The sequence below is a fragment of the Callorhinus ursinus genome, unplaced genomic scaffold (genome assembly GCF_003265705.2).
Source record: "Callorhinus ursinus isolate GAN/ISIS: 27379988/994484 unplaced genomic scaffold, GSC_fseal_2.0 scaffold27, whole genome shotgun sequence".
NCBI classification, from domain to species: Eukaryota; Metazoa; Chordata; class Mammalia; order Carnivora; family Otariidae; genus Callorhinus; species Callorhinus ursinus.
Genome location: NW_027397089.1, coordinates 15,046,317 through 15,118,405, shown reverse-complemented (window position 1 = coordinate 15,118,405; position 72,089 = coordinate 15,046,317). Strand labels below are relative to the sequence as shown.

The following is a 72,089-nucleotide window of genomic DNA, read 5'->3' as shown; positions in this document are numbered from 1 at the left end:
GTCCAGCCAGGGGTTTATCAATCTTGTTAATTCTTTCGAAGAACCAGCTCCTCGTTTCATTGATCTGTTCTACTGTTCTTTTGGTTTCTATTTCATTGCTTTCTGCTCTGATCTTTATTATTTCTCTTCTCCTGGTTGTTTTAGGCTTGATTTGCTGTTCTTCCTCCAGCTCCTTTAGGTGTAGGGTTAGGTTGTGTATTTGAGACCTTTCTTGTTTCTTAGAAAGGCTTGGATTGCTATATACTTTCCTCTTAGGACTGCCTTTGCTGCATCCCGAAGATTTTGAACAGTTGTGTTTTCATTTTCATTGGTTTCCATGAATTTTTGTAATTCTTCTTTAATTTCCTGGTTGACCCATTCATTCTCTAGTAGGATGCTCATTAGCCTCCATGTATTTAAGTTCTTTCCAACTTTCCTCTTATGATTGAGTTCTAGTTTCAAAGCATTGTGGTCTGAAAATATGCAGGGAATGTTCCCAATCTTTTGGTACTGGTTGAGACCTGATTTGTGACCTAGGATGTGATCTATTCTGGAGAATGTTCCATGGGCACTTCAGAAGAATGTTTATTCTGTTGCTTTGGGATGGAATGTCCTGAATATGTCCGTGAAGTCCATTTCGTCCAGTGTATCGTTTAAAGTCTTTATTTCCTTGTTGATCTTTTGCTTAGATGATCTGTCCATTTCAGTCAGGGTCGTGTTAAAGTCCCCCACTATTATTGTATTGTTGTCAATGTGTTTCTTTGCTTTTGTTATTGATTGGCTTATATAACTGGCTGCTCCCCTGTTAGGGGCATAGATATTTACAACTGTTAAATCTTCTTGTTGGATAGACTCTTTAAGGAGGATATAGTGTCCTTCTTCATCTTTTATTATAGTCTTTGGTTTAAAATCTAAATGTCTGATATAAGGATTGCCACCCCAGCTTTCTTTTGGTGTCCATTAGCATGGTAAATGATTTTCTACCCCCCACACTTTCCATTTGGGGTGTCTTTGGGTCTAAAATGAGTCTCTTGCAGACAGCATATCGATGGGTCTTGTTTTTCTATCCAGTCTGATACCCTGTGTCTTTTGATTGGGGCATTTAGCCCATTTACATTCAGGGTAACTATTGAAAGATATGAATTTAGTGCCTTTGTTTTGCCTGTAAGGTGACTGTTACTGTATATTGTCTCTGTTCCTTTCTGATCTATGCTGCTTTTAGGCTCTCTCTTTGCTTAGAGGACCCCTTTCAATCTTTCCTGTAGGGCTGGTTTTGTGTTTGCAAATTCCTTTAGTTTTTGTTTGTCCTGGAAGCTTTTTATCTCTCCTTCAATTTTCAATGACAGCCTAGCTGGATATAGTATTCTTGGCTGCATATTTTTCTCATTTAGTGCTCTGAATATATCATTCCAATCCTTTCTGACCTGCCAGATCTCTGTGGATAGGTCTGTTGCCAATCTAATGTTTCTACCATTGTATGTTACAGATCTCTTCTCCCGAGCTGCTTTCAGGATTTTCTGTCTCTGAGACTCATAAGTTTTACTATTAGATATCAGGGTATTGACCTATTTAATTGATTTTGAGGGGGGTTCTCTGTGCCTCCTGGATTTTGATGTCTGTTTCCTTCCCCAAATTAGGGAAGTTCTCGGCTATAATTTTCTCCAATATACCTTCTGCCCCTCTCTCTCTTTCTTCTTCTTCCAGGCTCCCAATTATTCTAATCTTGTTTCATCTTATGTTATCACTTATCTCTTGAATTCTGCCCTCATGATCCAGTAGTTGTTTATCTCTCTTTTTCTTAGCTTCTTTATTTTCCATCATTTGGTCTTCTAGATCACTAATCCTCTCTTCTGCCTCATTTATCCTAGCAATTAGAGCCTCCATTTTTTTATTGCTCCTCATTAATAGCCTTTTTGATTTCGACTTGGTTAGATTTTAGTTCTTTCATTTCTCCAGAAAGGGTTTCTCTAATATCTGCCTTGCTTTTTTCAAGCCCAGCTAGTATCTTTAAAATCGTCATTCTGAACTCTAGGTCCGACATCTTACTGATGTCTGTATTGATTAGGTCCCTAGCAGTTGGTACTGCCTCTTGTTCTTTTTTGGGGGGTGATTTTTTCCATCTTGTCATTTTGTCCAGAGGAGAATAGATGAATGAAAACAAAATGCTTACAGGGTAACAATGACCCCAGAAAAATATACACTAAACAAATCAGAAGAGACCTGGAACAAGGAGGAAAGAATGGGAAAGAAAGAAAAAGAAAAAGAAAAGAAAAGAAAGAAAGAAAAAAGAAAAAAGAACAGAATATGATCAAATATGATCAGGCTGGTGCATAGATCAGTGCCACACACTAGATTTTGGGCGTATCTGGTCTGTTAGAAGAAAGTACCTCCCAAAATTTTAAAGAAAGAAAAACTTATATATGTACAGGGGATTGAATATGACTGTAAAGATGAAAATTATAAAAGATTTTATAAAAGGAATTGATAAGAAGTTGGTTGAAAAAAGAAAGAAAAGAATTTTTTATAAAGGGGGAGATTATGTGATCAGGCAGGAGACTAGAACAAGCCATGCACTAGAGATTTAGGGTATATTTTGGTCTGTTAGAAGAAGAAACTGTATCCCAAAATTTTAGAGAACAACTTATATGTGTGTGTGTATCTATATCTATATATATATAGATATATATACACCAAAAATAAGGTTAACTACTATGAAGGGATAGAATATGACTCTAAAAATGAAAAATTAAAAGATTTTTTAAAAAGGGATTGATAAGATGCTGGTTGAAAAAGGGAAAAAGAAAAATTCAAAAAAAAAAGAAAAAGAAAGTTAAAAAAATTAACTTTGAAAGACTAAAGAATCAGGGGGGGAGTAAGGCATGAATTCTATGTGCAGTATTCCCCTAGCTCTGGAGTTCTGCCATTCTCATTGATGGGTAAACTTGGCCTTGGCTAGCTGTTCTTGCTGATCTTCTGGTGGAGGGGCCTGTTGCCGTGGTTCCCAAATGTCTTTGCCAGAGGTGGAATTGCCCCGCCCTTGCCGGGGGCCAGGCTAAGTAATCTGCTTGGGTTTGCTCTAGGGAGCTTTTGTTCCCTGCAAGCTTTCCCTTGGCTTTGGAAGACAAGACTGAAAATGGCAGCCTCCCAATCTCTGCCCAGAGAAGCCGAGAACTCGGTCCCCACTCCTCAGTGTGCCCCCAGAGAAAAGCAGTCAGTCACTCCCATCTCCCCGGGCTCCAGCCGCACTCTGTGCTCACCCGGCCTGTGACCGAGCGTTTCTATCTCTGGCACCCGACCCCATGTGGAGACTCCAACCCCAGCCGATCCCTCGGTGCACTCCCACACCGCTCCTCCTGGGGGAGGAAGGGGAGTCTCCCCAGATCTGCCGCTTGTTGGGTCCCTGCTGGAGGAGCAGTGGCCCGACTGTGCCGCGGATTATGGTTTATGGCAACCCCGAGCTGAGAGCCTGCGCCTCAGCTCCGTCTCTGCAGCCGGCTTCCCCGCTCCGATACCTGGGAGCTCTGCCGCACTCAGGCACCCCCGGTCTTTCTGTGACCCCTGAGGGTCCTGAGACCACACTGTCCAGCAAGGCCCCCCCTCCCCCCGCTTAGCCACTGGAGCGACGTCCCTCAGCAGAGCAGCTTTCTGAAAGGTCCGATTTTGTGCTCCGCGGCTCTAGCACTTGCCAGAAGCGGCCGACGGAGGCCCCCTCCCCCACCATCTATCCTCCCGAATATCGCCTCGGATTCACTTCTCCTCACGTCCTACCTTCCAGTAAGTGGTCGTTTTTTCTGTTCAGAGAGTTGCTGCCATTCTTTTCTTTGATCTCCTCTTGAGTTCATAGGTGTTCAGAATGTTTTGTTCCCTATCCAGCTGAATTCCTGGGACCAGACGAAATTTAGTTTTCCTACTCCTCTTCCATCTTGCTCCTCCCCTCATTTGATCTTTATTATAATTCTGGTAGGCATTTTATCCTCATTTTCTAAAAATCTAGTTCATGGGGAGGGGATGGCAGAATGAGCAGAAGAGGGGAGGGGAATTAAAAGGTACAAATTTCTAGTTATAAGATAAATAAGATAATATACAACATAGGGAATGTAGTTAATAATATTGTAACAAGTTTGTGTGGTGACAGATCACCATGGTGATCACTTCTTAATGTATATAAATGTTAAATCACTATGTTGTACACCTGAACTTAATATAATATTGCATGTCGACTACACTTCAATAGAAATAATATTTTAATTATAATAAAGGGATCAGACTGGGTTGGTACACCCACACACATACAAAAATCTAATTCACGCTCTCAGCAAGATCTAGAAGATACTGTCTTAGCTTAGGCTGCTAAATAAAATACCGCAGACTGAATGACTTAAAAAACAGACATTTGTTTCAGTTCTAGAGGCTGGGAAGTCCATGATCAAGGTGCCAATAGATTCGGATCCTGAAGAGAGCTCTCTTCCTGGCTTGTAGACTACCACCTTCTCATTACATCCTTATATGGTGGAGAGAAAAGCTCTGTGACCCTTCCTCCTCCTATAAGAGCACAAATCCCATCATGGGGGCTCTGATCTTATGGCCTTATCTAAACTTAATTACCTCCCAAAGGCCCACCTCCTAATAAGATCACAGTGGGAGCTAGAGCTTCAACATACGAATTTTGGGAGGGACACAAACATTCAGTGCATAACAGATATCAAATCAACAAGTAGAAATATGCTACCTTAAAACAAGATTAATATAAAAATAAAGTGTTTAGGGAAATAATATTTTTCAGAAGTTATCTTACACCTGATTGCTACATTTCCACAATTACAAAACTTACACACACCACACACATACAACACAAAGAATGGACACTACCAAAAACCAGATTATTGATTTGGACATATCAGTTGTCTTTGCTACTGAGAAATGGAAGTGAACTTAAAGATTATTTTGTTCAGAAACCTCACTTTAAAAAGAGTAAATTAGCAATGAGAGCTAAAGGGTTGTACCCAAGACAACTTCAACATATTATTTTGAACACATTTCTTAACCTCTTTAATTTTTAATGTCTTTATCTGCAAAATTTCCTGGGATTGTTATGAGGATTAAACTAGTTAATGCATATGAAACACTTAGCACAATGCTTGGAATACTGTGAGTACATAATATATGTCTTTATTGCTACTATTATTATCATCATTATTATTATTATCATCATTGCTAGTAGACATGGTCTCCTGATGTCCAATTCAGTATTCTTTTCACATTATCACTGAACAATTTTAAGTATTTCTCTATAATACTGCAAAAAAAGAGGGGGAAATAACAGGGGGAAATTGGAGGGAGAGATAAACCATGAGAGACTATGGACTCTGAGAAACAAACTGAGGGCTCTAGAGGGGAGGGGGTGGGGGGATGGGTTAGCCTGGTGATGGGTATTAAGGAGGGCACGTTCTGCATGGAGCACTGGGTGTTATGCGAAAACAATGAACCGTGGATCACCACATCAAAAACGAATGATGTATTGTATGGTGACTAACATAACATAATAAAATTAAATTTACAAAAATACCAATGTTTATATTGTTAGTCAAACATTTTTTTTTAAATGAGCTCCTTTACTTGATCAAATCAGGAAGCTTTCACTCAGGAAGATCACTTAAGAAAAACACAGTTTGTAGTTATATATATATATAAGGATCAAACTAAATAATGTGTGTGAAAACATTTTGTAAACTGCTAAGTGCTATCCAAATAAGACATTGTATTGTCTTATTGGATTGGATCCACCATATACTGAGGAGGGCTGGAAAGAGACATATCAGAAAATGACATAATAACTACCATGTCCTTTTTGTGGAATAAGGGATGGTATGCGAGTCAGCATAATGGAGAAAGCCTGAAACCAACAAGAGCAGAAGCGAGGCCAGCACTCCAGAGCTATATCCACCCATAGGTTAGGCACCAGCCCCATGTGGTTACTTCAATTTAAATTAAAACAAAACTACAAATTCAGTTCCTCGGTGACACTAGTCGTGTGATCGGTGGTGGATAATCATGTGCACCTAGTGGTTCCCTACTGGGCAGAGGGGTATAGAACAATTCTATCACCACAGACAATCCTATGGGATGGCACATTCTAGAGAAATGATGAGGGAAAGGAGATCTGAAATTTTTTCAAAATACAAAATAAAAGAGGGGCATCTGCGTGGCTCAGATGGTCAAGCATCTGCCTTCCACTCAAGTCATGATCCCAGGGTCCTGGGATCAAGCCCCCACATTGGGCTCCTTACTCAGCGGGGGGCCTGCTTCTCCCTCTCCCTCTATTGCTCCCCCTGCTTGTGCTCTCTTGCTCTCTCTGCCAAGTAAATTTTTTTTTAAAAATCTCAAAAAAGAATAAAAGGTATTATTTGATACCATTGTGTATCATGATTTACAGCTTTATAGTTTTTACATAATTTACATATTTTACTTCAGAAAACTGTTTTGCATTACTGTCTTTTAATGAGAAAATATAGCTGTCACCTTGTTCTAACTTAGTTCTCAGCACCTCTGTTATGTACTGTCTCTCCTGCAACAATCTGTTTCTAGGCCCCAGGCTCAGTCTTCATTGCTCATGTAGCCAAAAACTTTCTTGAATTAAGTTAGGCTTTTGATTGATTGTTTCTTTGCTTTTACTCATTATGCTGTGTGTTAGTTCCCTCATTTCTCACTGGATCATTTAATACATTATCTCTCATCATGTAAGTTTTAATATAGAGTTTGGAATCATGTCAAATGCCTTGAAAAAGAGGGAACTAAGATAAATTCTGAGTAAACCAACTATATAAAAAATAAATTTGTAGCATTTAATATACTTTTGACTTTCCATATGCTGGAGGCTGATTTCCATTCCTACAATGCATCACACTTGAATAACTATAAAAGGAAGTCAGAATATTTGTTTTCATTCTTTGACATTTTATTTTCTGACTCTGACTTTCTTATGGACCAGAACCCAGAGAAGCAAGTCACACTAAGGACCACAACCACTCCAAGTGACCTCACTGGGAAGAAACAGAAAAAGACATACACTGAATTCATTCTTTTCTCTCTCTTCAATCCCCTGTTAAGCTTCTCCTCACAGCCTTTGCATTTCTAAATAGTCCTCTGATTATGCTATTGAACTGATTTGAGGACCATACTTAGAAAGCCCTGAATTCAGATAAACTGAAGAGCTTTTTAAAAATCCCAACACTCAAGCAATGCCACACCTATTTTATCAGAATCTCTGAAAATATTTTTTTTACTGTTCTAAATGACACCAGCATGCAGATAAGGTTGAAAACCACTGGTCTAGACTAAGAACAAAAGTAATTATTTGGGTATTTTAAATAGATCTAAAAAAATTCAAGCACAAGTTTATCCTTTGTTTTGGTTGAAATATCCATAATTTACTAACTTCAGAATAAAACATGTAATATATATGTATGAGTGTGTGTGCCCATGTATGTGTGTTTGTGTGTGTGGTACACGTGTATATTTGTGTGTACATAAATTAGTTTATTAATAGACTTCCCGAAGAGATTAGTTAACATTTTAAAACCTCTAATGAGGAATCTACACTCCAAAGGTATGGGCTCCAAATATCCCTGCCTGTATTTACACAATAGAGTATGTCAGTTAGCTTAAGGGATATTAGAAATTGTGTGTCTTGGTTAAAGGAATGGTGTTCAGTATATGTGGACTGGCCATAAATATTGTACAAGCAGCTCCATGCAAGTTTCTGTCAAGTCTAGCACCCCACAGAGTCTAGAATAGTGCTCTATGCTTACCACTCTACCAATCTTGTGTCCCCCAATTTAAGGAAGCTTATATCACCTGATCTGATTAGAGAATTGCTGATCTTACTGTTAGAACACACATTGTTACAGCCAAGTCAGGAAAACCTTCTGTGTACCATTGATGCAGATTACTGGTGAGAATGTCCGAAAGAGAGCTGAGACTATACTATTTTCTTAGAGTCTGTATTTTTTCAATTTTTTTGAGACCTACCTGAAGTTCAATAAACCTCACATGTTTCAAGTTACTATCTGAGCAGTTCTGACATATATATACTTTTATTAAAGCATCACTTCAATCAAGGTAACATTTCCATCCCTACCAAAAGTTTCCTTTTAATCCAGCCTTACTTCCATCCCAAACCCCCTTCAACCAATTTGCTTTCTGTCCCTATAGTTTGTAATTTCTATAATTGTAAATAAATAGAACCACACAATAAGTACTTATTTTGTCTATATTCTTTTATTCATCATAATGATTTTGAGGTTCATTGATATTTATGCATATTTCAATAATTTAGTCCTTTTTATCTTTTTATGGTGTTAAATAGTATTCCATTGTATGGCTATAACACAATTTGTCTATCCATTCACCTGCTAATGGACATTTGGGTAGTTTCCAGTTTGTAGCTATTATAAATAAAACTGCTATCAACAGTCATATGTATAAAGTATTGGGCAGACAAGGTGCTTGCGGGACTCAGTTGGTTAAGTGTCTGCCTTCGGCTCAGGTCATGATCCGAGGGTCCTCCCTCTCCCTCTCCCTCTGCCTCTCTCTCTCTCTCTCTGTCACTCATGAATAAATAAATAAATCTTTAAAAATAAATAAATAAATAAAGTATTGTGCACACATATGTTTTCATTTCTCTTGGGTAAATATCTAGGAGTCATGTGTGGGTATATGTTTATATACCTTGGGGAATATCTGAGTCATATGTAAGTATATGTTTCACTTTATAAGAAACTACCAAACTGTTTCCCAAGTGATTATACCATTTTACATTCCCATCAGCAAAGTATAAAAATTCCAGTTTCTACCTCCTTCCCAACATCTGTAGGGCCCCTTTTATTCTATTTTAGCCATTCTATTGGTAACTCATTGTACTTTTAATTTGCATTTCCCTAATGACTAGTGATGTTGAGCATCTTTTTAGACACTTATTGAGCACATATATTTTCCTTTGGGAAGTGCATGTTCAAATATTTTGCTTTTTTTTACTGGGTTGTCTTATTGACTTGTGAGTATTCTTTATATAGTGTATATACAAGTATTTTGATAGATATGTTAAAAATCTCTCTCCCCATCTGTAGATTGCCTTTTCATTTTCATATTTCAAAAAGCAAAAGTTCTTTTTTTTTAATGAAGTCCAACTTACCATCTCTTTTATATATGTCAGGCTTTAATGCTCCAACAAACCTGCGCCTACCACGAAGTTACAAAGATATTTTATCTGCTTTCTTCTAAAAGTTTTATAGTTTTTGTTTTAATTTCAGACTTTGACATTTACATCTATAATCCATTTTGAGTTAATTTTTGTATATTAAGTGATGTAATCAAAACATTTACTTTTTTTCCAGACCGTCCTGGATCAGTAACCCAGATTCTGGCATTTACTGTAGACCTTAGGCAACTCAATGTTTCTGGGACTGTTTCATTACCAATAAAATATAAAATTGCTGAAAGGATTTAGGTTAATTTGTGTTTAATATTTGGTACATGTTAGGTACTGCTAACACTGCAGGTTTGTATCACATTAGAAAAGTAATCGCCCTGGGAGAACAGGAAAGATGACTGAAAGTGTGAAAGTTAAATTGTATATACATGGAAAGGAGAAAGAAAGCACTGGTTGCTGAAAATGTGCAAGGCATTTGTAAGGCATTAAACATCAACTCTCCCCCACTACCGCCACGTGTTGGGCTGGTGTGTGACTATACAAGACACATAGATTCCAATCTCTCCTAAATTCAAATCCCACTTTAATCTACCCCTTTGATGTGTGAAATGGAAATTTCTAGGGGCTGGGGAAAATGCTTGCGCTCATTATACAGAGAGCTCAAACTTACGGCGTAAGAATCCAAACCGCATCATAAGAATCCTTTGTTGGTACAAATATTGCCTGAGGGTTATTACTTTGAAATAAATGCAATTTAATAAATGTTTATGTAGCACCAAGACTATGGAATCTTAATAACTCCTGAAAAATGAAACTCATATATTCCCTCAATAAAATGTTCATTGTTCAAGCTCATAAGAGCTTCACTGAGAGTGATTCCATTTTCACTATACCAGTCCACAGCATGAGCTTCTTACCATTGTGGTTCCCAAATATCCCTTGAAATTTGCATAAAAGTTTTAACTGCAACCCTTGGAGGCACTATTTGGGTGCATTGTCTGCATTCCTCAAAATCACCATACACTCCCCATACCCAAAATTAAAATAAAGACCTCTTTTTTATGACTACAGGGAGCTTCTTCACACTTCTTTCAGAGATAGGGCAACTTTACTCCTCAGCAACCAGCATCAGTGGCCTCCAGGGGCCACCCGTCTCCCAAACAAAAGTCAGAAGAAGTCTAAGTGGGGAGACTGTGCTCTTAATGTTTTCTGAGGCCCTAAACAACCACAAGCAGAAAAAAGAGAGAAAAGGTCAAAATCAACAACATAACAAAATTTTCCTGTCACACTGATCACTAAAATGTAATGCATGTTACAGAAGGAGAAGCCAAGTTTATGTCACTGCCCTCCAGCCAAAGGTCACCAGGAACACACAGAGTTGGGTTTATTGCTTATTTGCAATAAGGAGATGCACAAACAGGGAACCATGGGGCATATCAGTAAAAGGATGTTGAAAAGCACTTCTCATTGGATTTAGTCTTGCGTTAGATGATTGGGTAAGGGGGCGCAGTTCAAAGAAGTAGGGCTCTTCTCTGCATTGGATATTGTCAAGAGTAGGGGGCAATTCTATGATTGGAATAAATCTCATCCATAATTTAAAAAAGAACGAATCAAGGCAAAAAGTATAATTGGTAAAGAATCAGCAGTCAAGGGGCACCTGGATGGCTCAGTTGATTAAGCATTTGCCTTTGGCTCAGGTCATGATCTCAGGGTCCTGGGATCGAGTCCTGCATTGGGCTCCCTGCTCAGCAGGGGGTCTGCTTCTCCCTCTCCCAAATAAAATGTTGCTTATGCGAATGTGTTGTTCTGCGAAGCCGGTCATGTTCAACAGGATACCATGGTCTAACTGCAAGTGTCAGGCCAGCTCCTGACAATGACAGGGCCCACCTGATAGCACAACGTCAGTACCTAACTATCATTTTGTCAGTTGTGTGGAAATACACACCAAGGAACATGACCTAGTCTAAAAGATGGTGGATGGCTTCCCTGAGGAACTGACATTTCAACTGAGAATTTAAAAGATAAAAGGTCTTCTGCTGCCACAGCTCAGGGGTTCACTTCTTTCTATTCCTTTCCACTCACCAATGCTATTTTTTCCTGCAAGTGAATTATGCTTAGGGGCGCCTGGGTTGCTCAGTGGGTTAAGTGGCTGACTCTTGATTTTGACACAGATCACAATCTCATGGGTCTAGATGGAGCTCTGCCTCAGGCGCAATGCTCAGCACTGAGTCTGCTTGAGATTCTCTCCCTCTCCTTCCCCTTCTGCCCCTCCCCTCAACCTGCTCCTGCTCTCTCTCTGTCTAAAATAAATAAGTAAAATCTTAAAAAAAAAAATCATACCTAGACAGCATGAATCAAAGCTGGCTTCTCACATCACTCCCAGCCTTCTCTAAAATGAGAGCATTCCCTGGCTGTGGAGTTTCTATGGTAGCTGGTGAGAAAATTAATAATAATAGTAGTAAGAGTAGTAGGAGTAGTAATAATAATATGCCAGTTCAATTCAAAAGGAAAGTAAATGATAAATAATGCATACAAAAAATTGGACCAAAAATGTTTAAAAACATTATAAGATTATTGGACAGGAAGTAAAATGATCCAATGTTTCCTTTCAAAAGTGCATTTCTGATGTAGAGTGGGATATTGAAAAATGGAAGACTTGGTCTTCAAAGTTAGTGAGCTGAATTTGATTGGTACCTGAAGCAAAAGTGAGAAAAAAAATTGTATATATCCTTTTTTGTACCTCATTTCCAATCTTGATGGTATAAATAAGAAATAGAAGTTTATCCTGCTGCAGAATTAGTGAACTCTTGCAAAACTCACCTGATCAGAGTCTTTAAATCTCATGGAATTCCAGGTCTTCAGAAGACTTTAGGAGTTTAGAAAGGTTAAAGCCTCAGGTCAACAGGCTGAACACCCCACCTGCTATTAGACTGAACAATAGATGATTTAAAAAAGATCTTTTTATTATCTGGCAAAATAAAAGTATCCCTCTGAGAACTGCCTGTGTCTCTGCACTGGGAATAAGGTACCCCACTCTTAAATCTAGAACGACCACAAGGGAGTATCTGGGTGACAATGCGTTGGGACTTTTCTTACTACTTATGGCTTGGGTATTTGAATTCCCAGTGGCATCTTTATTTTAAATATTTGGTTCTGAGGGTAAACCATAGTAGTAAATATGGTAGTGGTGTTATTTTATATTTTTCTGGCCATCAAGAGAGAATGCATTAGTAAACATCTTGAAGTCATTTTTGTTATTTTAGTTTTACGTTCAGATTTAATTTCAACAAATTAATTCTGACCTATGAGGGTCCCCTAATTAGTCAAAAATTGTGTTGCATACTTTTGCCTCAGTCCCATGCAACAATGTGGTAGAATAAGTATTAATATGCCCGTTTTTCTAAAAAGAAAAGTTAATAAGGAACTATATTATTCTACATACAACGTTTAGTAAATCAAAGTGCTGCTGATGGCGAGAAGCCCAGCATACGAAATGGCACGGGAATCTCATCTCTGACCAAAGACAATCTTCAAAGTACATCAGCACAGGCTCAGAAATAGTGTGAATTCAGAGATCTCAGCACAGAAGTTCGCAGAGTAGATCTCTTCTACAGATATGGAGATTAAACACGGTTTGATTGCAAATCAATTTCACAGGCACTCATAAAAATGTCTGTGTAATTACAGGGTACCAAATCCAATGCCCAGCATCTGAGAACTAGCCCGAGAAGGCAGGGGCTAATTACTGCCTAGGATATAAAAGGGCACAGAGCACCTGGGAATCTAATTCTAGTTCACTACAACATGCAGCAGTGGGTGTCTAGAAGTTAAAACACTCTTAGATTTCACAGTTCTTTTTACTGATAAATATTTGCCAACATATCTTATATAATCAGACATATTTTAAGAGCTTGTAAGTTCTATTCATTTACAAGCAAGTTGCAAGACCAGCCTCAGCAGCTGACGGGCTGGAGAACTGGGCTGCAAGAGAGTCACATTGTCGGGACCCTCTGAACTGTTTTGCTTTCTTTTTTTCCGCTGTTCTATTTTGAATATTAAAGGGGAATTTGCTCAATATTTCTGTTTTTGTAAATAATCATTTTTCTTTATGTTTTAAAAAAAGAAAAAAGGTATAGACGTTCATTTTGGCTGTTTTATTACGATGTACAGCCAATGATCTGCCAGGTACTATTAGTTGCTATCTGACGTACCACACATAAATAAACAGTGCAGCCGGCTCAAGACTCTCACCCATTTTGGAAAACAGAGGAACACGACGGTAACCTGCAAAAGGAATCATATCTAATTAGGACAATAAAAATAAACCAGCAGTGTTCTCGATAGTGTTACCAAGAACCTAGCTTTGCTAAGTGTATGTAAAAACTATAACTGCATAGTTATATTCGGCTTGTATATTAATTTCCTAGAAAAAAGAAAATATCTGGTTTCTGTTCTGACTTCTTATTGCCTAACACTGAGCACACAGCTCACACTTCTCCTCCCTCAAAGTGCAGTGTGCTAAATTGGCCACCATCCTTCTGCTGCGGAAGGACTCTGATTCCGATGTACAGCTCAGATGGTGATAGAGAAGTAAACACATTGAGACAAGGTAATTGGGGGAATAGTATAAATCACCCCTGCAAGGTGACTGCAACATAAAGGCAGCTCTGAAAGAGTCAAGAAAGAATGGTCTTGGGCTCCCAGGCTCTTCTTGGGCTGGCAGAATGAGTCATTGCTTTTCCCTTCTCTTTGATTCCCATGCTTTATTTCTTTGTGGTAGTCATGACTACTCTTAATTGAAACAAAAGAGTGATGATCCATGTAAAGAAATGCTCATCCATGCCAAGTTTGTCTAATTTATCTTCCTAGAGATCCCAAACCACAATCCCACCTTCCATATGAGAACACGTTTCTAGAATATACCACTGAGAGAAAATATGTGTCAATGCATAAAATTTCCTTTACATCTGACTGTCATGGGTAGAGTTATTTAGTGTATACATGTGTGTCTTTGGTAAATGTAAGTTCTAATTGTTAGCACAATCATCTTACTTTTTGGAATATTACCTTTGTTCATGCATAGAACTGGTAAAGTATATTGGCCAAGAAATTCATTTCCAGTTATTAAACCTTGATTTTCAACAACAAAACGTATCAGAGCCAATTCTGGCACCTGAATAATGAATGTGAATGTTTCATTCCATCTTGGACAAAAAGCTGAAATATAAAGGAAGATATCATCAAAGAATCATAGACACTATCTCTAGGGAGTAATGCATGGTATCTGTTCTCTGAAATTTTTCTCTTCAACACTTAGTAATATTAACAGCTTATGTTTTAGAGCACTTAAATTTTTCACGCAACCAATGAGAAAGGAATAATAATAACAGTAACAAAAATTATTGGGTTTTTAGTATTGCTGGGCAGTATGATAAGAACTTTAAGTAGATAATCTCATTTCATCCTTACAACAAACCCATCAGGGTTATTAGTATCCACATTTACAGATGAGAAAACTGAGCCAGAAAGATGTTACATAACTTCCTCAGGGTTTCACACACACAGCCATTAAGTGGCAGGACAGGAATTCAAACAAATGGAGTCTGATTCCAGAGCAGAAACATTTCATCACTAGGCAATATGACTGCTGTGTTTAGGCATTGTTCTAACAAAGGAGTTAAATAACATCATTTTTCTATACGAGCTCCTATTATGGGAAGAGCTCCATAGACAGTTGTTGGCCTGAGAGCTAAGTGCTCCAAAGCCAGCCTTTGATCCTTCTTTTGGATAAGTGCTCATTTTAAAGTCCCAAGTGGATGAGTCATTTAGATCTCCAGCAAAATAATCATCCCAAACAACCACCTCTTGCCAAATAAGAAATCCAAATTGTGTCACAATATGACCCAAATCATCCAATACTTAAGCATAATTTAATGGAATCAAGAAATTCACATCCAGATCAAATATACAGTTTATTTAGATTCAGAGAAAAATAATATGTATTGCTTTCATGTACAAAGGTAATGCTATGCTTGCTATGTCGATAGGTTTTGTTCTTTGAGTTACCTTTCCAGAAGTATGAAAGAATTTGTGACTAATTATATTTTCTGTTTTCTGTGGTGCATCTGTGGGCACAAGCACACATTTACCAGATAGTAATCCAGGATGCAATCTATGCCCATGAAAATATTAAACCAATTGACTCATGCTGGTATAATGAATGTATTGCCTTTCCTTAAGAAAAGAAATAATTCCACGGAGTGCAGGAGTCAATTCTTTTTTTTTTAATTTTTTTTATTAACATATAATGTATTATTTGTTTCAGGGGTACAGGTCCGTAATTCATCAGTCTTACAAAATTCACAGTGCTCACCATAGCACATACCCTCCCCAATGTCCATCACCCAGCCACCCCATCCCTCCCACCCCCACCACTCCAGCAACCCTCAGTTTGTCTCCTGAGATTAAGAGTCTCATGGTTTGTCTCCCTCTCTGCTTTCATTTTGTTTCATTTTTTCCTCCCTTCCCTATGATCCTCTGTCTTGTTTCTCAACTTCCTCATATCAGTGTCAATTATTTATAGACTCTTTAAAATGTGCACAAAATTCTGATTTATCTTCCTCCTCTATCCCTACTTCATTATAAACTCTCACACACACATACACACATAGATCATATGTATTATATGTGAAAACCCTTTTAGGGAAGAAAGAAGAAAGAAAGAAAGAAAGGAAGGAAGGAAGAAAGAAAGAAAGAAAGAAAGAAAGAGAGAGAGAGAGAGAGAAAGAAAGAAAGAAAGAAAGAAAGAAAGAAAGAAAGAAAGAAAGAAAGAAAGAAAGAAAGAAAGAAAAGAAAGAAAGAAGAAAGAAAGAAAGAAAGAAAGAAAGGGGAAGGAAGGAAGAGAAGGAAGGAAAAAAGAAGAAAGGAGGGAGGAAGGAAGGAAGGAAGGAAAGAAAGGGGGGGAGGGAGGGAAGGAGGGAAGGAAGGAAACCAGGATAACAATTTGATAGTTACAAGTATAGTTTTCTCGGGCATGACCAAAACTGAAGAATTACTTCCACACCTTATCCAAATGTGATCTTTTTCCTTCCAGACTCTCATTTCTCTTATTATACTGCAATTACTCTAGGAGCTAAGCCATCTTAGAATTCCTCTTGTCCAGCTGTCTAGACTTTTATTCCTGCTAGTCTTCCTCATATACATCCTCCACTCCTTTTCTGATGCCATGGGCCTTCTTTGACTGGAATTCCCCCATCCTCTAGCCGTGAAATCATATCCTGACTCTATTTTGTATTTCTCATTTCTCTGGCATACACTTCTTCCTACCAAATCTGCAGAAACAATCTCCCTAAAACTCAACAATGTTAGTGCTATATCCCTGTTCAAGAGTTTTAATTTTGTTCATTTTCTACAGAAAAGAAATTACCTAACATCTTATCATGGCTTTCACAATTTTCCATGGCCGTCCCCAACATAACTTTCTCATTTCATCTCATCCTAATCTTTAAGGACCCTGTCTGTATTCCACCCATATTAAATTTCTGTATTTTTCCCTAGCATATTTGAATTTAGTCTTCTCCAGGTTTTAGGGCTCATATTATTCCTTTTGCCTTCAATGCCTTCATCCTCAATCTCTGTAAAAAATTCTATTCATTCTCCAAGAACCATCTCCAAATTTGCCTGTTCCACTACAATTCTCATATTTTCCTTAAAACACTAATGACTCTATCATAATCGTTTTATTGTATCTCATCTCTCATGCCAAACTGTGAACTATCTACAATAGAGTTGATCAGAACATACATAGTAATATGTTTAATAAACAGAGATTTTAAGTTTTTTTGATACTTATCACCAGGATTCTAATAAAACAGGCTATCTATTGTTAGATAAACCAAATTTAATTTCTGTAGGAATAGTTCCATAAAACCCAGGGATATAATCTAAATTCTAATGGGAGCTAAAATCATCTTATGAGAGGTGCATTGAATAAATAAATGTTCTGTGCATTTTGTCATGAAGATTCAAGTAAGGGGATGAAGAGAACAAGAGATAGGGTACTATAAGCTTCCTGACATAAGCAGTTACCATTTTGTGACACCGCCATTGTAGTATGCCTTCAACTCTAAGGCATGCCAAACACTGCAGTGAGTCATCACCAATATCCCTTCCCATAGATAACCTAGGATGAAGTAGCCAAAACTTCCCACATCTTTTTTCCTACCCTTTGCACTAGGGGGACACTGGAGGAATATTTGGGGTGTCAGTACAAGGGGCAGATGGTGGATATTATTGGAGATCATCACCCAAGGAAAAAAAGACTAATACAACTGCACCTGTTTTTCCATCGGTGCCATTTAACCTGGCACATATTTCCAGACTCACAAGTGAAGCCCACTCTACTTTGGGAATATCCACCCAAAGAAGATTCTAGACTCAAGAATCAGTTCCTAGGTCTCCTCCAAGATGAGCCTGACTAAAGGTCAATCCCAGGAATCTACACTTTAATATCCTTAATGATTTCAACCTCAATGAAGATGTGACGCTGTCAGTAGCGTATTATATAAAATATCACAGGATGCTGGGACTGAAAATCTTACCCAAGTCATTTCTTCCATTCCTAAATTTCCCTTCTGGCAAAAATGACTGAATTATGAATCCAAATATTGTATGAGTAGGTTTCTATGGCATCCTTAGCCAGAGCCAAAAGCCACAGACCTTTGATCTAAAATGATTCAAACAGTGAAATAAAAATGGGTAACATACTATATCAGAATAATCATACGTTCTTTATTTTACACAAAGGTTAGAAGCTAAGTAGATTTGCAGCCATCAAAATGTCCCTTTAATTCAGCAATATGGGAAGAAACATGAATTTTCATCAAAGGGAAAAAATAGTAATTTTTCAGGTCAGATAAATTTTTGTATCTGTAATCTGAAAATATATCTAAACAACACATTGAATCACTATCAAATTGTTTTGGCTGCATATAACACTGGTCACCTTAAACCTAATTCAAAGCCCTTGCCTTAGGAATAATAAAGATGTCTCAAAACTCTATCACTAGATAAATTTTAAGCTTTCCAACAAGAAGCCTAGTAGAAGTTCAATAAAAATATTTTAGGAGCTCACCATTTCTTTTAATTACACGAGTCTGCCGTTTCACATGATCATTTGGAACACCAAAAATTTCTAGAACCACTACTGTGTCAGCTTTGTTAGATGATGAATGGTTACTGGGAGGTAATTGGATACCACTGATGAGCTGCACAAAAATATTTGAATGCAAAAATTTAGCAGGATATCAAACTGCATAATCACATAATTTCAAAATAAAATATGTATTCCAAAAAAATGAGACTCTCAGCTCCCACAAAAAATTAAAAGTAGAATATAACACGAATTTTAAAATTTAACTCTTATCCTCAAGTGTCAGTAGGTGAATACTAGGAATATGTCTATATCATTCCATTTTACTAATATATAGTTATAGTAAAATTCACATTGTCTGAGATTTATAGTTCAACATTTTTTTTAATTTTTAAAGTCTTTGTTATGGTCGTTATAAGGCATTGCTTAAAAGTATTGTTATAATCATTGTCTACTGTAATTCAGCTTGAATTACTCTGAAAACATGAACTATCTTGAAATTCATACTGTATGTAAACAGCTAAAAATTAGAAACAATATTAATAGTACTTCTGAAATGTAAGAAAAAACACTGCATAATTTTCCTATAACAGTATTTTTTTGATAGTATAATTTATGTTTGGATAATTTATGATAAAATTTTATATTGTCTATTATTGTCAGTATTATCGTAAGTAATTTGAATCCGACAAAATCAATGATTTCATACGTATATTAGGGACTGGGTATCAGAAGAACACAAAGTAATTAACAATAGTTTCATTTAACCTTGTATTAGTCAAACTAGCTGTTGAAGCAGTTTTGTCTTACTTTAGGGAACAAAGTCCAAACAAAAAAACACTATTTCAAAGTGCACTAATTTGTAAAATGTATTAATATAAAAATTCAGGCATAATTTCAATTTCTGAAGATTATAATAAAAAGGAACAAATAAATAATTGTTTGGAAAAAAAAAAGAAAGGAAGAAGGAAAGAAGAAAGGAAGAGAAAAAAAAAGAAACAGAAGAAGTGCCAATGTATAATTTTTCCTTTCCTACATCCACACATTATAACATTAGCTGGAAACCAGAGTGACTATGTAAATATTTAACAACAACTATGAAATGGGCATTGATCAATCAGCCTAATTAGACATCAGGGTAGTTGGAACATTGGTCATAATCAATAAGTACACTGATACCAGAGCCTCCCAGCTGAGTATCTCCTCTGCAGGTAATTGACCCTTACCAATATGGAGAAGTTTCGGCTTTGGTGCACCTTGTGTCAAAAAAAAAAAAAAATTGGCTGACAAAAAAATAATAATAATTGAATATGAGAACTGAAAAAGAATTTAGAGTCTATTATTCAAATACTTTTTACACTCTGAGTCACAGAGCCCTTCCAGGGGCCACCACGGAGATAGATGTCAAAAAGAAAACCCTTGATGGTCAACTAGAGTACCTCTGCTTTCATCTATTGGCCTTATGCATAAGATTTTGAACTTAGAAAATGGTTGTATCGTATTTATAAGTTTGAGAATGATTGACCTAATCCAAAACTCATAATTTGCAGATGACAGAGATTAAACCAGAAATGCTGAAATGTCTTCATCAAGGACGTAAGCTAATGGTAAAACTAGGTCTTTTGATTCCCCAGTCATGCCTTCCACAATTTGTACAAGTTGGATTCAAAGCTCTCCAGGACAATCAAAGCAAGAGAGAAGGACCCACATGGCTATGGCAGCAGTTGGCCGGGAAAATCATTAATCCTGCCTGTTTTATTACCTACATCCCTATATGCCACTTACATCCCCATATGAGACCCTTCAGAAACAAACAGGTGGCATTTGTAAACATCTGTGCATACTAGCTACCTTCTCTCTTTGCTTTCTCAATAAAAGAGCACATCTGTTCTCCTTACTATTCCTAACTTGCAAAAGAAATCATTCGATTAACTTACATATATTGAGCATATACTTTGTGTCAGACACTGATAAGACTTGAACAAAACACAGTCTTTATCCTTCCAGGGCCTTCAGACAAGCCGGGGGGAGAAAGACAAGTCCAAGTAAATAAATGAGTACAGACATACCTCATGTTATCAAGCTTTGTTTTACTCTATTTTGCAGATATTGCATTTTTTTACAAACTGAGGGTTTGTGGCAATTCTGCATTGAGCAATTCTATGGGCACCATTTTTTTCAACAGCAGTTACCCACTGCATGTTTCTCTGTCACATTTTGGTAATTCTCACAGTATTTTGAACTTTTTCGCTATTATTATATTTATTATGGGGATCTGCGATCAGTGACCTTTGATGTTACTGTTGTAATTGTTTGGAGGTGCCACGAACCATGCGCATATAAGACAGCACACTAATACATGTGTGTGTTCTGACTGCAGATGGGGTGGAGAGAGCAAGAGAACTACAGTCAGAATTGGAGCCCGAAGATGTGACTGAATTACTCCAATCTCATGGTCAAACTTGAACAGATGTGGAGTTGCTTCTGGTGGATGAGCAAAGAAAGTGATTTCTTGAGCTGAGATCTACTCCTGGTGAAGATGCTGTGATGATTGTCGAAATGACAACAAAGGATTTAGAAGACCACATCAACGTAGTTGACAAATGGTACCACAGCCACCCTGACCTTGAGCAACCACCACCCTGATCAGTCAGCAGCCATCCACATCCAGGCAAGACCTTCTACCAGCCAAAAGACTGTGACTCACTCAAAGCTCAGATGATGGTTAGCACTTTTTAGTGACTAAGTATTTTTAATTAAGGTATGTACATTGTTTTTTTTAGACATTATACTATTGCACATTTAATAGACTATAGTATAAACATAACTTTCATATGCTCTGGGAAACCAAAAAGTTCATTTGGCTTGCTTTATTGTGATATTCACTCTATTGTGGTGGTCTGGAACCAAACCTGCAATATCTCTGATGCATACCTGTATAATACATATTATGGTATAGGGTGTTATGGAAAAACAAAACTACAAAAAGAAGCCTAACTATTTTAGTGTAGGAAAAAAAGACTTCTGAAAAGAAGTGATCCTTAAGTCTTGAAAAATGAGTCTGAATGCAACAGGAAGGTGAAGGATGGAAGAATGACCCAGTCAAATGAAAAAGCATATGTAATGCGTGGAGGTGTCATATGGTTACAGAATAAGGTGCAAGACTAGACGTGGAGAGAGAAGAGCCTAGAGAATTAGGCTAAGCCCTGACTAAGAAAGCAAGCAGGACACCCAAAGAAACATTAAGTAGGCACGATGAGATTAGCAGTGGGGCACAATGTCTCTGGGCAATTTGGGGAAGATGAATCAGAACTGAGACAGGCTATGTGAAAAACCCTTAGGAGGCCAAAAGAATAAATGTAATGACAGGTAACAAATTCCTTTAAAAAAGGGGGAGGGGGGTCAGTGGCAAATGGCATCAGACCAAGGGATTGGGTAAGGATGACATTTCTAATTAATAAAATTTAGAGATGGGACATGGGAAGTGACAGATGTGGAAGAGAGGAATGCTTCCCAATTTTCTAGCCTGAATTAATTGACACAATGAATTCGATGGAGATCATTGACATTTAAAGAAAATAAGATTAGACTAGGAAGGGACGTTCAGCTTTTAATATGTTAAGCTTGACAGAACAAGGATTAAACAGGTAAGGATGTTAAGTAGGATATTTAAAATATGTCTTTACATTCCAGAAATGAAGTCAGATTGAAGATTTGAGCACTCTTGGTAGTTGAAACCATGAATGTATATAAAAGGACACAAGGAGAATATTTAGTTTGAGATAAGGATTAAGAGAAAGCCTTAGCCTAACAGACACATGAAAAAATGCTCTACATCACTTGGCATCAAGGAAATACAAATCAAAACCACAAGATATCGCCTCACACTGGTCAGAATGGCTAAGATTAACAAGTCAGGAAACAAGAGATGTTGGTGGGGATGCGGAGAAAGGGAAACCCTCTTGCACTCTTGGTGGGAGTGCAAGTTGATGCAGCCACTCTGGAAAGCAATATGGAGGTTCCTAAAAAAGTTAAAAATAGAACTACCTATGATCCAGCAATTGCACTTCTAGGTATTTATCCAAAGGATACAAAAGTAGTGATTCGAAGGGACACATGCACCCCAATGTTTATAGTAGCAGTGTCCACAATAGCCAAACTATGGAAAGAGCCCAGATGTCCACCGACAGATGAATGGACAAAGAAAAAGTGGTATATATATACATATATATATACACACATATACATATATATGCTTACTTTTATGTATCCATATTTATATGGATACATACACACATATATACAATGGAATACTACTCATCCATCAAAAAGAATGAACTCTTGCCATTTGCAGCAACACGTATGGACTAGAGGGTACTATGCTAAGCGAAATAAGTCAAAGAAAGACAAATACCATATGATTTCACTCATGTGCAATTTAAGGAGCAAAACAGATGAACAAAGGGGAAGGGAAAAAATAAAATAAGATTAAAAACAGAGAGGGTGGCAAACCATAAAAGTCTCAACTCTGGGAAACAAACTGGGGGTTGCTGGAGAGGAGGTGAGTGGGGGAATGGGATAACTGGGTGACAGGCAGTAAGCAGGGCATGTGATGTAATGAGCACTGGGTGTTATATGCAACTGATGAGTCACTAAATTTTACCCCTGAAACTAATAATAGCCTATATGTTAACTAAATTGAATTTAAATTAAAAATTTTTTAAAAAAGAGTGCCTTAACAACATAAATACTTCAGAGGCAGTAGAGTAAAGGAGCCCACATATTTGAGAAAGGAAGAATCACCTGGGAAGAAGAGAAAAAAAGAGAGAGAGAGAGGGAGAGAGGAAAACCCCAGACGCACAGCAAGGAGATTTGTGAGGAGTAGGAGGGGACCATACAAAGTGGCTGAATCATCCCTTTTTCTCACTAGAACAGCTACTACAATGACTAGATTAGGTGTATAGAACAATGTAGCCTTTCGTGTTTTTTCATTCACACAAAAAAACAACAGGGAGACACTGGTACAATTGTGGAAAAACGTTGAAATACCCCCCACCTTATAGGGGCTAAAGAGATCAACAGAAATTTAAAGGCCCTAAAGGAAGTCAATGGAACTTAAAATATTAATGTATACTTTCTAGCTTATATCATAACCAAAAAGTAAAAGAAAAAGTTATTAATCTTTTAAATTTTTGTATTAAAAAAATACAATAAAAAGGGCCCCTGGGCGGCTCAGTCGGTTAAGCGGCTGGCTGCCTTCGGCTCAGGTCAGGGTCCCAGGATCCTGAGATTGAGTCCCACATCAGGTTCTCTGCTCATCGGGGAGTCTGCTTTTCCCTGTGCTCTCCCTCTCTCTCTCTCAAATAAATAAATAAAATCTTAAAAAAATAAAAAATAAAAAATGCCAAAGTTACGATAATATTTGCAAAGTAAGCTTAATGGAGAATATTTTGCTGATCCTAGAAAGAGTGCCAACTAATTGATTTGGGGCAGCACCCAGTGCTGGAGGCAATTTCTACTATATGCCCCTACTTTTCTACCCTATATGTCCCTACTTTTAAAGTCACAAAATCCAGGGCGTGTGGGTAGCAGAGTCAGTTAAGCATCCACTCTTGATTTTGGCTCAGGTCACGATCTCAGGTTTGTGGGATCGAGCCCCATGTCAGGCTCTGTGTTCAGCACGGAGTCTGCTTATCCCTCTCCCCCACCCCCTTGCTTACACTCTCTAGCTCTCTTAAATAAATAAAATCTTTAAAAAAAATTTAGAGTCACAAAATCCCTAAAAACCAAGGAAAAAGTCAGCTACATACTTCACTGGTACTGTTTCTCTCAGGGGCTGAGATCATTTCTTTCTCATTCAACTTTGCTCTACTCTCTTTCCACGTTAATCTCTGGAAGACTCTTAAATCTCCATTCTCAGCCAGGACAAAAAGGCTAGGGCCAGAAGTGGATGAAAGTGGTCCCCCAAGTCCTGTGACATCAGGACAGTAGAGGAAGGAGCCGAGAGAGGAAGGCTTATGAAGGGCATGCAGTCTGGGTTAGAACATCTCCTGCAGTCTGGGTTAGAGCATCTCCTGCACTCTGACCACCAGGGCGCCAGAGCAGGGAAGCTCCCACCAGCCAGGACAGCCAGAAACACTCCCTCAATCAGAACAGCAAACACAAAAATCCTCGCCAGGGACAGCAATACAAGTACCAAAATTCCAGAACAGAATCTGAAACGGTTCATACGGTTCTAGGAGCAATCAGCTAAACCAAGAGAGGGACCAAAGAGCCCTACCCACCCAATTTATTACAAACCACAGGTTTGTAGATACAATCTAAAATAGAATTGCTGGGGTGCCTGGGTGGCTCAATGGGTTAAGCGTCTGCCTTCGGCTAAGGTCATGATCCCAGGGTCCTGACCGAGCCCCACATCGGGCTTCCTGCTCAGCGAGAAGCCTGATTCACCCTCTCCCACTCTCCCTGATGGTGTTCTTTCTCTCGCTGTCTCTCTCTCTGTCAAATAAATAAATAAATAAATAAATAAATAAATAAATAAATAAATAAAATCTTTTAAAAAATAGAATAGAATTGCTTATAACTAAGTGGAGAGAAAAAAGCTAAGGGCTTTTCAGAAGATTCAGGGACATTTTTAAAAAAGGAAATAAATAGAGCACTTAAGTTATAGAAAAATAAGAAAGTTTTCAGAAAGTCTATACTTTTTGGAAACAATAAATTTTAGACAAATACTTTTGCTCCCAATAAAATCACACACAATCTAAGAAGACAGGGGTTGGAGGGGTGGGGAAGGATGCTGGATAGGATACAGACAGAAATAAAAACGAAGCAGTATGAGGTAACTAAAAATTGGAGGGGAGAAACTGATAATGCAGGAGAAAAATTCATATCTACATTAGAATCAGTAAAGAATAAAATCAAATATGGAAAAAAACCAAAGGCAGGAAAAAAGAGACAGTGATAGAGTTGACAGGAATTAGTAAACATGCAGGCAGATACTCAAGAAAAGCATATGGATAACTTTGGGTTTCTAAATACTAATCAAAGAATATTCAGAGACAAGGGGCAAAAATCTGGAACTGTGAAAGTCTAATTCTGGAGATTAATGACAAAGCAAAGAGCTCCTAAAATTTTCTAGTAAAACTCTATAAAGTTAAGGAGGGAGAGAGTCGCATATCTACACTAGTGGGCTGAACTCAGACTTCTCTATCACAATATTAAATGCCTAAAGACAATGGGATAACATAGACTTTGGAGAGGAGAAGCTTTCAGCCTCAATATTTCTATTCACAAGCAGGTAGTCATTCATGCAAAAAAGTCAACAAAAAGATTTTTCAGATATGGAGCGATACCGAAAAAGATGAACAGAAATTTTTTTAAAAGATTTTATTTATTTATCTGACAGATAGAGAGAGAGCGAGAGAGGGAACACAAGCAGGGGGAGTGGGAGAGGGAGAAGCAGGCTTCCTGCCGAGCAGGGAGCCCCATGCTGGGCTCTATCCCAGGACCCTGGGATCGTGACCTGAGCTGAAGGCAGACATTTAACGACTGAGCCACCCAGGCGCCCCAAGATGAACAGAAATTTAAAGGACATTAAAGGAAATCAGTGAAACTCAAAATATTAATGCAGACTCTCTAGCTTCTATAGTAACCCCCCCGAAAAAGAAAGTTATTCATCTTACCCTTATCGTAAGTGTAACTGGATCAATGTCTTTTGGTGTTTCATTTGGATTAAACTCTGTTTTAATATCTCTTAGGAAATGTGGTTTCAAGATATATCCAGAACAACCATTATCCAAAAATTTCCCATTTTGAAGATCCATAGGCAGACCAGGGGTCTGGAAATTTAAGGCCACTGTGAGAAAAAAGTATTTTGATATTGTCAGGAAAGAGAGGGTACATCTAAAGAAACACAGCTCAAAGATATACTGAAACCGAATCATGGATTTTATATGTCCAAACATTTTAAGAGTGAGCATCATTAGTCAAATAATTGCTGATTTTTAAACATGTCTTCCTGCTATGTGTATATTAATGTATGAAGATGAGTTTTAATTTTTAAATCATTTTATAGCTTTGGTTTAAACATCCAAACGATACACAGTATAGATTACAGAATAGCAATGTGCAGGTCAGATGACATTCAGGAAATAGGAGAATAGAGAAAATCAGTACACTTAATGCCAGAAGAAAAGACATGAGTATATTTAAAATTTTCAGGCCCAAAGAGATACTGTCATCACTTGAAGAGGAAGTGGGAAACAAGCAGAGCAATAATTGGTGTTAAAATATAGAAGTCCCTCCGTAGAGGTTGGTAAATAGCCACTATATGCAGTATCATCCTCCACTCCCCTAACACCCCCTCACCCACCGATCCCAACCCTACTCTCTCCCTCCCTCCACAAACCGATGGGCCTTGCCGCGAGCCAGGGGCAGAGGGGTTCACACCTGGTACCCTCTGACTGGTTAGTGCCTGTGCTGTAACAGCAAATCAGTTTGGAATAGGGAGAGTCTGGTAAAGACAAGTAACAGAGCCACAAAATCTCATTCATTTTTCAATACTGTGAAGGCAGAAGCTGGTATAAAGTATAAAAGGAAGAAGTCCCTTGATTGAAAGAGGCCCTTAGCAAATCTTTCAAGCAAAGGATTTGATATTCACTGTCCTCTTACGTCCATTTCGATGTCTTTTTTCTCTTCCTACACTTCCAATGCCAACTCTTCATGAATTTAACTTCCATGCGCCTAACCCTCACTTAGAGTTAACCTCTCTGACCCATTTAGGAATAACTTCAGCTCTTGAAACTAATGATTCATCATTATTGCCTGACCCTAAAACACCCAGGGCCAAAAAAATCTACTTGGGAAACTTTTCATAAATCTTTCATTAATTCACAAAATGAACTTATTTTATCTTATTTTTGCAGAAACTCACTATTCTATATAACATACCCATTTGACAACCTATATTCCAAAATTCTTGAGGATTAAAATTAGAGGAGTCTGCTCTTGTTGCTTTGGGATAAATTCTGGTAATGAACTTGCTGGTGTGAAGAATAAACTCGTGGCCTAAAAACATATATATGAGAACATTGTGAAAGATTTCAAATAATTAAATAACTACTATGCTTCTATATATTATATAATTCTACAATTGTTTCAGTACTTTTGATACGTATTTCTTAGCAAAAATATCTGCAATTCATGGAAATCAAAATAAATCCATGCCTTTGTTTGACAGTGTAATTCACTGTTACTGAGAAGTTAATAATTTTTTATTATACAATTTTATGTATATTAATCATTCACTTGAGAAAAAATGATTAATATATTTGTTTTCACACCCAAATTAATCTCACTTTTACATAAGAATATATAAAATTTCCAAATAAAATGCAATCATGTTTTAAAACAAAAGTTGCATCTTTCTCCATTTTGTCTTTTTTTTTTTACTTTGGTTTTTGCGTTAGGGCAGAATCACATGTAAGTCATATAAAGATATATAATGCCATCCAAATTAATCCAGTTGAATAACCAACAGGTTATTAAGGTTCAAAGGGATGTTAAAGTTATTCAGTTCAGCTCCCAACCCTAACCACCACAGCATCTTCCCTCAAAATTCCTTCAATCTCTGTTTGCATCTCTCCATTGAAAGAGAATTTGCTACCTCCCAGTACAGCAGTCCCCCTTTATCCGTGGTTTTGCTTCTGGTGGTCTCAATTACCTACAATCAACCAGGATCTGAAGCAGATGATCCTACTTCTGACAAATCACCAGAAGTTTGCTAGTACTCTAACAATGCATCACAACGCATGTATCATTCATCTCATCTCATCTCATCAGGTAGACATTTTAGCATCTCACATAATCACAAGAAGGGTAAGTGAAGTGCAATAAGATATTTTTGAGAGAGATCACATTCACATAAGTTTTATTACAGTATATTGTTACCACTGTTCTATTTCATTATTAGTTATTGTTGTCAATCTCTGTGCCTAACTTATAAATTAAATTTATCATACATATATATGTATAATAAAAAAAAACCTAGGGGCGCCTGGGTGGCTCAGTCGTTGAGCATCTGCCTTTGACTCAAGTCATGATCCCGGGGTCCTGGGATTGAGCACCGCAATGGGCTCCCTGCTCCGCAGGAAGCCTGCTTCTCCCTCTCCCACTCCCCCTCTTGTGTTCCCTCCCTCGCGGTGTCTCTCTCTGTCAAATAAATAAGTAAAATCCTAAAACAAAACAAAACAAAAAAACATAGTATATATAGGATTCAGTACTCCACAGTGTCAGGCATCCACTGGGGGTCTTGGAATGTGTCTCCCATGGATAAGGGGACTACTGTAGTTCTGATTATTTTCAAATATTTCCCTTACTGAGATAAGGTCTATACTTATAACACACACACACACAGTCCATTTGTTTCTCTATTTTTTATGTTTCTACTTATCTATTTTTATAAGTTTCTATTTATATATGTTCTATCTAAATCACTTGAGATTCAAAACTCATTTGTACCCTTTACCATTGGACACCCTTCAAATTTTTCAACATAGATTTCGTGTTTCTCCGAGGCTTTTATTCTTTCACTAAGCAGGTCCTGTTCCCACAACTACTCCTGCTAATATGGTGACCAGTATTGGGAGAAATGGTTACTGCCTGGGGCCCACTACATTTGCTGGTCAAACTGGAATTGAATTGATGCCACCCTCATTCCACATACTATTCTTTAGGAAGCATTGTCAAGTAAAGAAATTATAATTACTGAAGTTAATAATTATAATCAATTTCATCAGCTCTCAATTTTAGAAGTTATACACTCCTTGAGAGAAAGTTTATTTTGAAGCTACTCATGTATAAAGGCACCATGTTGTCCAACTATCATGATCCCTTATCCAGCCCTAAGCAAGGTATTTATCTTTTGGTAAGATGTATACTCTTCTGGATCTTAATTTTTCCTATCTACAAAGTGATAAACATGCATGATCACTAAAGACCCTTAACATAATATGATCTAGTTACTTCTGAAATTGACCTTTAGAAATTAAACACACTATGTTACTATAAATGCAATTTATGTTCATCTTAGATAAATGAGAAAATCAAATAAAAAATAAGAAATAAAACTATATATAATCTCATCACTTAATTAATAACCAGTAACCTCTTGGTATATATCTTTCCACTCTATTGTCATAGGTATATTCTTATTTTTTAATTGAATCATATTGTTTGTTCCCTTTTATAAACTTCCTTTTCTTTTACTTAAAAATAACATAAAAAATCATTCCATTTCAATACTATTCACCTACTACATTATTTTTAAATGACTGAAAAGTATCCATGCATATAAATAGTTGTTTCTTATTTTTCTGCATTATATAATTAGTAACATTTAAGTTTTTAATAATAATGGACATTCTGGGTGCCTGGGTGGCTCAGTCGGTTAAGCATCTGCCTTCAGCTCAGGTCATGATCCTGGGACCAAGTCCTGCATCAGGCTTCCTGCTCCACAGGGATCCTGCTTCTCCCTCCCCCCTCCCCCCACGTGTTCTCTCTCTCTCCCTTTCTCTCTCCCAAATAGATAAATAAAATCTTCTAAAAAATTTTAAAAAATAATGATGGACATTATCTTAGAGTACACCTTTGCCCACATCATTAATTATTTATCATTGGATTTTGGTGCAAGAAAAATGCCCTATACTCTCTCCAAAGAAATGGCGATGCTGCACTTTATGACTCTACTCAGAACTGCCCAGTGCCTTTTCAAATTTTGAGCAAGTGTCTAATACAATGAGAATGAGAGAATTATAACAACTTTTGCTGTGCCCAGAGGGCTTGTCCCCTTGAGAAACAACAAAAATTATCCAATAATTTGAAAGACTAGAGACTAGCAAAGTAGGTCATTCAAATTCAAACTCGGTTGACAATACTCACAGTAAGAAATATATCTTATATCACACCCAACACACAACACACACACATAATTATTTCATAAAATAATACTCTTATTGCATCTCCATTATTCTATTCTATTCCATCCTATTCTACTCTGTTATTTTAACGGTAGTGGTTCAGATTTACTGAATTGATTTTTGGTCATAATCTACAGCTTAAAAAACAAACAAAAAGGCCCTAAAATATCCAGAGTCAGTTTGAAGAGATGAGCTGAATTATACCTCAAAACCCTTGGGTGCCAGTGGCCAGCCCAAAGAGGTTAACCAACAAATATATCGGACTCTGCATTTCCAAACAGCCAACAGCTGTTTTGAGTCAGTTGCAGGTGCTGATTCACCTGCATGGTGTTTCTACACAGGATGGTAGATTGCATTTTTTAAGAAGGATTTGGAGAGTCACTTGACTGCTGAGTTAACTGCCCATCCCTTTCCCCCCGCCTTTTTAAGTTCAGGTTATCCCCCACCATATAAGGCTGAGAATAGGGTAGAGTCAGCTTCCCATTCTCTTTCCAAGGCCTTGTTGCAACTTTGGCTCTAGCAACAGAATAATCCACCTCGGGTTCAGAATCAGAAGACAGTGAAAAGATGCGGAGACCAACGGTACCACTGAAGATGTGAAGGGACAGTGCATACTCTGTACAGCCATCTGGCAGCCTGGCGTGGATGCTATGTCCTCCTTCTCCCTCACCTTGGACACACAGCCTCTAGGTCTATTTAATTGTCTACCTCACGTGCCTACTGAGTCCACATAGTTCACCATGGCTCCCTCTACCATGAGCCCTCATCATTTCCTCCCTACAGGGAGTCTCACCTTTACACTGCTCTCAAAGGCATCCTTCAGAAACACAGAGGGGATGGTGTGACTCCTGAGATTTCAATCCTGTTCACCTTTGATTTTAGGACAAAGTTCACATTTCTTGTGATTTGGCTCTGCCTACCTCTGCAGCCTTGTCACTCATCACTCTCCTCTACAAAGAGCTCACCAGGGCCCCACCCACAAAACTGTCCACACTGGACATTCTCAATCAAAATCTCAGGACTTAAAGAAGTCAATTAAACAAGTTCTGTGAAATCACTTATTGTGATTTGAGGCATATAGCCTTTTTTAATTACATTAAATACATTGAAAATTTATGAGAATATAGTTTTAGAAATGTCACTGACCAATCTTGACACCTTTGCAGTGAACTAAAGTTGTTTAAACACTTCATCTGTTTGAATCATAAGAATTTACCTTTCAACTTTGAAAGTTTTCGGGCTTCTGACTCCCCAATAGAATTACTTTCATTAAATTGCTGATACAGTCTTGAATGCTGAAAGCTTATGAACTTCTCAGCTTTGGTATAAATGACAAGATCAGATAGGGCCATAGCCACTTTTACCTATGTGGTATAAAAATAAAATGCAGCAATTTCATGTTTTTGTAATAAATCATTTGAAAAATTCCTCTTCCAGTAAAGAAAATATGCTTTCAGATCAATTATATGAGTCTTTTCATAATATTATCTCCTCAAAAACCATTTGGAATTCATCAATGTGATTATTTTTTCTGATGGTAGTATTTAATGTTAACATGAGACAGCATACATTTAAAATCCCAACTACTGTAGTAAGTATTGAAGATGACAATTATTACTATTTCCTTTTTCCCAAAGATCTGTTTATTCTTGTGAATTTTGCAACTTGAGGATATTTAGTCACGAGTAAGTGTATGTCCAATATGACCTAACATTTGGGAATAACTTCTGCTGTATGGTACACATTTATTCTTTTACATGCCAGCAACTAGACCTTCTACACCTCTGCTATCCCCTTCACAAGTTTTGTTTTGGGAAAACATTCCTTGCCCAAGCTCAATCCATGGGCTTAAGTGTTGATAATGTGGCTCAAACCTGGCTTATCAGAGCTTTGCAGTTCCCTAGCAATAGCATTTGACTCTGGGCTGTGCCCATAACTTGATTATAGCCAATGCCCAAAAACATTTGCTTGGTCATGTGAGAGATAAGTAGGTCCTCCATTGGATTGAGCCTGAAAGCATCTGAAGCTAAAGCTTTGGAGAAGTCTTGCACCGATGTAGAGAAAGTGGATCCAAAGTTAGAGAAAGTTCTGTGGACTTTGCTTGAGATATTATACCACGTCATTCCTGAAATCTGAACCCCTTTCCCTGAACTTTTCATTGATGTGAGCCAATTACCTAATTCACATTTTACTTAAACCAGCTGAATTAGTTTAATGTCACTTGCAACTCAAGATACCTTCTTTTGTCATGCTAATTTGTGTACTTATAATACTATATATTATAATGGTGATTTTCTTGTCTCTGAGAGTATGGTCTCCTTGAGGGCAGAAATATTATGTTGTTTATATTTTGTACATTGCACAATGCCTAGTACATAAAAATGTATAAAATTGGACCACTAAGAAAACGTTAAAAACAGCCAGGAGCACCTGTGTGGCTCAGCTGATTAGGTGTCTGACTCTTGATTTCAGCTCAGGTCATGATTTCATGGGTCATGAGATCAAGTGCCTGTTGGGCTCCAGGCTCAGTTGGAAGTCTGCTGGAGAGTCTCTCCCTCTCTCTCCCTCTGCCCCTTCCCCCACTCTTGCCCTACTCTCTCTTTCTCTCAAATAAAGAAATAAATTTTAAAAAATAAAATAAAAACAACACAGGAAAAGATATAACTTTAAAATTTTCTTTTCCCATGTTAATTTTTTCCAAACAAGTTTTAAATGAAAGACTAGAATTTTTATGAGAAAAATATTTTTCCCTCCAAAAAAAAAATGTTTAATTCTCTACCAGTAAGAAAATAAAACAACTTTTCAATCACTTGTAAGATTTTCATAAAGTATCATCTCACCCTCCTTCTCCTGAAAAGTGGTAATCCAGCTGCAATAATTGCCCCTGGTTCCTTCTGTGAATCGTCTTCTAAAATAGCCAATGCTTTTGATTCTTTGACTTCATCGTCCACATCTTGATCTATCTCTTCATATTCCTCTACCTGACCATGCTTATCAGAACCTTTTCTTTCACGGGTTTCCCTTAAGGATCCTATTTTCTTGTTTCTAACTAATATTTTGAATTTTAATGCCTACAGAAACGATTTGAAAGAGAGATACAATTACACATTTATAGGGAAGTTTGCATTTGAACAGTCATTGAAAAGTCTTTCACCATGTTTTCAGTTAGCCCACAGTAGTAAAATATGTAAGAACTCCATCTTTTTCCATACTCCTATAATACCATAGAAACCAGTGATATTATAGTATCGACTAAAATTTACCTCAAAATAAGCCTGTTATATGATTGGGATTTACTATGGCTCCATTTGTTTTACTTTCCAAAAATTCCTACTATTTTAAAAAATTGACATACATGAAAATTATATGTGTATATATATACACACACATATTGTATATATGTATAATTTTTATATATTTATTTATAATATATTTTCTATATTTATATTTATATTAAAATGCTTGAAATGCTATAAAAGAATGTTACAAATTCTGGTAGTAAATGCTTCAGATCATTACTCTGCTACCCAACATTAAAAAGTATTAAATGAGATCAGGTATTCAAAAATGTCTATTGTAATGTTTGACACCTAGAATAGACTAAATTTAAGTTAAAGATTTGCAAATCTTCTTCATATTTCAACTGTATTGGCCACAAGCATCATCAACACAGTATTTCCTGTCCATCAAAACTAGGATCATGGCAAAATTGACCATCAGAGTCACTCATTCTAAATCCAAAGACTTCCAGTTCCTTTCTTTCACTTATTTATCCCTGCCCTTTTCAACTATTAATTAATTTACCAACGTACTTTTTTTTTCTAAGGAGGCTCCACACCAAATATGGGGCTTGAACTCATGACCCTGGGATCGAGAGTTACATGCTTTACTGACTGAGCCAGCCAGGCACCCCTATCAATGTATTTATTAAATGCCTGCTATGTTTAATATATAATACTGCTGAAATCTGGACTATGAAATAAAGTTCTTTCTTCATGGAGCTTTGATTTGTCCATTCCCTTTACTATCCTCAGGTACCCACTCGAATTATTTCATCACGTTAGACCTTCTCTCTATTACTATGGCCCTTATATTACTCTCTAATATGGAGCTTACCAAAGTGCACTATGCAATCACATGCATCAAAAGCATCACCTGGGCTCAGTCAGTTAAGCACCCAACTCTGATTTGGCTCAGGTCATGATCTCAGGGTCATGGAATCATGCCCTGCGTCGGGCTCCACACTGAGTAAGGAGTCTGCTTGAGATTCTCTCTCTCCCTCTTCCTCTGCCTCTCCCCCTGCTCTCTCTCTCTCTCTCTTAAATAGATAAATAAATCTTAAAAAAAAAAAAGGCATCACCTGGAGTGCTTGTTAAAGGAACAGATTCCTGGGATTTACTTCAAAATTAAAGAATCAGAATCTTGAGTTGTGGGGCTGGAATTATGCCTCTTTAACAAGTCTCTAGGCAATTCTTTTGTACCCCAGTGACCGAGTGAGGAATGAGAAAACGACTCTATCTCTAATTCCTCATTTAGTCATTGGAAAGCATCCCCTTACTTTAGTACAGAAACAAAAACGTTAATGAAAACTACATATCTGCAGAAAGTTGATTTATAAATAGGAGGAGGAATCCTATTCCTAGAAAACTATACATTGTTATAATTTCCTGAATTAGAAACCTTAGATTACATCTTTGATTAGATTAAATCTTTGATGGTATGTTTCCAGTACTTTTCACAAGGTCTTTAATCTCTTTTCTGTCATAACTGCGCACATTTAGTTGTGAGCATTCTTATGGGGTGAAAGAGTCAGTTTTTCCATCTGTTCAATTTTTTTGTTCATTTCAATACTATCATGAGTCTTAAACTTCTCATCACCAGTGTCACAACTTTCATCTTTAAATTTTCCACTCATCTAAATAAAATATGTAAAAATATAAAGGAAAATATTCAAATATTACAAAAGCACTGCTCTAAACACCAAAATGATGACACATCAAAATGAAACTAGTGAGTGTTAGACAATACTATCATGTCATGCAAAAAAAAAAAAGTTCACTCGTCTATCACCTCATGAAATTTGGGATGAGAAGACTAGGCTGGCAGAGGAAACTAAGAAAGACTGGCCAGAGAGGAATGATGAAAACCTAAAAATATGGTATTACAGAAGAAAGTGTTTCAAGGAAAGGAAGGAGGCTTCCCAGTATTGAATGTTGTGAAGGAAAAAAGTTAGATGGTGACTGAAATAAGTCTGTTAGAATTTACTGGTAGAAAAGTCTCTGATGACAATGAGAAACTTACTGAGGTGCAGGTGGAGGAAGCCCATTAGGTTGTGAGGAGATGAGAAAGTGGAAATTTAGGTTGAAACAGAGAATAATAAAGAGATAGCTGAAGAGAAATCGAAATCATGAGGCTAGGGTGGGAGTGCTTTTTTAAACCAAGTATTTGAATATGCTCAGTTGAAGATGGAAAGGGTCCCATAAGAGACAGGGAAACTGAAAAGAGCAGATTAAAAATAAGGGGGGGGGGAGGGAAGGGGCACCTAAGTGGCACAGTCAGTTAAGCATCTGACTCTTGGTCTTGGCTCAGGTGGTGATCTCAGGGCTGTGAGATTGAGCCCTGCATGGGGCTCCACACTCAGTGCAGTCTGCTTAGAGTCTCTCTCCCTCTGCCCTCCCCCAATCTCTTTCACCCTCTCTCCTCTCAAGTAAATAAATAAATCTTTTTTAAAAAGGGGGTGGGGCAAGCCACTCAGATGCTAAGGAATTGGACACGGACTCTATTAATAACCCAGATCTTTGCCTCTTTCTTCGCCTTTGCCTATAAAACATAACAAATTCCTGTGGCCTAATATTAACTGACTTGAAATTTTGGACTCATGGGGTATGGTACACAATAAAAATGAGAGTTTTTACCTATATCTCTATATATTCTCTTTATCAACATATATTTACTTAGATGCTCACGGGAACATTTCCCAGGCAACACATTGCAAAAATACGCCTCTATGCATCATCAAAACTAAGCATTTTCATTGATCTCTCACCCAGTTTTATGGATCAATATAATAGTGACATGCTTTTTCTTTTTTTATTAACCTGAGCTTCTCAGACAAAAGGTTACCTTTGGTGAAGGTAGTTTGTCTGGAAAATCATCAAGCATATCAGAAAGCAAGGCATCTCCAAAAACAGACTGCAAAATGTCTGCCATCACTTCTTGTTGGGAAGGGGAGCAGTGGTTCTCTAAAGAGAGCACCACTGGGTAGTCAGATGTCTAAAAAATTAACCATTGCTACGTTATTGATCAGAATGCCTCAACGATTTTCATGCAATTAATAGAAACAGTTTGTCTATTTTAAAAACTTACATTCAATGTTCTGTACTTTTGCAAAATAAGTATTCTTTAAACTGAAATTACTTTTGATTTTGACATAACAGGGAACATTAAATCCGTATGAAAAGGAAGATTATTACTATTTATACTAGAAATATAGGAAACAACTGAAGCATCCAACAGTAGGTATTTGTTTAAATAAATTATGCCACGTCCATTTAAAGGAATGATGTGAGTCTGGTAAGAAGGAGGTCTGCTATAGAAAGGTATCTATGATATCGTCTCACGAGGAAAAAACCAAGTTGCTAAAGAGTAATATTCTACATTTTAATGTTTTAAGCATATATATATTTGCTTACCATATATATTTATTTATTTAGATATTTTTAAATGTGAAGGAAACTTTAACACAGAGAAGTTAGAGGAGATGTTAATTTTCTACTGTTTTAGTTTCAAAGTCTATAATCAAAACTCATGGCTTTATAATTAGAAACAAAGATAAAGATAATAATAAAGAGAATCTATTAAGTAAAGATGGCTTTACAAAGATATTTTCTGCCGTTTGTCACCACTGTAAATTTGAAATGTGCCACAAAATAGAGAAACCACATTCATTTTGGAGTCTTGTTTAAAATTTTCTTTATTTTGTTTCCTATATATTTATCGGGACACAAATTTACCAACTTGTAAACAAATCAAGGACGTGCAAGGTCTGTTGCATTATCATAGACCTTTGAATAGGAGATACAATATCCTTCCTTTTTAATGTATGAGTATATTGGTTTTTGTGGCTGCTGTAGCAATTGACCACAAACTTGGTTGCTTGAAGCAACAGAAATTTGTTCTTTCATAATTCTAGGGGCCAAACTTTTAAAAGCAGTTTCACTGGCTAAAATGAAGGGAGCAGCAGGCTCTAAGGGAGATCTATTCCTTCCCTCTTACAGTTTCTTGTGGTTGCCAACTTTTGTTGGCTTGTGGCCATATCACTCCAATCTCTACCCCTCATCTTTAGGTTGTCTCCTCTTCTGTGTGGCATTTGGGTCCACCCAGTCATGCTGGATAATCACCTTATCTCAAGGTCCTTGATTTCATCCATCTGCAAAGACTCTTTTTCCAAATAAAGTAACATTTACAGGTTCCAGGAAGTAGAACCTTTGTGGGCCCTTATTCAGCCTACTACAATAACCTCATATATACTCATATACATATAAATGCCCTAGTCTAATATCAAGAGAACATTGTAAAATTTTTTCCCAAATATAAAAAATGATTTTGAAAATAGTCAAAGTGATGGCCTCCAGACAGATTTCTCAATTAGAGCCTGACACTCACTGGGGAAAGTTCATCTTTTTTGGGGGGCAGGGGGGTCTTCTGTGGTCTTTGGCTCCACCTTCAGGGAAGGTCCTCTTGTCTTTTATCCTGGGCCACATTTAAAGTATGTATTGAGGAGTTTGCTTTTCTTAATACCAGGCTACCTTTGCAGCTCACTTCTTGACCAAGGGTTGTTTTAAGGCTCACCTAAGAATCACACTTGTGTTTTATTTTGCCATGTTGTATCATGTTGTGTTTTGGCAATGTAATTCCCTTAAAATGTTAGACTCCTTATATATACCCACAGTTCTTTCCTAGTCATAATTATCGTCTATTTCATTTTATTGCTCTCTCTTCCCCAAATCAATGGTGACTATCTTGAGTAGAAAATTCAACCTTCGTAGAGAAGAACACAGACAGCAACCTCTGTGACCTCGGCTGCAGCAACTTCTTGCTAGACACGTCTCCAAAGGCAAGGGAAACAAAGGCAAAAATGAGCTATGGGGACTTCATCAAGATAAAAAGCTTTTGCACAGCAAAAGAAACAGTCAACAAAACCAAAAGACACCCGACAGAATGGGAGAAGATATTTGCAAATGACATATCAGATAAAGGGCTAGTACCCAAAATCTATAAAGAACTTATCAAACTCAACACCCAAAGAACAAATAATCCAATCAAGAAATGGGCAGAAGACATGAACAGATGTTTCTCCAAGAAGACATACAAATGGCCAACAGACACATGAAAAAATGTTAAACATCACTCAGCATCAGGGAAATACAAATCAAAACCACAACAAGATACCACCTCACACCAGTCAGAATGGCTAAAATTAACCAAACAGGAAACACAGATGTTGGCGGGGATGCAGAGAAAAGGGGACCCTCTTACACTGTTGGTGGGAATGCAAGCTGGTGCAGCCACTCTGGAAAACAGTATGGAGGTTCCTCAAAAGGTTGAAAATAAAGCTATCTTTTGACCCAGCAATTGTACTTTTGGGTATTTACCCCAAAGATACAATGTAGTGATCCAAAAGAGCACCTGCACACCAATGTTTATAGCCAAACTATGATAAGAGCACAGATGTCCATCAACAGATGAATGGATAAAGAAGATGTGGTATCTATATACAATAGAATACTACTCAGCCATCAAAAAAATGAAATCTTGCCATTTGCAATGATGTGGATGGAACTAGAGGGTATTATGCTAAGTGAAGTAAGTCAATCAGAGAAAGACAACTATCATATGATCTCGCTGATATGTGGAATTTAAGAAACAAAACAGAGGATAATAGGGGAAGAGAGGAAAAAAATAAAACAAGATGAAATCAGAGACAAACCATAAGAAACTCTTAAGCACAGGACACAAACTGAGGGTTGTTGTAGGGGACAGGGGTGGGGGGATGGGGAACTGGGTGATAGACATTAAGGAAGGCATATGATGTCATGAACACTGGGTATTATATGAGACTGAGGAATCACTGACCTCTACCTCTGAAACAAATAATACATTATATGTTAATTGAATTTAGATAAAAAATAAATAAATAAGAATATACACAGATATTATTCCACTTACATAAAGTATAAAAACAGGAAAACTTAATGTGTGGTATTAGAAGTCAAGACAGTTGCCAACTCTTGTTTGGGGGTTAATGACTAGGAAAGGCACAAGAAAGGTCTCTGGCTATTGGTTATATGTATTCAATTTGTAGAAAGGTATCAACCTGTATGATGTTGATTTATATACTTGTACATAAATATAATACAGATTATATTTCAATAAAAATTTGTAAAAAATGAATGGTGGGAGTGAATAAATAAATATATGATAAAATAAAATAATATAATATAATCTTTCAAAAAAAAAAGAAAGAAAATTCAATCTTCGGTCTAACCTTTGCTACAAAACTGAGTCACCCTGTTCAGCTGAGAAGTCTCATTGAGTCTTTGTTGTTCAAAACAATGAAAAAAATTTCATTCCATCTCTTTCTCTTTGAGTCTTAGAAGTTATAAGGGTTTCCATCCTTTCAAGGCCTTTGAATTTTTAGATTGCCTCTATTCCCTCAGTTACCCACCCTGAAGGATGGGAGAGAGCTTGCTATGCAAGTATTTGGGTTTCAGACAAAAGAAACAGGGAGTTCAAGGGCTTTGAGCTGTGTCTGAAAAAGAGTGAGGAGACCAGAATGGCCATGTGAACAATGGAGAGACAAGTAGGAGTCGGAGGTAACAGAAAACAGGTTAAACATGTATTTCAGTTCATATTTTGAGTGGGATTGAAAGTTTTGAGAAGGGGAATGACATGATTTGACTTACCAAAAAGTCACTCTGGCTGAAACATTGAGATCAAACTGCAGGGGAAAGGGAAAGAAGGGGTTAATTGCAATAATCCAAGTGAGAGGTGATAGTAGTTGCCTAGGACAGTGACAGTGAGAATGGGGAGAAGGGGTTAAATTCAGTATATATTTTGAAAGTAGGCTCACAAGAATATACTAAAGAACTTATTGAAGGGTTGGAGAGAAATGAGGTGAGGAGGGTTAAAGTTGACAATGATTTAGGCTTGAACACAGGAGTTACCAGTAACTGAGATGGGGAAGACCGTGAGAAGAGCAGACCCCAGAGGAAGAGGAATATCTGGAACTCAGTTCTAAGCATGTTAAGTTAAATATGCCGGTTAAATATGCAAGAGGAGAGGGGTGCCTTTGGGGCTCAGTCGTTAAGTGTCTGCCTTGGGCTCAGATCATGATCTCAGGGTCCTGGGATTGAGCCCCGCATCGGGCTCCCTGCTCAGCAGGAAGCCTGCTTCTCTCTCTCCCACTCCCCCTGCTTGTGTTCCCTCTCTTGCTATATATCTCTCTGTCCAATAAATAAATAAAATCTTAAAAAAATATATGCAAGAGGAGATGTCCAGTACATACTTGTCTATGTTGGTATAGAGTTCAAGGGAGAGATATAAATTTAGAAATCATTAGAAATTAGATGTTTAAGAGAATCAATGCCATGTATTAATGTTTTATACTAAAATAGACATTTTTCATGTTTTATATGTATATTTTGTAAATTTTTAGTATTTTATACTCTCACATAATAAAGCAGTCGATTTAAATTTGTGATTTTTAAGTTATGTTTATATTTATAGATAATGTTTTGACCTACTTAGGAGAACTTCAAGTTTATCAAATTTGTAAGTTTATTAGATATACATTTTTTAAGTACTCAGTATGATTTTATTAAATCTCTTCAATGGCACTGCAATTGAAGTACTTAAGAAAGAAATCAAATATACTAACTTTACAAAAACAATTTAAAATGTCTGAAGGTGGTTAATTAGCCAAGTTTGTAAATAGAACCAAGTATTATTTTAAACAGAGTGTTAAAACCCACTCAACTTATAGACTAGGATTTGTAGGCTGAATTTGGAAGCTCTCAAAAGAACTAGATCTTTGAATCTGTAACCTTAATAAATCCAACAATACTTTTTTAAAATCCAAAGTAAACTTCTAAACATTCTTTGCTATATGAATTGCTGCCATCATAGTCACAAAAACTGTCAACAATCTATATAATACATTGTTGACATATTTTATTGTGCATTTTGAAAGTAAAGTACTTGAATGTTGGTAAAATATTTACTATTATATAGACCAGTATTTCTCAAAATTTTTTTGGCTGTAACTCACAGTAAAAAACATATTTTACATTGTAACACAATACACACACACACACACACACACACATACAATTAAAAAAAAATTCCCTGAAACATTCATCCCACTACTTGAGATTAAATTTGATAAATCTACCTTTAACTACATACTACATAGATCATAACACACGATTTGAAATATCACTGATCTAAACTAAAGTCGAGCATTATAGGATTTTGAAGCAAGTAAATTATATTGTGCTTAACTATAATTTAACAAAGATACGCACGTACTATGAATGCATATTTCTGTATCGATTGGATAACAGTTTTAAACAGAAGCTTGCTGGTGAGTGTATAACCATGGTATACAACAGGTTCATTTCGTGATCCATCCCAGCAGTCAATTTCCAGACAACGACATCCTTTCACAAGGGCACTAGCAAAATTTAAACAAAATAAATTGTCATTTCTGGATCATTAAAAATGTATGCTATAGTGTCAAAATATCCCAAAGACTATTTGTGATTTTGCAACAAATGTATAACAGAATCCATAAAAAAGACAAGTAGTTGTGTTGAACCGAACACACTTTTCTTCTTTTCTGTGAGCACAGCCCGACATGGAAGTAACATGTGCCATCCATAGTTTCAGCACCACCAAGATGGTGCAATGTGTAGTTCTGGGGACTGTGAATCCTGCTGTTTCTCCCTATTCTTTATGCTCTCATTTCTACAAGGGCAGGAACTAAAATTTCAGTTTCATAAAAAAATGTTTGTTAGATATAGTTCATGATAAATAAACATTTATTGTGTTTTTATTAGAAAAAAATGGGAATTCTAGGGATGTAAGAAAACAAGTGGCAGGCAGACAGAAGTGATCTCCTAAAATACAATCTTGGAAGAGAAACTGAATGAAAAGAGGGCTCACTTGAGACATCAGGATTTTGAAATTGACAGCCACATATCAGGGAGTAGATAGAAGAAGCCCCCTGCTATACTCGAAGATTTTTTCCAAGAGAAAACCAAGTTAATACTTGTTTTCCAAGAAGTATATTGAGTTATCCCACTGTGTCTAAGTCAGTGGTTTTCAGTCAGGACAATTTTGACTCCTAGGAGACATTTGGCAATGTTTGCAGACACTTTGGGTTGCCACAACTGGGAATGGGAAGGAAATTTGTAACTGGAATCTAATTCATAGAAGCCAGGGTTCCTGCTAAACATTCTACCATGCACAGGACCAGCCCCCCGCAGCAAAGAACGATCTGACCTCAAATGTGAAGATTTGAAAAACCCTACCATAAGCCATAACAGGAAAAGGGAATGTGGTCCCAACACCAAGTACTTGATAGAAAATCAGTAGGTCTCCCAAACAGAAACATAGGGACCATATGAGAAAATAGACCTTTTAGATCTAATACTCCTTGGGGGATCAAATTTAGTCAACTTTCTAAGACTATGACTCAAGCAATATTCAGGGACAAGTGTTAACTGAGCAAAGATAAAGCAATTATAACCCCAAAATCCAGCTGCTGAATTCAGAAAATAAAGAGATCTTATGCTCCTTTGGGAATAATATGGATGAAAGATGGAGGGAACCCGAAGAGGTAGAGCATTAGAGGGGCAGGATATCTCATCTATTTTGGAGGCTTCACCAAAACAATGCAAAATATAAAATTAAATAAATAATAATTTTTTTTGAGTTTTTTGGAGGTGTGTTTTTTAAGACCATTTTTGTTTTACCTTTTAAGTGCACACGGCTTTATTCAGGTATATAGTGATGCACTATAATGTAAAATTTCAGTTTTGTTAGTCTGCTTCTCCTTGTGTTGGAAAAATGACCTAGTGTGCTCTTCTAAGAAAATTTTGTTTACCCATTGATATTTCCATGGGTGAATTAGGTGATGATCTAATTTACGTACAAGTCCTGAACTGGGCTATATTTGTAGAGTTCAAAATGAATGTATTTCTCATCTTGTGGATTTATTTACATATTTAGATTTTAAATTGGAGAAGAAGCAATATCTATTTGTAAACTTTATTAATTGCCATTAAAAAATGTTTGCATCACTCTCCTCTTAGTTGATTGTCAAAGTAAATTATCTTGCCTTTTTTTTATCACTAAAAAAAATCAGTCCTCTGGGCTGTTACCAGAGAATAATCTTGAACACTCTGCTGGGAAAACAAAAAAAAACTGCCAAAAACCAAATTGTGAAAGAAAACTTTCCATGAAGGACAACCTAAATAATACTGGTTCTTGCTACTTCTCTAGATAGCTTTAATTTTATCCTTAGATCAAGCTAACGTTTACCAAACTGTTTATTTCCACTACATGGTTTGGTCCCCGGCAAAAATGACTTGAGTGGATTTCACTGTGTCAAGCCAACTCCTCTTATTCAGAGGCACATAAAAGAAAGTTGTGTCTCCCCCAGTGGTGTTAGGGAAGCGACTTTCTACTATTTCACACTGAATCCCCTTTTTGGAAATGAATAATGGAAATTTCTCTGTCACTCAGTAAAAAAAAAAAAAAAAAAAAAAAAATTCCACTTAAATAAGTTTAAGGGGCTTTTCATGGATTAAAATATTTAATGCTATAAGGCAGTTAATATTAGTCTTCCTCTTTTAGAGATGAGGAAGTTGAGAATCAAAGAAGTTGTAGCTGGGGTGCCTGGGTGGCTCAGTCCTTAAGCATCTGCCTTCGGCTCAGGTCATGATCCCAGGGTCCTGGATCAAGCCCCACGTCAGGCTCCATGCTCAGCAGGAAGCCTGCCTCTCCCTCTCCCTCTCCCACTCCCTCTGCTTATGTTCCCTCTCTCGCTGTGTCTCTCTCTGTCAAAATAAATAAATAATCTTTTTAAAAAAAGCAAAGAGGTTGTAGGTGTCACATAATTAACAAAGGACAAAAAGAGAGGAAAGATCAGCACCAGAAACTTTGCATTAATCGATCAACATTACATTATACCACCTCTCCTATGTAGAGAAATTTTGAAAAACTTGCATTCTAAGAGTGTATCTTCCACAAGTGGGTGGAAGAAATACAATTAAATTTAAATACAATTAAATTAAATTAAAATTTAAATGTTTAGTTGGGTGGAACATTTTCTTCATTCAAAAGTAAATTTTCTGCATTTCTAAGTCAACTTGGCTAAAATGCATATTTTCCCTTTTCAAAAAATTAAAGTATTTAAGTATGAGTAAAATTTCTAATGAAAGTATAGCTATGAATTGGGTTATCCTTATGGAATTCTAAACAGATACATTTCTGAGCTCATGGATTCATGTTTTTACATAAGATTTTAAATTGGTGAAGCCATGTTCATTTGTAAGTTTAATATTATCATGGAATTATGAGATATCTTTTCCACCCATGATTTCCTTAATTAATGTCAACCAATCACATAGCTTTGAATGTCATCTATGTATTGATGACTTCCAATTCTATATTTTTCTAGTCTAGATATTTCTTCTAAGTCCCAGACACATATACTTAACTGACTGACCTAGCCCTTTGACAATGAATTGGTATCTCAACTAAATGTGGGAACTATTACAACTCTTGCTTTTGCCTCACACCCTAGAATGGCCTCGGCAGGCTTCACTATCTCTGTCAATAGTATCACTGTATGCTAAGTTATCAGGCCAAAAATCTTGATAGTATTCTCTTTCCCTTATACCTCCCTTCAGATCACCTGGTAAGCCTTCGTGGCTCCACCTCCTTAAAATATTTCAAATTCAACCACTGATCTCAACAGCTGCCTCATGAATTCATCATCTACATAACTATCATCAGCTGCATTGCTACAATATCTTCTCTAGTCATCTTCTACCTCCACTCCTACACCATCAGTCTTTCGTGCACAGTAGAAAGTAAATCGAATTATGACATTATTTTAAGGAAAACCTCTCCAATGACTTCCCAATGCAACTGGAATAAAATCCAGTTTCCTTTCCATGGCCTTTAAGACCCTCATAAACTGACCCTGTCTACTTCCTCCAACTCATCTCCCTTCATTCTCCATTATTTGTTTCCAGCCAAACTTGCTTTCTCTCATTTGAATATGCCTAAGCATTTATTATTTCTTCTACTTAGTGTGCCCTTCCTACCAAATATTTCTGAGGCTTCCTCTTTATCATCACTCATACCAAACTATGTCACCCCTTGAGAAGCCTTTCTTGACACTTTAACTAAAGTAACACCCTCCACCCCACCTTTACTTTCTCTCATGTTACCCTAGTTTACTTTCTCCATGCGACTAATCTATCCTTGAAAATATCAGTCTGTTTACCTGCTTATGATGTCTATTCTCATGAACACATGAGCTCTGAAAATCTTGTTCACCAATGGATTCTCAGATGACTGCCTAAGCTGAAGCCTGGTATTGACAGTGTAATACATTGTAGAGTGCAAAATTAGAGGTGTGGCATAGGTTGCTTAATCTATGTAAATCATTTGACATATAAATCTCTATATTTATCTAATCTATAAATGCCAAGGTATATAATTTATCTATTTATGTGTTGCCTTTACTTGTAGCATGGTGTCTTGATGTCTGGGAAATAATTTTAACCATATTTTTTAAAAATCTAAGATGTTTTGGTGAAATAAGATAAGAACATTCTTCTTCATATGGTTTCCTATAAGAGGTATCCAAATTATTCAGGAAACCTCAGAGGGGCAATAATCAGGGAAAGAAGGTCAATAGTCAAAATTTGAAGGAAAGTATATGATACTAAAATATAGAATAATTATATAGCCATTGAAGGTTGGCTCTCCAAGATATTCACAAATCAAAATTTCTTTTTCCTATGTTATTGCACAACATCCATAGTCTTCTTTTATTGTGAATTACCACTTATTGGAACTTCCAAGTGCTGTAAAATGTAATGGATATAAAAATCAAAATAAATACCTTACATATCCCCAAAGGTCACTTGGTCCCAGTAACTGGTCAGATACCAAGTATGTATTATGTGAACTTGAAATAAAATAATCATTTAATGGATGATTCATATCTTGATAAACTTTTCCACAGTCAGTTTTAAGTATTTGACATTCAGGTGAACCCATGTATCTTATAAAACCTTCAAATGACATCTGGTGTGCTCTCTTAACTATAAAAAATAAAGGGATGCAGAAATATCATTAACTGTATAAAAATTACATCTCATTTTAAAATTTATTCCATAGTAGAGCATGTTTCTAAAATATTCATTTAGAATTAATATTGATACTATTTCTAATTTTTCTGTGGAAACAATTTTTTTCTAATGAATACCCCTAGTTCTTCTATATCAACATTCAAGTAGAGAGTATATTATTTAATTTATCTCTGATTTCTTAATGTTTTAAAAATATGTATAAGAGGGGTGCCTGGATGGTTCAGTTGTTGGGCATCTGCCTTCAGCTCAGGTCATGATCCCATGGTCCTGGGATCGAGCCTCGCATCAGGCTCCCTGCTCAGTGGGAAGCCTGCTTCTCCCTCTCCCACTACCCTTGCTTGTGTTCCCTCTCTTGCTGTGTCTCTCTCTGTCAAATAAATAAATAAGATCTTAAAAAAATACATATAAGAAAATACATATATCATAGGTCAATGAATTTCCATAAGCTAAACATCTAGATAAGCAGCACCCACCTCAAAGAACAAAACATTGCAGCATCCCAGAAGCCTGCCTTCTGCTAACTTTTCAGTTTCTCCCTCCTAACTCAAGTGTATTCAGTGGTCTGGCTTGTAATCACCTAGATTAGTTTTCTCTGTTTTTTGGGCTTTATAGGAATGAATTCACACAGTATGTATTTTTTTGTGGCTGATTTATTTTACTCAACTATGATTTATTCATAGTTGCATATAGTTAGACATTGTTTATTCCCATTGTTGGATAGTATTCCATTGTGTGAGTATACCATGATTATTTACCAGTTCTATTCTTGAGGAGCAGTTAGATAATTTCCAGTTGGAGGCTTTTACAAAGAATGCTGCTATAAACAACTAGTACATGTCTTTTGGTGCAAATATGTATACATTTCTGTTGGGTACATGTTTATGAATGGAATTGCTGGATCATTTGCATATTAGCATCTTTAGTAAACTATCTCTGAACTTTTATACTATTGTCATAATATTACCAAAATTATGTATTTAAGCAAAACACTGACTCTGGAATCAGATACTTTTAGTTAAATCTATTTACTTGTTACACATTTAGCATGTTAGTTAACTTCTCCCTATCTTTGGAATGATGGTAATCATAACTCCTATCCTTATATATTAATTACATAAATTAGCTCTATCAATGCTAGTTGTTATTATTTTGTTATTCATAATTCAGTTTGTCTAAAAATAACAGCTGGTGTGAATATTCACTTTAAACTAGAGAGTGATCCTTGGCAAAGAATTTTATTTCTGGGAATTTATACTATAGAAATAGAGACTCAGACAAAGATTGATGTGCAAGAATGCTCACTCACACTAGCATTATTTATAAAAGCAAAATAAATGGGGGAGAAAACAAATTAAGGCTCAAAATATGATACAGTACTAAGCAGCAATTAAAGATAATGTATCAGAAAAAATATACAGTGACAAAAGTAAATGTTTATCACTTCATAAATGTGAAAAAGCCAGCATTCAAAATGCTATTACCATTTTGACTTAAAAAAAAAGAAAGCTAGAAGAGAATATATAAAATGTTAATAGGCATGCAAACTCTCTGTTTGAAAGACATGCAAATTTAGGAGTATGGGAACATATGGGCAAATGCATCATATATTGTAATAGTAAAGATTTGCATGAATTTATTCTTTTTTTCTGTAGCAGTGATTGCTCTATAGCCCTTTTCATCTACTGAATCATTAAGTTAATATCTTTGATAATGGAATAGAAAACAAACAGACTCATTTTGTGCCCTTAAAAGCTACAAGATTGAGATGAGAGTTAATCTCATGGATATTTAAAAACCTCATTTGGTACACATCACATACCAAAGTGGGATGAGATTGAGGAGCCAGCAGCATTTGGGACTATCCAATCATAGTTCTAATTGGCCTTAATAAGTGATCAATAAACATGTAAATGAAACACAAGGTCTTGGGTGTGTGTGAAAGTATCTGAGCCGGAGGGAGCCTCAAACGATGAAATGGATGAACAGTGTAGTATTATAGTTAAAATGCAAACACAGTTCCAAGATGTCACTGCCAACCATCCCATTATCCTTTTTTCTTTTTTGATTTACCCCTGTAGGTAATGGTGCCAAAGTAATTTTTTTTTTTTTGAATACTCACTACTACATCAGTGCTACTCAAAGAGCTTATCTGTGGACTGGTTGTTTCCAGTCAGCAATTGCATAAAGAGCTTGAGCCAAAACATAAATCAATTCACTACTTCTTTAGAGAAAATTTTTGCTGTTAAAAAAAGAAGTAGTCAGCTGAACTTATCAGGCATGCTTAGTGATGTAGTTGTTTTACATCCTGGTACAAGCTCTTTATCTTGTTACAAACCTGCAAAAATTTTAATAGTGATCACACCAAACTCTTACTAGTACTGCATTCAGTCTTACCACTACAACTCTCCAAAATCTTTTCATGACAGTGAGTCATGGAGCCCAAATCCTAATTATGACCTGCAAGACAGACATGATCTGATCCTTGCTTATCTCCCAAATTCATCTTGCCCTCATTCTCCAAGTTCCAGCCACACTGTTCTCCTCTTGTTTCTTGAATTCTCCAACTCATGTCCAATACTTTTCTTCCCTTGACCTCAGAAACTTCTCCCATTTTGTCCCATGACTAGTTATTTCTCATCAATTCGGCCTCAGCTTGAAGGTCACATCCTCAGAATGGACCATCCTAAACACCCAACCAGAGCTAGTCTTCCTGGGTTGTTTACTCTCTATCACTCACAGTACAGAGCATTCTGTGAAATTATCCTTTTATACATTTATTTATTGTCAGTCTCCTTCACACCCCCATCATTAACATAAGACCTACTTTGCCTTATTCTTCATAAGGCAGTATCCTCAGTCCCCAGAAGCAGACTTGGTTGCCACAAATAAATATTTGAATAAGTTATGAATATATGACTTAATGAATAAATGTTTGATTTTGTTAGAACCCATATTATCATAAATATTGGTACATAAACCAACTTTCAAAGGCAGAACTTGAACTTTAATACTTCCCTTGTTAAATAAATATTCTGAGCTATTTTACTAATTTGTGTAGGGTTAAACACTGCTTTAATGGTACTTTTACATAATTATGTGAATATTTTATTATATTATGTCTTTATTTCTTTAAAGATATGCATAAGTGGAAAAATGTGCAATGTTTTGCCCATTAAAAAGTGGGACAAAGATAAAAAATTATATGACACATGATTAGCTTAAATGGTCATTTAATTCAAACCAGATGACTAAGGGGTACCTGAGTGGCTCAGTAGGTTAAACATCTGCCTTCAGCTCAGGTCATGATCTCGGGGTCCTGGGATTGAGCCCCTGTCAGGTTCCCTGCTCAGTGGAGAGTCTGCTTCTCCCTCTCCCTCTACCCCTGCCACCACTCATGCTGTCTCCCTCTCTCTCTCTTTCAAATAAATAAAATCTTTTAAAAAATAAAATAAACCAGATGACTATATTCAAAAATGAAGGAAAAAATTTTTTCATGTTTATGAAACTTTATAGACAATTATGTGTATAAACAATGAAGAAAGTAGTGATTTTCTAATATTTTATTTTTTCCTAGAATAGTTTTCACTTAGCTATTTAATACTTCCATATATTTTCAATAGTATAATGTATAAATGTAGAAGACTATTACTTGGTTTTTAACTTATTAATGAAAATGAAGACTTTTTCATCACAGCACATGTAACAGAATCTCATCTTGTTTTCCATGCCTAAGCTGGTCTCTGAACACTTAAGAGATATACCAAAGCAGTTTAAAAAAAAAAAAAAGGAGCTGTACAATGAAGTAGGAAAGAATGTAACTATTTTCACAGAGCAGTTTTCTTAAAAGTATATACACATTCTATAAAATATAGAAATAAAACTGCCAATATTTTACGTTATCCAGAAGAAATCTGACCCATCCCAAAATTTTAACTTGATAACTTTAATTCATAAAAAAATACTTTGCATTTAGATATTTGAGAAAACTTTGAAACGTAAGCATACCTTCTTCAATAGGCTCATATTTTTGAATGATCTCAAAAGCAATATTTGTGGTCATGTCAAGCGCATACTGTTCTTGTATCAAAAATTGAAGCAGGTTTTTTTCAAAAAGAAATTTCTGGTTTCCAGAATACGTGTTGAAAATCTCAATAATTTCTTCTCTGTGTGCAATAATTCGATAAATTGATCTAAATTCTTCTATGGTGATTCTTCCTTGCTTCAGCCTGTCATTATCCTACTAAAAAAAAATGACTGGTGGGCTCACATTGTGAATATAAAAAATACACAAAATAAATAGTTTAGAATATTTGTGTAATATATATAACAACTAATACTTGAAAGAAGATCAATCTTACATTGGATTCTTATCTCAAATAAAATATATAAAACTGCATGAAATGATGCTGAAGTTGAAAAAAGGTAAGTGGAAAATACCACTTAAAACCCAATGGCCATAGTGGGAATGGAAAAATGTGTGGGAGATGATGAGGATTCTAAGTTGTCTTTCAATTATACGTTTCATTTTTCTCTTCCACTCTCCTTCAGTACCTTCTTACAGCCATGCGAGATGGTTTGTAATCCCATGCCACTGATACGCATAAACATCAGAGTAAATTTGAGACATTCAAGGTCACTGTAAACTTCAGAAGCTGCAGGGGTGGTACTAGCACTACAGTAACCACAGTTGCTACAGAGTATCTTGAGGAAGTGGAATGTACGTTATCACTGAAGGATTGGGGGCAGTGACAAACAAGGTGGGTTCTGATAAGAAAGAGTGGATTCACCTGGCTTTTCTGGAAAGTTCTTGTTTGAACTTTATGAGATGGAAACAAGAAAGTGGGCTGTGCCCAGTTATTAAAAGCATCAGAAATAGTGTGAGGTTCTGAGTAGGAAAATGACTAGCAGAAGTAAAAGTGTAGAATGACCAGTCGGGCATGACCAATTGGAAGTGATAGAGAACTGCAGGATGGAACATAAATCAAACTCTCTGAGCTTCATGTTCTTCATCTGAAAAATGGGATTTTTCACTACTTATGTCATCAAGTTGCTGTGAGGACTGCAAATATACAATAAATGGTTGTTCTAGATATCAATGTATTGCTATGTCTTATCAAGTTCTGCTTCCCTCTCATCATCCAGCCTACTGTCTCATCTTTTGCCCATAAAATGAGCCCCTACAGTACAACAGCAAAAGTTCAGTGGTAGACCAGACAGTTTGATATGAGGGATCCAAGAAGCAGTCTGAGCTGGGAATTGAATATGAATAGTATCAGGTTAGTTCACAAAGGAATATGAATCCATGTGTATGGAGCAACATGAGGAAGCAGGGACTGGGATGAAGCCCCAAGTGGGAATGAGATGAAGATAAGCTTGGGAGAAAAGCCGGGATCTGTTCTTGTCAAATTGGGCCTAGAGCTCATTAAAATTATATAATCTTAAAGTAATTCATGTTATCAATTATCTTAGTAGACTAACAAGATTCAACTTACTGTTTTTAAATTCTGGATTAAAGTCAATGTCATAGAATTAAATTTATTTTATTTTAGCCCCATCCCCCTCATAATTTGTTATAAGATCTTTAACAAGCCCATAAAAATCAAGTGTGCCTGTAATTCCTGCAAATTTGGTTATATAAAATTGTGTAAATTAAAAATTACAGTCCTATTAAGTAGCAGTATAAAATAAAATACATTATCCACTAAGTGATAAAAGTTTTATTACTTTCAAGCAAGGTTTAAACTTGGCCATCTGACTTGTTCTGTTTTGTTTTTCCCAAAAGATCAAAGTTGTCATCTGATACTAGAAAGAATTAAAGATGTAAAGTTCAAACAAAATTCTACAAATCCAAATAACTGCTATTTGATCCAACCCAAAGAAGTTAACAGTCAAACACTAATTAAATTACCAAAAAATAAAAAACACAGAATAGGTGAAAATTGTATTACTGAAGGTGGGAAATTCTAATTTTAGTAGGAAGAGAGAAGGAAAAGGAAAGCAAGGGAAGTCAGTAATGATGGAGCCTGGATAATGAAATCAGCAGCAGGGGAAGCAGGAAAAAGGAAATCGATAAGCAAGAAGGATTCAAATCTGAGGACTGACACACATAATAGCATCAAAACTGATAGAGTACCAATGTATAAATTTAATATCTCCCCTGTAGGAGGAAACTGGAGCTCAGAAATCTTAGGTCAATTGTCCCCAGTCCCACAGGCATGGTAGACCAGGATTTGAACTAACTCCAAAACCCACAGAGGAACGGCAGGAAGAAAGACATGTCAATACACCATCATGCATATTGACAGTATATAAGTAGAAATAAATTGTGTAAAATAGAAATCTGATCCTTTCAACCACCTGTTAAATTGCTCAGTATTTCTTTTTTGTCTTCCAGACAAACCCCAAACTGTATCGTGTTGGCATCCAAGGTCCTTTAAGATGTCATTGATGGTGTCTGCTTTAATCCTTTTCTTTCTTGCACCTCACACTTTTGGTGCTCTGAATTAGTTACAGTACAAATACCAGTCTTGCTATTGTATAGGCTGTTTCTTCTGTCTGGAATACCCTTCTTTCACTTCCTAACCTACTAATTTTTACTAATTCTTGGAAAAGTATCCTCCTCTAGAAGTCTTCCCAAATGTTCCTCTCTGTCTCCCCCAGGTCACATCAGATAGCCCACCTCTGTTTTTTTTTTTATAAGACTCTGAATCTTCTTCTATCATAGAATTTATTACACTGAAATGAAAGCCTTTTTTTTCTAAATCCCTTCTAGAATTGCCTTGGACAGGAAGTTTGCCATTTGCTTCTTGTACTCTTAGTACCTAAAAGAATGAAATAATGCCTGACTGAAGGTATTAAGAACATGATCTAACACCTAAACAATTTTACAATTCTGGTGAAATACATGCATTTAACTGGATAAAGAGTTAACATATCCCTAAACCTAGGAAGAATAGGAAAAGATATTTTTAAATACATATTACCAAAAATATGCAAAATCTCAGGCCCCACTTCAGGGAATACTACAGCTTTTAGAAATGTTACATATTAATAATTTATAAATACAGCATAAAATAAGAGTAATGAAGCCATTTTTCTCTTGTTTAAAAAAAATTCCTTAAGTGGTTAGTCTCTACAAGGCATTACAAAAAGAACTTTACCAAACAACCTATTCAATGTTTATGTATAATTTAAAAATGTATGTCTTACCTTAAGACCATGACCACCATGAAGGTAGATATTTTATTCTTTTTATTCCCAATGCCTAGTACTGGACCTACCCTAGCATAGGACATTAGTGACTGTATGTTTGAATGAATGATTGAAAACATAAAGATAAAAGAACATATTAAAATGATTCTATTGATATTCTGATAGTATGCTTTCAGAAAACAAAATTAAAGCTTTTCATGTTACCATTTTTCCTTGCTCAGTTTGCTAGTAAAAAGATGAAGTGTCACTTAAAATAATGACCTCACGAGAAATTTGATCTATCAAAACACAGAATTCACTTTTAAATTAAGATGAAGTGTTTCAAATTTGTCTCCAAAATTACACTAAAAACAGAGTATTCAAAATATATCACAGGAAATGATATGATTTGCCACCTTTTTCCACAAACTCTGACATACTAATTTAAACTGCTTAACAACTCTGTCTTCTCTCTGTCTTCCCTTTCTTCCTAACTAAATATATGAACCAGAAATGAAATAGAATAGTAAAGATGTAAAGGCAACACCTTATCAGTGCCCTCTGGGAGCTCATATTCTAGAAAAGGAAAGCTGACATGAAAGTGTTACAATGGAAATTTATACACAACAGAAAAAGAAAGTTGGGCAATTCCTCTTGGAGACAAAAGGTCTTTATAGAAGAGGTGATCCTGGAGCTGAACTTTCATTGGGAAAGAAGATGGTTGCCTGAAAGTGAAGAGGAAAAAGGTTATTCTAATTGTTGGGATCAGAGCAAATAAAACACATGACAGGACAAAACAGGAGTGTGATTAGAGAGGATGTTAGTGAAGCTGCAGTGAGAAATAAAGGTGAAGTCAAAATTGCATCCTAGAGGCACTTGGATGCCGCACTGAGGCTCTCAGACTTCATTCTCAACCAGTGACTGACTGATGAGCTTTAATGAGGGAAATCATACAGATTTTGTTTTAGAAAGATCACTCTGACAGCTATATACAAGATAGGATTAAAAGCAAGGAACCAGTTTATAGGGCTATTCAAACTTTAATGGACATATAAGTCACTAAGAGACTTGTTAAAATACAGAGTCAGCTTCAATATGTCTGATTCTGTGTTTCTAACAAGTTCCCAGGGGATGCAAGAGATGCTAGTCTGAGGAGCACACTTTGAGTAGCAAGCAGTTGGAGACCAATTGACTTTGTGTAGGAATAAAATAGACCTTAAAAGATTTGAAAATTTGATGTGGAGGTAAGAGGTAAGGTAAGAGAAAGAGTCTGGGACTCTCTTGGGTTTCTGGCTTGGATAACTGAGAGAATGGTGCTGCCATCCTCAAGAGAGAGGAAGACAGTTTTGAAAGGAAAGATGGTTTATCTTAAATATAATAAACGTAAAGTATCTTCACCCAAACCAAGAGAGCCAGGAGACAATTAGTTGGGATGGGAAGTGAGGATTGGTGTATTACAGGAGAAAACACAAGAATTTTGCAGGCAGACAGACCCAGACATGAGTTTCCACAGTAATATGACTTAAACAAATTAAATCAAAATTCTTGTCCTCCATATCTCTATGTGTAAAGAGAGCCTAATAACAATTTCCTTGGATGTACATTGAAATAATGTATGCAAAAACCTAACATGGGGCCTAGAATATGGCAGGTGATGAACAAATAGTAGCATGTACATGGCTTTGTTGTTCAAGATAGAAAACTTGTGCTTTGTTCCCATTAAAGTGGTAATGAAAGTCACTGAAAGGCTATAAGGTGGTGACCCAGGAACCTCCAGAACTCACCTCCTCCCTTGGACATACTAAATCTACAACTACATATATACAATTCCCTCTGCAAGAAATCCAAAAACTAGTTGAGTGAACTAACTTGCCTTCATATCGGACAAAGGAGAAAAAATTCTGTAACAAAATAGGCAGGAGAGGCTGAGACACAATCTGTCCACAAACCTCACCCCCAACATGGTGACATATAATTGGGAGAGAACCCACAACTCTCTGCTTCTCCCTGAGGAGTGAGGGGTTTGGACCCAACTTCTAGTGCCCCAACTTTTAAGACTTCCACCTGAGAGATAGGCTTCTAAAACACCTAGCTCCTAAAGCCAACTGGGGTTTGTGTCCACAAGATCCACAAAGCTATAGTAAACCATTCTTAACAGTTCACAAGGACTCATGATGGCTATCCCCCTAGGGCTCAGCACGGAGGCAGTGGACTAACACAGAGTTTTTTTTCCCTGAAAGAGGTCTGTTTGGTTATCTTAAAAGCTACAGCCTGAAAGTCATGCTTCTGATCCAACACAGGTGGAAGGGCAGACTACAGTCTTCCCTAGAGACCAGGGAGGCCAGAAGGTACCATCTTTGTGTTTCTCTCTGTCTCCCTCCAGATCACAAGTATCTCCCTGAAACAAGCATGTGCACACATCTGGCACCCCAGCTTTTGCAGCTGCCACTCAAAGGATGACAGCCTGGATCTGACAGCCAGTAGGGTTTGTGCTCACAGGTTCATCAGAACTGTAGCAAACAAAGCAAAAACCCTTGGCTAGTTGTCCCACTGGAGCTTGGTGCAGAGGGAGTTATAGAGACACTCATTTCCAGTCTTTCCCTGAAAAAGGTTTATTTGTATACTTTACAAGCTGCTACCTGGGGGTTCAGGCTTCTAATCAGCCCACATCTAGGTGCTGACTGGGATCCTCCCATTTGGAACAGATAGGTCTTGGCGCTCCCTCAATGACATGGAGCCACTAAGAATAAAGTAGGCTGTTTGGACAAAGTTTGAGAGACAAACAAAAGCTAAGGCTGACCTGAACAGTAAGTTTCATCTTCTAAACAAGGCCACTCTTTCAAGACTGGTAGAGGTGGCTGTTCTATCTAATGCACAGAAAGCAACACAGAGAGTAAAAGAAAATGAAGAAACAGAGGAATATGTTCCAAACAAAAGCACAAAATAAATAGAAACAGACTTAAATGAAACAGAGATAAGAGATTTACCAGATAAAGAATTCACATAATGGTTATAAACAATATGAAAATTACTCAAAAAAATTAAAAATAGAACTAACTACCATATCATACAATTCCACTTCCTGATATTTATTCAAAGGGAAAAAATCACTATTTTGAAAAGATCTCTGTACCTCCATGTTTATTACAACGTTATTTACAATAGCCAAGACATGGAAGCCACCTAAGTGTCTATCAACAGATGAATAAAGAAAATATGAATAAGATATTACTCTGCCATAGGAAAGAAGGAAATTCTATAACTTGTGACTTCATGGATAAACCTTGAGGCCATTATGTCAAGTGAAATAAGTTAGAGAAAGACCAATACTAAATGATCTCACTTATAAGTGGAATCTAAAAAAAACTGAACTCATAGAAACAGAGAACAGACTGATGATTACCAGAGGCAGGGCTGATGGGGGTGGAAGAAATGGGTGAAGGTGGTCAAAAGGTACAAACTTCCAGTCTTAAGATAAACAAGTACTAGGGATGAAATGTACATGATGACTGTAGCTAACACTGATATAGCGTATATAATAATAAGTTCTGGGGGTGTAACACACAGTTTGGTAACTAAATTAGCAATACCGTATTGTATATTTGAAAGTTGCTACAAGAGTCATCTTAAAAGTTCTAATCACAAGAAAAAGAAATTTGTACCTATGTGAGCTGATGGGTATTTACTAAATTTATTGTGATAATCATTTTTCGATATACACATATGTCAATCATCATGTTGTACACCTGAAACTAATACAATGTTGGATGTCAATTATATCTCAACAAAACTGGAGAAAAAAGTAATAAAATTGTTCAGAATAGTATATAAAGTAAAAATAAATAAAATTAAGAACTTAAGTTTAAGAGAAGAGCAAAAGAAAAAATGATGGCAGGACAGATGGAAAAGGAATGATCAGAAATTTTAAAAGAAAACTAGGAGAGAGTGATGTCATAGAAGTCAGAATGGGGAGTAGTTTAAGAAAAGAGGGATAAATAAAATGCACAGAGAGCCTAACCATTGTATTTACCATTTTAAAAAATTGAGATTTTCAAGGTAGGTATAAAGGCAAAATTTATTGCAATGAATCATCGAAGAAGTGGAGAAAGAAATGTAAAGGATTCTTTCAGTTTATCTGCTAAAAGAGAGAATGTAACATTTAGAAAAGGATATGGAGCTATTTGTTTTTGAGATAAAAAATAAGCTTAGATTGTGGAGGACCAACTAAAGTAGGAAATCATAAACTTGAGGTGGGACCAAACAAAAATATAAGTGGATGAGTTGACCCAAGTTTCACATTTGTAAGGCAGAGGCAGCAGAGGTATACTTTCCCTCCTCTCTTTACCTTTTAACTCTCAAACCACTCTACATTGCTGCCAGATTTATCCTAAAATTTGCACAATTTCCCTACTCAAAAATTTTCAGTGGCTACCCATTGCCTATAACAGTAAATCCAAATTCCATAGCCTACCACTCAGGATTTTTGTCATCTGGCCATGCCTAGCATTCGCAGCCATTTCTCACCACTCCCTTCATGCATCCTAAATGCAAGTCATGCTTCATTACCTTTTACTACCCAAGCACTTCTCACACTGTACTCTACACATACTGCTTATTATTCTTCAAGGGCCGACAAGAATGCTTCCTCTACAATGGCATCTTTTATAGAAGCCCATGTTTGAGTCCCTGTCTCCTCAGATTCCCTGTATGTATTACCTATGAAATTTATTATAATCTACTAATAAAATAGTAATTTCTGCATTTCTTTTCCTTCTAATGAGAGAAAGAGAGCACTTTATTAATTTTTTACAATCCACAGTTTCTAAAAGAGTGCCATGCACATACTATAGATTTAATAATGGCTGTTAACTGCTTAGAGAATTTGAAAACTTAAGGTAAGCCCAATAATAATATGAATTCTTAAACTTAAGAAAGATGCCATTTCATACTCAACCAACAATCAAGAAGGTAGTCTTAGGCTAGCAATGTGTATTGAAATGACACATGATATTTCCTATAAAATATCTTACATGCTACAAATTAAAGAAAATGATTAAAGTAATAAAGATTTTTTAATAAAAGGATTAAAAAATCTTGGGGAATTGCTCTTCAAGTCATGACTCAATAATTAATTTTGTAAAATGATATTTAGAATATTTTTCCAAGGTCATAAATGTACATCTTCTTTACTTAAATTTCACGGTAGATATTTATCCAATAAGAAAATAAATTCACATCATAATTTATGCCAGCTTCTTAAGAAATCAATAAACATAAGGCAATTTCTATATTTTTTAACAATTATGATTGTTATAGCTTCAACTAATATTTGTTGAGTGTTTACTCTTTGCCAAGCCTACTATTAGACACATTCACAAATAATATTTAATATTCAGCACAATCCTGCAAGATAACTGTATCAGTATCCCCATTCTGCAGATTACGGCATTTGCTCAGAGCAACTTCTAGGTTGCCAAGTACTACACAGTTAAGATCTAGTGGAGTAAAGAATCTCCATGCGTGTTGAGCTTGCCAATAATAATAGCCCTGACACACTAGAAGATTTTGGTCACCAAAATAAGATTCATCATGATTCATTTTATTTACTCTGGCTACAAGCTGTACCCATGAAGTGTAGAAAGACAGACAACAAAAGTTGAAACAAAACAGTCCAATGTTTAAGAAGCTTAATTTTTAGCTATCCAGAAAATTTAGTAGGCCAATACACCTTCCCTAGCATTCTATTTAATTAACATTTTAATGAATATATGGCAATTTAGCCTAAGACAGCAAAGTATTATTTATTAAAGGGCCTAGGGGAATTATTTTAATAGATGAAAATTGCTTATCTGGATCATCAGCCCTGTTTATATGCAATTTATGCTTTAAATTATTTGAGGTCATTTGAAAGAGGCTTTGAAGAATTCTAAGCAACCTCTGACCCTCTAATTTTTATAATTCACATTGTTTTCATAGCCACTCCAAAAACATTTTGCTAAACAAAATAGACCTTCATTCCTGCCATGTCCAAATAATCATCAGTTTCAATTAATGAGCTATTGCTTTATTTGTTATAACTGCTGCACGTTCTACATAATACTTTTAAATATGGCATCCATTTTACTCAAGTGCATTTCAGACACGTATTTTTATTTTGCAGATAATTCAAAGCAACCTGATAATCACTGAATAAGATTTATCATATTTCACATTTGGTAGAGATTTAATACATTACGTCTACATTGTATTACATGTGAATTTTATTAAACTAGAAAGTACATAATTGTTTCTCCCTTTGAGTGACACCACTGGAGGAAAATTCTACACGTAAAGATCTCTCACAAAAACTTATGTTCTTCAGGTATGGTATTAGACATGAGTTGATTAAAATTCTGATAGCTTATGGCAGCATAGACTGCTTGCATTCATAAATACAACCTGAAACTCGTCTTTTACTGCAATCTCTTAAGAAGTACAGCTTTTTTTTTAATCTCCTCTTTGTGATTTATAAACACGGGGGCTAAATCTTATTGAGAGAAGTACTTGATTGGGGGCTGCTCTCCATGGTCTCTCATGTCTCTGCAAGTTTCTGAGCAGAGGCACCAACACTTCAGAACTAGCTGTTGAAGGACGTTTGCATAATGAGAGATAGTATCTCCTCCCATGGGAAAGAGCAGGTTTACTGTGCATGATAATAATGATAATGACACATTCCTGGGCAAAGATCAGGCAGGCTTACTGCCCATAATAAAAGATTGGGTTTCCTTAAGCTTGAGGTCCTTCTCTGGTAACTCAATCTGCTGCATGTGCATGTGTCGTCAACTGGCCCTCTTCACATCACGCTTTAGGAACTGAGGCTGGGAGAAATGGCACCAAAATGCTGATGCTCTTTCAGTTGCTATTTTTGTGAGTAACAAGCTATTTTCCCTGAACCAGAAAAATGCCTCTGCCATCATCCATGAAATTATATCAGGCTAATTGGTTAGCTTGCAAGTAGATAACACAAGCTTCACAGTTTGCAATAATGGTAACATTTCAACATAGGTTGTTATCTGGGTAGTCTCTTTCAAAAAACACTATCAGTTTCAGGATTTCTATCTTTCTAACTATCTAGACTGGCCAATCTAGTATTCTTGCCTGATTTGCCAAGAAATTTGCCATCTTCCTAAGGCAAACTCAGCTGAACGCTTGACTTCTTCTCTTGTGCTTACAATCTTTCCCTCCATCCTCTAGTGAAAGAATTGAGTCAGATTCCCTCCCTACCCAAAAGAATTTTGGGCATGATTTTCTACTTTGATGTGAGTAAAATGCCATTTTTCTCAATATTACTTATTCCTTCTATAAATTATTAAGATCCAAACCATTTACCATTTCATCATTTATATGATTTTGATCTAATCATATGAGCAATCCTAATCTTATGTGAATATTCCTATATTCAGTTTATAGTGCTAAATTAATAATCTGGTATTATTTCAAATTTTATTAATAACTCATTTTACCACCTACCTAAATTCTCTCCTTCTTGATTATAAATATATTTAGCATAATTAATTGCTTTAATTCTTAAGAGACTAATTTTTCATATGTATTTTCTGCAGAAAGCATCCAAGTAGCTATTGACATTTCCCAATATTGAATCAAGCCCTTCCTAGGATGGGGTAGACAAGAAACGGATATCATCTCACCTTGAAAACAGACTTCACATGAATATAATTGCACGGAATATCTAATTTTTCAAGTAATCTGTAAGTTTTTTCTACATTAATTTTTCCACCTTTAAATTCATCCCGAATCTTTGACAAAAACCATGTATGAAGCACAAAAAAAGAAGTTAAGGAAATTCTCACAGAAAATCATTAAGTACTTAAAATGCCCAAAGAAGTATTTTATTTCTATTCAGTTTAATATTTTTATTTTTATTTTTAAGGGATAGTCTATTTTGTGCTCAAGTGACAAGATAATTCTATGATAAATAATATTAAAACAAAACTAGGTAGGTACTATTCTGTAGTAAAGGTAGGAAAGGGCATATATAACACAATAAAAAGTACAGGTAAAGAATAAAAATAAACATTTGAGAAATCAAGTTGTTATTGGGGAAATAATAGTCTGTTTCCTGAAGACATAGACTTGGGGGACAGCTGGGCTTCAAGATCTCCCTGTCACTTGACCTGTTGCTCAGCTTCACTTCCCTTGTCTGAAAAGTGAGCAAATTAATACTTAGGAAGATGGGGGTATTAAATGAGTTCTTAACATATTATTGAACACAGTTTCTGTTACTGAGTGTTTAATACATAGTTACCATGTCTGATATTAGTTAACTGTCCAGCTACACACACACACACACACACACACACACACACACACACACGCAAAAAAAAAAAAGCAATACTTTAAGTACCATCAAAAAGAGTTAAAAATGCCCTGCTGAGTGTGTATATTTGGTACGAATGAAGAAACTAAATCAAGTTTACTTATCGTATACAGATAAACTACAATTAGGACACTTCAATTTGAAAAACTAAGGTTGAGAATTAATATGACATTTATAAAATCATGAAGGGTATCAGTAAAAAATGTTCAAAAACCCACTCAATTTCAGATTGTTATAATGAAAGCCCTTAAATGTAATGGCTATGACTTAATATGGCAAAACTCATGTTCTTATAAGAAAAAGACAGGAAGCTAGGGAAATTCAGAAACGCTTAGGATGGATAGAAGGAAGCAGTTTATACTTAAATGAGAGGCTTAACTTCATAACTCTTCAAAAAGAATGACAGGAGAATCAAGTAAAAGGGATAAATCAAAAGAAAGAAGAGAAAAGAGGAACAGAAAGGACTTCTGAGTGGATATTTGTTCTCCATATTTTCATGACCTGTTGTTCCGTTTCTCCTTGCTTAGAAGTCTCTCCCCATTACGTGTTGTCACAGGTTCCACATATAGTTAACTCTGCCCTTTTGTAGTAAAGGAATTTCTTGATATTCATCAGCTGTTGCCTCTGCCCCTTTTCTAGGGAGAAAGCAGAAAACACAGAGTGGTTTGTGCCCTTGTTTTTTGGAGATAGCTTAAATCCCACAGAAACCATATGCAAGGTGTGCAGCCTGCACTTCACTGCCCTTGAAAGTTTCTGTCTTCTTGTTATGTTTTGACATCTTCAAACCCTCAGTGTTTATAAATGCAGCATCCACTGCTCTTTGGCTTTTTTTCTATCAACTGCCTTCCTATCTTGTTTTTATTTTTACTATTTTGTTGACCCCCTGAAACTTTTCAGCATAATGTGCTTCTAGTGGGTTTGGGGTAACTATTCTGAGGGACTGAGGATAAATCAATGCCACTGTGGTCCCCGAAGGTGCAAAGGGCTGCCAAAATCTCTCTAGAAACTCTGGGCTGCTTCTCTAGATCCCTGGCAACATAGAGATCCCTGGCAACACCGAGACACACCACTTTTGAAGAAGGCTGTTCAGGAGGTTAAGTTCTTAAAATCTTCAAAATATGTACAGCTGGTTGGCTGGGTACCACGCTGTCAGGTGACTGTCATGTTTTTCTTTGGGTCTGAACACCCATTGTGATATCATCAACAGTTCCGCACTTCAGAGAGAAAGCTTCTTTATGATTTCATCAGGAGACTCAGAGCTTGCCAAACAACCTGTTTTCCTGGTTAGACATAGTAATCTTAAGCTTGAATGTTTAACACCTTGATGGGAAAGGTGTCTCATGGAATGTTTTCTCAACCTTTGAACACTCTTTATTTCAGAAGCTTTGCTTCTGCCGCAACCAAACATGTCACGTAGCGTTCTGAGTAGGAAAGAGAAAGAAAGAGTAATTCGCAGACTGTTAATACAGGCTCCTCCAGGGGAATTTGTTAATGCCTTTGATGATCTCTGTCTGCTTATCCGTGATGAAAAACTTATGCACCATCAAGGTGAGTGTGCAGGCCACCAACACTGCCAAAAATATTCTGTACCACTCTGCATCGATGGAAATCCAGTACTCCTGTCTCACCACAATGTAGTGGGTGACTACCGATTTTTTGACTATCAAAGCAAACTTTCTTTCAAATTCGACCTGCTTCAAAACCAGTTAAAAGACATCCAAAGTCATGGAATCATTCGGAATGAGACAGAATACCTAAGAAATGTTGTTCTGTGTGCCTTAAAACTGTATGTGAATGATCACTATCCAACAGGAAATTGCAACGTGCTGAGAAAAAGTGTGAAAAATAAGGAGTTCTTGATTGCTTGCATTGAGGATCACAGCTATGAAACAAGAGATTGCTGGAATGGCCTTTGGAAATCAAAGTGGATTTTCCAAATAAATCCATTTCTAACCCAAGTAACAGGAAGGATTTTTGTGCAAGCTCACTTCTTCAGGGCTGTCAACCTTCATATTGAAATCTCCAAGGACCTGAAAGAAAGCTTGGAAGTAGTTAACCAAGCTCAACTGGCTTTAAATTTTGCGAGGCTTGTGGAAGAGCAAGAGAATACATTTCAAGCTGCAGTCTTAGAAGAATTACAGGAGTTATCAAACGAAGCCCTGAGAAAAATTCTACGAAGAGATCTTCCAGTGACCCGCACTCTTATTGACTGGCAAAGGATACTCTCTGACTTGAATCTGGTGATGTATCCTAAATTAGGATATGTCATTTATTCAAGAAGTGTGTTATGCAACTGGATAATATAAAGGATTGCTCCTGGTAATTGTCTCGACCTGATTTCTTTGTATTTCTGGGAGGGGTATTGGTATTTTCCTAAAGTGAGAAGCCACTAGAGATGCTTATCACTTGACAAGTGCAAGTTTAAGTTAGGGAAAAGTATAATAAATAATTTGACTCAGGGAATATTAACCATAAGGCAAGAAAAGGGTGATGTAAATGTGTTTCATGGTAGCAACCATCATAAAGCCAGAGATGTTTATTCAAACCTAAAACAGTTCCATAGAATGTGGCACCCAGAAGTATTATGAAGGTGACCAGGGTTAAGGCTCTGTGTGTGTGTGTGTGTGTGTGTGTGTGTGTGTGTGTGTAGGAATGACCTCTGACTTTCTTTGTAACTAGAGAAGGTATGCAAATGAAAGTCACTCTGCAAGTGATACTTTACATAATTCAATTCAGTCCTACACCAACCCGAGAGAGGGGATTTCAGTCAGTAACATTAGTGTTAGATATTCCATGAAACCAACAGATACCAAAACCTACCTCAGATGAAGAACTATTAGTAAATGTGGCTCCACTGCCCCCGCGCCTGCCCCTGCCCTCCAAGAAGTGGGATTACTCAAATCCCTGGGCTTTTCTGATAACTAACATGGTCTTTGAAAAGTCAACTTGAAAAGCCTGACCTATAGAGTCAAACTCTTGTGAAGTCATCACTATAAGCATTTATAAGTGCTTATTTCATGCCAGACCCTGTGCTAAATGATTTGCACACAATTTTTCATGATTGGGCTGGCACTGGTAGTAACTCCATTTTATGTGAGAAGAATCTAAGATTTCAAGTTTTCTAATTCGTCCAGGCACATAGTAAGTGACAAGGGTGTCTGACTCTGCTTTTAACCTCTAGAGGATGACCACTCTCCGTGGAGGCTTATTTCATTAAGAGTTGTGAGCTCTACAATGATTTAGGCAAGCATTTCACACAAAGGACACTTCCATAGGAACTGGAACTGGTGAACTGCTGTGTTTTAGCCAAGACAAATTACCTATTTAGTCACCCTATCACTATTCCCAGCAAGGTTACTGACCACTTGCCTCTGGTCTCAAAGAAGCCCAAATCTAAACCTCTCCAATAAGATTGCAGAAGTGCAGTAGAAAGGCCCCATCGCCTAATTCTGACTGGCAAAATACTCTGTATTTCGGATCCATGCTGTTGAGAAAAAATCTCATTCTACTTAAGAAACATTGGAGCAGACAAGATTAGAATTCCTAAAAGACCTTTCTACCTTAACTGGTGGTTCTTAGAGAATCTCAGGAGAATTACCTAGAGTGTATCTTTAAAAATACAACTTCCTAGTACCCATCCTCAGATTCTGATTTAGTAGGTTAGGAAATCTACATTTTAAACAATTACCAGAGATGATTCTGTGACAAGGGATCCCAGGACCATATTTTAAGAAATGTGGGTCCATCATAAAGTGACACATTTTATGCTTTCTATTTACTTAATTAAAATCATTTCTTATAAAACTATTGCCAAATGAAGGTCATGTCTACTACTTCACTGGATTCACTATGCACAGATCAAGGACATGCCTTCATCTGTTATGTTAAAAAGTTAAGGGAAACCTTTCTAAAGAAAAATAGCAAAGACAATTGCTCTCATTGTACTGAAATATAAAATTTGAATTGATATTATGGTTATATATGTAGGTGATGATTTGCCAGAATGTTCCAAAATAGGACTCAATGGTTTATGGAACAATCACAAAAGCATTTAGCTCCCACTGAAACATGAGGTTTTTAAAATAATATTTATTGGTGTGTCTGGATATAAAAACTCACATGTACAAATCATAGAAAATGCTTGAGATATAAAGCATTTTGGCCTCTTTCTTCCTATTCAATTTTATGAAATTGTTTTAAATATTAAGAATTTACAACATATATAAATTTTTATCCTGTTCTTTTTACATAACTCCTATATCATAAATATGGTCCCATGTCATTAAAATTCCTTGAACACATAATTTTAATTATTTACATGATATTCATACTGTTCACGTACCATAACAAGACAACTATTTCTCTATTCATGCATAATTTAATTTTTAGCATTTTATTTCTGTTATTAATTGGGCTATAGTGAATATTTCTATGCATAAAGCTTTGCCCACATTGTGGATTATTTCCCTTAAGATAAATTCCCTAAAATTGCATATTAAAAAGATATGAACATATTAATGATTTTAATACATATTGCCAAATTGTTTTCCAGAAAGATTTAACAATTTATAATCCCATCAGTAGCATAAGAAAGTATCTAGCTCACCACAGTAATCTTGGCAATATTGAATATCAAATGTTTTCTTTGATAGGCAGCAAACCTTAAAAGAATACAAAACAAATTAAAAAGGTGCTCACTAACTTATGCTATATTATACCAAAAATTTCCCACATTGATTTTATTTGGTAGTTATCTTCTTGTATGGGGCTGGCATAGCCAGAAAAATCTACAACTACTCCTCTCTGTACCTTTATCACAGAAACAGACACACACACAGACACACACATCCTATACTTAAACCTACTCTAGCAATATACGTATATACAAACATGCCCAGGCATATATACACATATACACAAAATGCTTCAGATCCTGAGGATTCAGTGCATCATTTTTTAATATTCCAGTGTTTTCTCCTCCCCATCCCACCCCTAACTGGAATATAAGCTCCATAAGAATGGGAACCTTGTCTATCTCAAGGATCTATTACAGTCTGTTATTTGGTAGGTACTCAATGAATGAATGAATGAACAAATGAATAAGGATAACAAAGACATGAAACATGGTAGGTTTAGTGGTCTTAAGATTTTGTAAATCATCCATACTGCTGTCCCTTTAGGAACTGTGTATTCCTTTGCAGACTTCCCCAGGCTAATCTTGTGACCCTTCCTTCTAAGGCAATGGATTGCATTCCGAAGCTACCATTGGCTCCTACAGCTCTGATGAAAACTTTTGCTCCTTTCCCACTCCAAATGGACAGAGATTTCTTCTCCAACAAGTTTAAGAAAATCAAGTTCTTCAAAAATCGTGTATTTCTTTCAATTTCACATGATCGTCTGTCAAAGATTTGTGTGCCCTTCCTCTTTGGGGGTCTGGTCCGGAGAGCTACCCAATGAATATATCGGCTACATCACGTTTTACTCAAGCAGAGATTCAGAAGGGGCATGGATCCCTCAACTCCACCCTTACCCCCCACTGTCCCACCCTGGTCAGACTGAGTCCCTGGTGTTCTGGGACATGTCTTAGCCACAGGCTTGCCTTGAGGCTAAAGCAGGCTTCATCTTTCCTTTTTTGTTGGAACTTTGATCATAGTATACAAAACCCAACTACTCCTTTCTACTTATCATTCAGATCTTCAGTAATAAATAGAGTTGCTACTGGGCTCTGCATATTTATGGTCCCATAGTTGATTAGATTTTAGTGAATCAATATAAAGAGTACTTTCAAGTCACTGCCACTCAGCCAATTTTTTATTTATCTTACTTTCTCCTCAATCTCCACATCATGACACATCTCAGATTCTGACTTTTTTACTTGGATCATTTCAGCAGCTCCTTAGGATATAGTACCCTTGTTAAAGAATGGGTTCCCAAGTCTACTGCTTCTACTGCTTCCTATATTCTAGTGAAACCTATCTCAGCTCCACATCAGTCACTGGTCTCCCTCCTGATAAGCAGTCAACTTAGTCTTTTCTATTGACCACTGTAGCCTTCTTCTTGATATGCTTTTGAATTTCTCTACTCTACTTAAGCTCTACTTCTTCATCATTCCTTAACTTAGTAAATGACTCTGTCCCTTTACTAAGACACATGCTTTCAAAAATAGCTTCTACAGCTTCCTTTCTCTACATTTAAAAATATATTTATTTTCTTCCCCTTCCAAATAGTCTCCAAAGAAGTGTATGTTCCTTTCTAAGACTAACTCTTCCTCCTGTGGACTTGATCCTAAATCCTTGATCTTTTGTCATCCAGGCTTTTGATTCTTCAGTTACCTTTTTGGTCTTTAGTTCCTCACTCTCCCCACCCCGTCATGGCTCCTCTCCTCCACCAGTAAGCATACTCAGTTCCAAGTAGCCTAAAAATTTTTCCCTATAAATTTCTCAGGTCCTTTCACTATGAAACTTTTCAAAAGATTATCCTATTCTTAATTTTTTTCTGCATCCTTACCACGTAAGAAATGGATTTAATTAAGAGACTGCTATGTTCTAGGCATTCTACCAGCGATTTCAGTTGCCTCATTGATTCCTTATAAGAATCATACAACTGAGAATTATTTTTCACAGCTTAGAAAACTAAGAATATTCTTAGGTAGCTTTGCCAAATTGACACAGCTGGTAAGGGACAGAACTGGGATTCCAAATCTGGTCTGTCACACTTCAAATCTCCTGCTTTTTATACCATATCGTGCTGCCTTAACTCTGCACCTTCTGGCTTCCAGTCTAATAGTCTAAGGAAAAGCCATTCTCAAAAGTTTTCAATATCATAATTGTTGATTCCAATTGCCTTTTGTTAGTTATCATCATGGGAGCATGACTATTTCTTTATCCTGAAAAACATTTAGTCCCTCAGTTATGACTGAATCTTAGTCTCTCCCTCTTCTAATTCCTTTCATTTCTCCTTCTCCACCGTATCTTACATCCAAACACAGGCATTCTCCAAACCTTAGTTTTCCATCCTCTTCTTTTTACAGTGTCACCGTCAGTCACCAAGGTCTTCAGCAACCACCATATTCTTCACAATATTCATCACAATATTTATCAGGTACAACAGGACTGGAGAAAACTCCAATACTCACTCACAATCCATGGCCTATTACAAGTAGATCTTCAAAACAGTATTTTTGATAGCATATGCATCTTTTTCTCTTCCCCCTTGGCTTTGAAACTTGTCGCTTATTTTTTTTCACTAAGCACAGTATTTATTGTACAAGCCAACCTTGACAACACTTGGCTAGAATGGCTTTGCATAAACACATCTCCCAGTTCGACTTTGACCTCCAAAAATATTCTATGTTGGCACTGCTCCTCTGCTGTCCATTCTCCTTACCCTTCCCCCTCCCACATCCATCCAACCCCAGTTTGCCTATGCTCTATAAATGCAAACAAGACATCTACTAAATAATCATACAGATGACTATAATCAAATTGACTTTGGGCTTCATTTTCCAATATTACCTACAAGTCCTACCTTACGGTGTCAAAATCAATGTTTCCAGAGCTAAGCTTTTATTCTTTCCTGCTCCTCTTTCCTGCAAACAAATTACTCTCTTTTTTCTGCTCTTAGAAGCACTATCTTGCCATTAACTCAAGGTCAAAACTTCGGGCATCCTTAACTTCTTTCCTATTTCCTAAAATTTAATTAGTCATTGAATCTTTTTATTTCTGTCCCTACAAGTACTTTTCTTATTTATTCCTTCTCTCACCTTATCAATAATCTTTGTTACTTCTCACTTATCAAGTTTTCTAACAGGTCTGCCTTCATTTCTTTTCTTTTTTTAATCTCCAATCTATTCTATAAAGTTCTGCCAAATTAATTTTCATAAACCTCAACTGATTACTCACTGCTGTTATTCACAATCTTCATCAAACACTATTAAAACATACCTATTAACTAGGGGATATATTTCAAATTTTCTGGCTTAGAGTTCCAAGGTTCTCATGATCTAAGTGCCCCTTCCTCTTCCATGGACTTTATATGACTAAATGAGACTTAAACGCTTCTTCCAAGAACCCTCTCTTAGAAGCTTCACCAGAAATGTTCTCTCCATTTCCTAAATGTGAATACATTTGATCTAATTCTGCCTTGGTACTTGTCTACTCGAATTTGAATATTACATGTGTGTGTTTGTCCTGTTTCTCTTAATAGACTGAAGAGGAGATTTTTGTTTCTTTAATACACAATGTAGTGGAAATCTATGAAACTTTGAATCAGAATATCTAAGTTCAAGTCTTGATTCTACCAATTACTACTTTTGTGACATTAGGTAAGATTAAAATATATGACTTCTTTTATACTCAATTGTTCCATTTGTTAAGTGAGGGTTGAATGCACCCTTCACATAATGTTTTACATAAACTGTGTGAGCAATAAATGATTGGTGAATAAATAAATGTCCAAGAGAAGAAAGCTTCCATCAGTCTCTCAGGTTGGCCAGAACTTCACAACAAACATTTCCCAAAGATAAGAAAAAGTTCCTGAGAGCATCAATCCCACCAAATTCTCCACCTTTCAGGAACTGTAATTTACAAATGCCTCCAAAAGTATAGCTTTACATTTTAAAGATCTTTCATAGTGTCGAGCACATGATAAGAATACAATTCCCACATTCTATTTCCCTGATAATTCCTTCTTGATGTTATATTATATGCCATGTGGACATAGATACCTTAAGGAGGCTCCAGGGACAAGATTTGTCTTCAAATTTAATCAGTTTGTGCCCCAACAGAAAAGATGACAAATACAAACTGGATTGTTCAAAGAAAATATATTGAAGGAATTATCCACAAAAATATGGGAACACAGAGGAGAGTAAAATAACATTAAGGCCTTTCACATATTTAGGTCAAGGTTAAGAAGCAGCCGCTAGAAGCTGGAGGGAGGAGGCAATTTAATAGGCCACCAGAAGTAGGGTTATAACCATCTGTGAAAGGACAATGTCAGTGTGAGGAAGCCCCTCAGAAAGAGATGTCTCAGGACGATGGACTCTGAGAAACAAACTGAGGGTTCTAGAGGGGAGGGGGGTGGGGGGATGGGTTAGCCTGGTGATGGGTATTAAAGAGGGCACATTCTGCGTGGAGCACTGGGTGTTATGGACAAACAATGAATCATGGAACACTACATCAAAAACTAATGATGTAATGTATGGTGATTAACATAACAATAAAAAATTTAAAAAAAAAGAGATGTCTCAGGAAGAGACCCCTCAGGAAGAGAAGAAGGGCATAAGTGCTCTCCATTTTTACTCCAGCTTCTGTCAGAGCTCCCCATTGGCAAAACCAATCAAAAGCCAGAGGGCAAGGGGCTTTGTTAATATGGGCCATGTACATCAGCCTCCCAAGGCCAGAAGTAGGATGGGGAAGGAAAGAAGGTAGATTTAGAGGGGCCAGTGGAGGATACCAGACACACATTCATTCATCTGAATGTGATTTCTGACACCTTTACAGGGCTTTTATTTTAGTAAGGTGAACATCTGGCATTTACTAAGTATATTTTGTCCTTTTGTTCATTTAGAAATGCCATTAGTTTAAATAAATAAATATATTTTATAAAGCTACATAAAAGATGCATTTGGAAGGATTTCAAGTAATTTTTCTGAATATTTCAGTCCATTTTAACTGCCTTGAAAAGGACAACCTCTTCTAGGTTATAAATGCAACAGCTTTCCTGAATTAACTTTACTGTTCTTATCTCCCTA

The 72,089-nt window shown here is 36.5% G+C and overlaps 2 protein-coding genes across 9 annotated transcripts; one reads left to right on the top strand and one right to left on the bottom strand.

Moving 5' to 3' along the window:
- Nucleotides 1-13,322: 13,322 nt before the first annotated feature.
- Nucleotides 13,323-63,516, bottom strand: PLCZ1 (phospholipase C zeta 1). Of its 8 annotated transcripts, none has more exons than XM_025879845.2 (14): nucleotides 63,403-63,516; nucleotides 62,815-62,970; nucleotides 61,647-61,770; nucleotides 50,773-51,004; nucleotides 46,518-46,719; nucleotides 41,903-42,047; nucleotides 36,437-36,586; nucleotides 33,154-33,384; nucleotides 31,530-31,677; nucleotides 27,288-27,404; nucleotides 26,021-26,193; nucleotides 18,321-18,453; nucleotides 14,255-14,404; nucleotides 13,323-13,471 (listed from the first exon to the last, which is right to left on the bottom strand). In XM_025879845.2, exons 2-14 carry the CDS (start codon nucleotides 62,823-62,825, stop codon nucleotides 13,386-13,388), a joined length of 1,902 nt encoding a protein of 633 aa, XP_025735630.1. In that variant the 5' UTR covers nucleotides 62,826-62,970; nucleotides 63,403-63,516; the 3' UTR covers nucleotides 13,323-13,385. The 8 variants fall into 8 exon arrangements, with proteins under 8 accessions (XP_025735630.1, XP_073734126.1, XP_073734124.1 ...); XM_073878025.1 differs by lacking the exon at nucleotides 61,647-61,770 and adding an exon at nucleotides 52,492-52,569 and having other exon boundaries at nucleotides 50,773-51,007; nucleotides 62,837-62,970; XM_073878023.1 differs by lacking the exon at nucleotides 27,288-27,404.
- Nucleotides 63,517-63,576: 60 nt separating this feature from the next.
- Nucleotides 63,577-64,658, top strand: CAPZA3 (capping actin protein of muscle Z-line subunit alpha 3). Its single transcript, XM_025879799.2, has one exon. The coding sequence runs from the start codon at nucleotides 63,742-63,744 to the stop codon at nucleotides 64,639-64,641; it is 900 nt and encodes a 299-aa protein (XP_025735584.1). The 5' UTR covers nucleotides 63,577-63,741; the 3' UTR covers nucleotides 64,642-64,658.
- Nucleotides 64,659-72,089: the final 7,431 nt, after the last annotated feature.

Coding starts and splice junctions, on each gene's coding strand:
- PLCZ1 (XM_025879845.2), bottom strand. Junction 36,587..41,902: donor TACAGAAATATGCATTCATA/GTACGTGCGTAT, acceptor TTAATTTTTTAG/ACATCTGACTACCCAGTGGT. Junction 27,405..31,529: donor AAAACTTTCAAAGTTGAAAG/GTAAATTCTTAT, acceptor ATATGTTTTTAG/GCCACGAGTTTATTCTTCAC.
- CAPZA3 (XM_025879799.2), top strand. CDS start 63,742: ATGTCACGTAGCGTTCTGAGTAGGAAAGAGAAAGAAAGAGTAATTCGC.